The sequence below is a fragment of the Amblyraja radiata genome, chromosome 13 (assembly GCF_010909765.2).
Source record: "Amblyraja radiata isolate CabotCenter1 chromosome 13, sAmbRad1.1.pri, whole genome shotgun sequence".
Lineage (NCBI taxonomy): Eukaryota > Metazoa > Chordata > Chondrichthyes > Rajiformes > Rajidae > Amblyraja > Amblyraja radiata.
Genome location: NC_045968.1, coordinates 36,100,071 through 36,161,018, shown reverse-complemented (window position 1 = coordinate 36,161,018; position 60,948 = coordinate 36,100,071). Strand labels below are relative to the sequence as shown.

Below are 60,948 nucleotides of genomic sequence, written 5' to 3'. Positions count from 1 at the left end.
CTTTAATAAAATCTTGGATATAATATCAGAGTTTAGTTATCAAAATGTAATAATAGGGGGAGGATTTTAATTGCGTCTTAGATCCATATTTAGACAAATCTATAAAACAAAGGAAGTGTAACATAAAATCTAAGACTAGCGAACTTTTAAACACATATATAAAAAATACTAATATAACGGATGTATGGAGAATTGCTAACCCAACTGGAAGGTAATATTCATTTTATTCAGCGGTACATAAAACTTATTCACGAATTGACTATTCCTTAGTAGACACAAAATTAATTCCATATACAATTAATCCTAAATATCATAACAGCATTATTTCCGACCACTCCCCGCTAACTTTTCTATTAAAAGTTGTCATAGTCATGGAGTCATACAGCGTGGAAACAGACCATTCGGCCAAACTTGCCCACACCGACCAACATGTTGCAGCTACACTAGTCCCACCTGCCTGCGCCTGGCCCATATACCTCTAAATCTTTCCCGTCTATGATCCTGTCCAAATGTTTCTTATCAGGTGAAAGGGAAATTTTGCCTGTCCATAGACACATAACGCTGGAGTAACTCAGCGGGTTAAATGCCCCTGTCCCACTTAGGAAACCTGAACTGAAACCTATGGAGACTTTGCGCCCCACCCAAGGTTTCCGTGCGGTTCCCGGAGGTTCCTGGAGGTTTTTGTCAGTCTCCCTATCTGCTTCCACTACCTGCAACCTCCGGCAACCACCTGCAACCTCCGGGAACCGCACGGAAACTTTAGATGGGGCACAAAGTCTCCAGAGGTTTCCGTTCAGGTTTCCTAAGTGGGACAGAGGCAGGGACAGGGCATTATTTTAGGCAGCATCTCTGAAAAACAGGATAAGCGACATTTCGCTTCGTTACCCTTCTTCAGACTGAAAGTAGTGTGTGAGGGGGGGGGGGGGGGGGGGGGGGGGGGGGGGGGGGGAGTTAATAAATTGGAGGCGAGAAAAGCCCAGACCAAATCAGGCCGGTCCATTACTTCCACGGATGCTGCCTGACCCGCTGACTTCCTCCAGCACTTTGCATTTTGCTCAAGATTTCTGCATCTGCAGTTCCTTGTTCCCCATCAAATATGTCTCAATTAAATAGCGTCAAAATGATCTCGTCATTTGTGTGATGTGTTTTTCTCTCATACTCCACCGACTGCACCAACTGTTGTTCTCCGCTGTTCTGGTCCAACGACGTCAAGAACCAATGCATAGCGAAGAGTGTCGAGTATTTGTCTTTCACCGATACCCTGGGCATGACCCTGGTCGCCCTTGCTCTGACCGGTGTCTGTATGTCGGCACTGACAGCCGGCCTGTTCTGCAGACACCGAGAGACCCCTCTGGTTAAAGCCAACAACTCCGAGCTGAGCTTCCTGCTTCTGTGGGCGCTGACCTGCTGTTTCTTGTGCTCCGTGACCTTCATTGGCGAACCTACCCACTGGTCTTGTATGTTGCGCCGCACGGCGTTCGGCGTCTCCTTCGTCCTGTGTCTGTCTTGTGTTCTGGTCAAAACCATACTGGTCCTGACGGCCGTTAGGGCGACGCACCCCAGCGATAACTGGAAGAAATGGTTTGGACAAGAGGATAAGTGTCTTCCTGCTAGCATCCGTCCAGGGTATAATCTGTGTCCTTTGGGTGGTCATCGCGCCGCCCTTCCCTGGGACCAACACGCATTTTTTGACGGGAGACGATCATTCTGGAGTGTGAGCCCGGCTCCTCGACAGCCTTCTACTCCGCATCGGGTTACATCGCTCGCTTATCCTGCATCAGTTTTGTGCTGGCCTTCCTGGCGCGGAAGCTGCCGGACAATTCCAACGAGGCAAAGTGTATAACTTTCAGTATGTTGATCTTCTGCGCCGTTTAGATCACTTTTATTCCCGCCTCTGTCAGTTCTCCCGGTAAATACACGGTGGCCGTGGAAGTGTTCGCCATCCTGGCCTCCAGTTGCTGCTTTGCATTTTTGCACCGAAGTGTTAACATTGTCGTGGTGACTCCAGAGAAAAATACAAAGAAGCACATCATGGGTAAGGTTGGATGAGAAGGAACTTCAAAGGATAAACGAAGATAGACACAAAATAGGGGGGTTGCACGTAAGGCCACTGGGTCAGAGGGCTTGACGCACGGAGCCGCTCAATCCAGCTGGAGGACATCCGTAACTTCCGGTATATGTTATTAATGCAAGAAACGTGCACTTTCCTACCTGTTAAAAACCGCCAAAATGTTGCATTTTTGCGCTGAAAAAAATTGTGGAAGTCGGGGTAAGTGTGAGAGACATGTACCCACCTTTAGAATACCAAAAGTGAAGCGAAATGAAGGTAAAGAGAAGCGAGAGCTGAAGGGACAACAGCAGCTAAAGTGCTTGGTAAACATTGGCCGTGCAGATATCGGAATTGAAAATATTGGGAATTATCGCGTTTGCTCACTGCATTTCATCAAGTAAGGCATTATTTGTGTTTTTTCTTGATTCCTTTGGTATCTAAAAAGCCTCAGAAGTGATCAATCTGGCTGTAAAATTTTCTTCAGATGCGTTTTCATTTTGTATGTAAAAACCCACTTGGGAACCATGGGCGATTAAAACAATTTACAGCTAGATTTATCACTTCTGAAACTTTTTAGATGCCAAAGGAATCAAGAAAAACACAAATAATGCCTTAGTTGATGAAATGCAGTGAGCAAACGGCCAATGTTCGCTAAGCACTCTGGCTGTTGTTGTCCCTTCAGCTCTCGCTTCTATCTACCGTCATTTCTCCTCACTTTTGGAATTCTGAAGTAGGCTAAATGTCTCACAGGCTTATCCCGATTTCCATAATTATTTATAGGCAAATATTGACAATTTCAGCGGGTTTTAACGGGCCCGCTACGCTGGAAACAATGGTAAGTGCTTACCTGCAGTTCATCGCGTGTACTCCATTTGGAGTAGCGTAGCAACAGTACGGGTCATGGGTCGTGACCCGACTGCCGTGAAACCTCCCTATACTGGAGTAATTCAGCGGGCCAGGCAGCATCTCTGGAGAACATGGATTGGCCAACGGATTCAGTCTGAAGAAGGGTCCCGACCCGATAGGACACCAATGCATGTTCTCCAGAGATGCTCCCTGAACCACCGCGTTACCCCAGCGCTTTGTGTTTTTCGTTTGTAAACTTACATCTGCAGTTAATTGTTATTACAAAAGGATGAGCTTATGTCCTGATGTTTGACTTCATACTTGCTTATAGTTCACTGCAGCAACTAAATCGCAGCGTTCAAATCCATTCACCTACCCAGCTGAATTAAATGGCTGAACATGAATTTAGATTATTTAGCATTGGAAATGTTGATATTATTCCATGGAGTTAATGATCAATATATAATCAACAAACGTACCGGGTTCAGATTGAATATGCATTTTTCCATCTGCACATTCGTTGGTATACAGTGGAAAAACCTTATTATTTTGCCATAAGATTATGTTATAGGAGTAGAATTAGGCCATTTGGCCCATCAAGTCTACTCCGTCATTCAATCACGGGTGATCGATCTCCCCTTCCTAACCCCATTCTCCTACCTTTGCCCCATAACCTCTGACACCTGTACTAATCAAGAATCCATCTATCCCTGCCTTAAAAATATCCACTGACTTGGCCTCTACAGCGTCGTGGCAAAGGATTCCACAGATTCACCACCCTCTGACTAAATACATATCTTCTCATCTCCTTCCTAAAAGAACATCCTTTAATTCGGAGGCTATAATTCCTAGTTCTAGACTCTCCCACTAATGGAAACATCCTCTCCGTATCCATTCTATCCAAGCCTTTCACCATTCTGTATGTTTCAATGAGGTCCCCCCTCATTCTTCTAAACTGCTGCGAGTACAGGCCCAGTGCTGATACACGCTCATCATGGGTTAACCTACTCCTTCCTGGGATAATTCTTGTAAACCTCTTCTGGACCCTCTCCCACCTGCCTGCATTTGGTCCATATCCTTCCAAACCTGCTTTATCCATGTACCTGTCTAACCATTTCTTAACCGTTGGGATAGTCGCAGCCTCAACTACCTCCTCTGACAGCTTGTTCCGTACACCCGCCACCCTTTGTGTGAACAAGTTACCCCTCAGATTCCTATTACATCTTTCCCCCTTCACCTTGACCCTTTGTCCTCTGGTCCTCGATTCCCCTACTCTGGGCAAGAGATTCTGTGCATCTACCCGATTTATTTCTCTCATGGTTTTATACACGATTCTTGACAGTTTAATTGAAAGAGGAACATTCATTGATCACGGTAATTACTGTAAGATATATCTCACTGTCACAAAAAAAACAATTGGCTTCACTTGGGAATTAACTAATTCCTACAGTCTCCTATTGAGGGTATCTTCTTCAGTATTTAAACTCAATCCATTTCTAGACATCTGTACAGAGAATATAAAGAGCATGATCCAATTGACGCTAGCCAGTTTCATTACTGCAATGTTTCAGATTGTGTTCAGAGCCTTGGTCATCTGGACATTGACTCTGCGTTCGGATGAGATGAGGTGCCGGCTTCGGGAGATAATCCATCTGCCCAACATCTCTACGGCGACATTGTACTCGGAGGGATCTTCCTCTTGCACTTAAACAGTTTGCAACCGGCAAACGTATTCACCCAGCGAATAGCAAAATCAGGTGCAAAAGGTCAGTTGGCATCTCGTACCCACCAATTGTCCTTTCAAGTAATTCTCCAAGTGTTTTCTCAAGTGCTAGACTAATAATAATATTTTGCTAAGTACATTTTTGTTATGTTGTTTTCCGAATGGGAACGCTTTAAATTCATATTCGTGCGTCTACACCAAGCCTTTGCGCTGAACGAAACGAAATGTGTGGGCAAACGAGTTACAGGTAAGTTAAGGAGGTGCGATGAACTGTGGATGCTGGTGTACAAAAATAACATACAAAGTGCTGGAGTAACTCAGCGGGTCAGGCAGCATCTCCGGAGATCATGGATAGGCGACGTTTCGGATCGGGACCCGTCTTCAAATAATTTAAGATGATATGGAATTAGAAACATCAAAACATAGAAAAATAGAGACAGGAGTAGGCCATTCGGCCCTTCGAGCTAGCACCGCCATTCAATATGATCATGGCTGATCATCTAAAACCAGTACCCCTTTCTTACTCTAACCTGGCCAATCATTATTTCGCTGGCCCAGCTCCGGTAAAGTTAGATAATATATTAATCTAAAATATGGGGGCTTTGGACAGCGCAAGGAAGCGGTTGTAGATTAATTGGCTTCTGAAAGAAATGTCCCTGGTGTGTAGGATAGTGCCAGCAGACGGGTGATTGCTAGTCGGCACGGACCCAGTGGGCAGATGGGCCAATTTCCTCACTGTATCTCCAAAATAAAAAGTATCTCAAGGGTTTAAATGAACACAGAAGATTCCTCTCTGACCTTCGCCTGTGGTTTATTTCCAGTTTTGATTTAATGGCCTTCCGCCTGTTGCTGACCATGGTTTTTGCAATCGAGGAAGTCAACAGAAGCGAGCGAGTCTTCCCGAACATGACCATGTGTTAACGGATTCACGACGACTGTGACTCGCCCAAGATCGCCACACAAGTGGCCTTGGCTCTGTTCAATGGGCAGCAGGAAACGTACATGGACCAAGTGTGTGACGGCGCTCTCAACGTCTCTGGGATCGTCGGTGGCGCCGGCTCCTCGGTGTCCATCGCCCTTGCAAGAACCATCGGACCTTTTAAAATACCACTGGTGAGATTTGGTCCAAGTTACCAGAATGCTGCTTGGATTACATGCCACGGGGAATAGCTGGATTGTTTTGTCCGGAATGTCAGAGGATAAAGGGAGACCTGCTGGAAGTAGCCAAAATATGAGAGGTCGCGATAGGGTAGACAGTCAGAACTTTTTCCCCATGGTGGAAATGTCAAAGACAAGAAGGTATAGCTTCAATATGAGAGGCGCAAAGTTTAAAGGCGATATGCGGGGTAAGTTGTTTTACACAGGGGCTGATTAGTGCCTGGAACGTGCTCCAAAGGTGGCGGGAGAGGCAGATACGATAGTGGCGTGGATATGCGGGAATGGAGGGATATGGGGGGCATGTGCAGGCCGGGGACATTCGTTTAACATCGCATCACTATGCTTAACTAAACTAGACTAAACTAAACTAACCACTTTCAGCGCGGACACTGTGGGCCAAAGAACCCATTCCTGTGCGGCACTACTGTTTTATGTTCTATTACTTTGGTTACCATCACTTGAGCGGAACTACCTGATCAATCAACGGGACACCAGTTTAGGTCTGTTATTGTCATGTGTACCTAGATACAGTGAAAAGCATTGTTTTGTATAGAGACATAGATTCATACAGCGTGGAAACTGGCCTTTCGGTCCAACTTGCCTTTGCCGATCAACATATCCCATCTACATTAGTCCCTCCTGCCTGCGTTTGGTCCATATCCCTCCAAACCTGCCTAATCCATGCATTTGTCCTAATGTTTCTTAAACCTTCTAATTGTCTCAGCCTCAACTACCTCCTCGGGCAGCTCCTTCCATACACCCACCACCCTTTGATTAAACAATCTACCCCTCAGGTTCCTATTAAATTCCCCACCCCGCCCCTCACCTTAAACCTATGTCCTCTGGTTCTCGACTCCCATATCCTGGGCAAAATACTCTGATCTTCGCAAAACACAGGAGTTCTGACTCAATTCCTCAGTATTGAGGAATGCCCGACCTATTCCTCTCGTGATCTGACACACCTCTATAAGATTAACCCTTAATCTCCTGCGCTCCAAGGAATAAATTCCTAGCCTGCTCAACCTCTCCCTGTAGATCAGGCTCTCGAGCCCTGGCAACATCCTCGTAAATGTAATATTTTTTTGTGGTTATGATCACGTAAGTGGAACCAAATGATCAATCACCGGGTTTGGGTTTATTATTGTCACTTGTACCGAGATATAGCGATGATTTTTGTTCTTTCTCTTGTACAAACAGATCAGTTAATACTATTCATGGCTGCAATAAAGTCAAAGTCAAGTACAAGAGGTAGGGCAAAGGGAAAGATACAGTTTTATCACTGATACGGAGTCGTGTTAGGACTTCTTTGATGTCAATTTGTTTACAATATCTAGTAATATGGAACATATTCACCGGTAAACCAATTGTGATGCAGGTTAGTTATTTTTCCACCTGTGGGTGTCTGAGCGATAAGAATCAATATCCAACGTTTCATAGAACGATACCGAGTGACTACCATCAATCCAAGGTTTTGGTACATCTCGTGAAGAGGTTTGGATGGACTTGGATTGGAACGATTCACAGCAACGATGACTATGGCAACTCGGGGATGAGAACGTTTCTAGAGGCTGCTGAGAAGTTGGGTATTTGCATCGCCTTTTCCGAATCTTTGCACAGGACTGATCCCGCGGACAAGATCACCAGGATTGTCCAAGCGATGAAAGCGGCCACCACCAGAGTGGCGGTGGCTTTTGCTGGGCCTGGGGAAATGCGCGTTTTATTCAAGGAGGTTTCACGGCAGAACCTCAGCGGGGTGCAATGGGTGGGCAGCGAAGCCTGGATGACAGCGGACATTGTTGGCGTGGACAACCGCTCGACTTTCCTCGCTGGGGCAATGGGAATTGCGGTGCGTGCGGTGCAGGTTCCGTGGCTGAAGGACTTCCTCCTCGCAGTTCATCCTTCTCATTTTTTCCCGGTAATCCTTTAGTGAGGGAGTTCTGTGAAACAACATTTAGGTACACGCTTCGTGTGGACACCGTGGCAAACCAAATAGGTCAATTTGCCCACCTCCCGCACTGCAGTGGAAATGAAAGCCTGGAAAAAATACACAACGTCTACGCCGACCTATCCATGGACGGGAACTCCTACATTGTAGGCAAGGCAGTCTATGTTTTTGCTCACGCATTGAACGACATGTTTTCGTGTGTGGAACGGCAAGGACCATTCATGGGCAACGCGTGTGCACATATTTCCTTCCACCTTTCAACCGTGGCAGGTGAGCAATGAGTTCCATTGAATTCCATCCGATATAATGCATTTGTCAATGTAGAAACAAAGCTATAGACACAAGGAGCTGCAGATGATGGTTTACATGAAGAAAGGCACCAATTGCTAGAGTAACTCCATGTTTTCCAGAGATGCTGTCTGACCCGCTGGGTTGCTCCATCATTTTATGTCATTTTCGGAAGTAAACCTGTCAAGTTACTGCGCTGTGAAATCTGAACATCCATCTCCCCAGAAAAATTCTGTAAACCTTTTTGGAGAGTTTGGGCAGGCTCGTACTTGCTTCCTTGGAGCACAGGAGGCGAAGGGGTGTTCGTGTAGGGATGTAGGAGAAATTGAAGGCATTGACAGGACGAATAGACAGCAAGAAATAGAGGGCATAGGTTTAAGCTGAGAGAGATAAGATTTACCAGGAATCTGAGGGAAATCTTTTTTCGCACAAAGAGAGGTTGCTCTGTGGAACTAGTTGCCAGAGGAAGTAGCTGCAGCAGGTAGAATAACTGCATTTAAATGACACTTGGCCAAGTACATGGATAGGAAAGGCTTAGAAGGATATGGGTCAAACGCGGGTCGATCGCATTTGGTTAGGTAGGGGATCTTGGACGGCAGGGACGAGGGGTCAGAACGACTCCATGGCTATAAGAAGACATGAAGTGCTGGAGTAAGTCAATGAGTCAGGCAGCATCTCTGGAGAACATGGGTAGGGGAGAGGGGTATAGTTGGCAGGGCAAAGCCTGGCGAGTGACAGGTTACAGATGAGGCCGATGTTTGTCAGGCAGATGGCTGGATAAATGGCAGTGAGATAAGGATAGACGAGTTAACACCTGTGAAGCTAGAGAACGGTACATTGGTGGAGGGAAGCGGGAGGTGAGGAAAGGGTGTGAGTCAGGGTGCGGCACAGGGAAATGAGGGAGGAGTGGGGTTTGTAGATTAGTTACCTCTGACACTACAACTCTCTAACCTTAAGGTAAACTCCTTGATTTAATTTTAGCTGCTCCATTACATGAAGTCAGTCTACTTCACAACAAAGGCTGGCGAGAAGGTGCATCTTGATGAGCAAGGGAACCCAGGAGCCGCTTATGAATTTGTAAACTAGCAAGTGAATGCAAATGGTAACCCAGAAGTTAGGACGGTTGGATATTACAATGGGTCTGCACCTCCTGGTAAAGCACTTGTGCTGAACCTATATCAGATTGTCTGGAGCGATGGTACACGACGGGTAAGAGTGCCAGTTGAAGCTGACCGATTTTGCTACATGTTTTCTGCATTGTCAGATCATAGTTATCCATGTTTCGTTAACATTTACGATATATTTAGAAACTGTAGGTAGACAATAGACAATAGTTGCAGGAGTAGGCCATTGGCCCTTCGAGCCAGCACCACCATTCAATGTGATCGTGGCTGATCATCCACAATCAGTACCCCGTTCCTGCCTTCTCCCCATATCCCCTGACTCCCCATATCCCTAAGAGCTCTAACTCTCTCTTGAAAGTATCCAGAGAACCGGCCTCACCACCCTCTGAGCCAGAGAATTCCACAGACTCACAACTCTCTGTCTGAAAAAGTGTTTCCTCATCACCACTCTAAATGGCCAACCCCTCATTCTTAAACTGTGACCCCTGGTTCTGGACTCCCCCAACATCGGGAACATGTTTCCTGCCTCTAGCGTGTCTAAACCCTTAATAATCTTATATGTTTCAATAAGATTCCCTCTCATCCTTCTAAATTCCAGAGTATACAAGTTCAGCCACTCCATTCTCTCAGCATTTGACCGTCCCGCCATCCCAGGAATTAACCTTGTGAACCTATGCTGCACCCCCTTAATAGCAAGAATGTCCCTCAAATTAGGGAACCAAAACTGCACACAATACTCCAGGTACATGGATAGGAAAGGTCTAGTGAGATATGGACCAAACGCGGGCAGGTGAGACTAATATAGATGGGACATGTTGGTAGGTGTGGCCAAGATGGGTAGAAGGGTTTGTATGATTCTATTATAATCGAGCCGTCCACAATACAGATACAGGATAACGGCAATATTGGTTGGTGCAAGATAAAGTCCAGTGAACTCCGGTAGTATGTTAATTCCCCAGGTACCTTGTATTTATCAAAGTACACCATAGCTGGTAGTTGTTTGGAACGAGATGCCAGAAGAGGTAGTTGAGGCAGGTACTTTCACAGCTTTTAAGGAAACATTTGGACAGGTACATGAAAAGGATATGTTTAGAGGGATATGGGCCAAACACAGGCAGTTGTAGTTGGTCGGTCTGGGCAAGTTGGGCCGAAGGGCCTATTCCCACGTCATGTGACTCTGACTCTATAAGCCTCACATCATATTTCCGCACAGTTAGAATAAATTCCACCACTACCCGTTAAGAAATGGAGATGATCAAATATTCCTCGTTGTCCTTCCTTTAAGATTCCCCGTGCAGTCTGCTCTGAAAGTTGTCCGCCCGGAACCAGGAAAAGGGCCCGGAAAGCCCGTTTGTTGCTTTGACTGCACCCCCTGTGCGGCTGGGGTCAGTAACACTACAGGTGAAGACAAAGTACATTTGGAGGTGTTGGCAAGTAACCTTGGTGCAGCTGTTGACTTGCAGCGCCAGAGACCCGGGTTCCAATGTGACTACGAGTGCTGTTTGTGTGGAGTTTGTACGTTCTCCCTGTGGCCGCGTGAGTTTTCTCCAGGTTCTCCCGCTTCCTTCCACACTCCAATGACGTGCAGGTTTGTAGGTTAACTGTCCTCTGTAAATTAGCCCTAATGTGTAGGGGAGAACTAGTGCACATGGAGATCGCTAGTCGGCACGGACTCGGCGGGTCGAAGGGCCTGTCTCCACACTGTATCTCTAAAGTCTAAAGTCATGATCGTTTTGTTCTCAGACTCCACCGACTGCACCAGCTGTTCTCCGCTGTTCTGGTCCAACCACGTCAAGAACCAATGCATTGCGAAGAGTGTGGAGTATTTGTCTTTCACCGATACCCTGGGCATGGCCCTGGTCGCCCTTGCTCTGACCGGTGTCTGTATGTCCGCACTGACAGCCGGCCTGTTCTGCAGACACCGAGAGACCCCTCTGGTTAAAGCCAACAACTCCGAGCTGAGCTTCCTGCTTCTGTGGGCGCTGACCCGCTGTTTCTTGTGCTCCGTGACCTTCATTGGCGAACCTACCCACTGGTCTTGTATGTTGCGCCGCACGGCGTTCGGCGTCTCCTTCGTCCTGTGTCTGTCTTGTGTTCTGGTCAAAACCATACTGGTCCTGACGGCCTTTAGGGCGACGCACCCCAGCGATAACTGGAAGAAATGGTTTGGACAGAAGCAGCAGAGGATAAGTGTCTTCCTGCTAGCATCCATCCAGGTACAAACCACAGCTGTCCCAGCTCCGAGGCCAGGCCGCCGCTGCCGCTGCCGCTGCCGAGCTCCGAGTTCTGGTCGCCGCTGCCGCTGCCCCAGCTCCGAGGCCGCCAGCTCCGCCATTAGGCCGCCAGCTCCGCCATTACTACAAAAGAAGTCGCATCCTCCGAAGGAAGAGACCAAACACGCGTTCCTTCCCCTTCCCCTTCTCCCCCCCCCGCTAATGAGGAGGCGCAATACTTTAAACTGCCCCGGGCGCTCAAAACCCACCCTACGCCACTGCTTGGGATTAACTCATGGCCTTTGGACTGACTCTCACAGCTTGTGGACTGACTGATGCCCGACTTCTGGAGTCACATCCGACTTTTGTAAACTGAAAACTGCAACATCTACATTGAGGAACAGCTTCTTCCTGACAACCATCACTCTATTAAACATAACAAATAAGCTCTGAACTACGAAATACTATATTATTTCACACACACAAATATATATTCACATGTACTCACACACATATGCACACACTCATATTCACACACACACACACACACACATAATCATGCACACACTTACATATTCACTCACACACATATTCAGACACACATGTACACATACACACGCACATATTCACAGACACACACACACACACACACATATTTACTCACACACATACACACACGCACATATACACACGCACATATTTACTCACACACATATTCAGACACACATGTACACACACACATATTCACACACACATACGCACAAATATTCACACACACATATATATTCACACACACACACATATATTCACACGCACACACATATGGAGGTTTCACGGCAGTCAGGTCACGACCCATGACCCGTACTGTTGCTACGCTACACCAAATAGATTACACGCGATGTACTGCAGGTAGGCACTTACCATTGTTTCCAACTCCATCTTCCAGGGAGATGCTTAGCGAACATTGGCCGTTTGCTCACACACATATATATATTCACACACACATACATATTCACACACATACATATTCACACACACACACACACACACATATTCACACAGACGCACACATATATATATTCACACACACACACACATATTCACTCACACACGCACATATTCACACACACACACACACACACACACACACACACACACACACACACACACATATATATTCACACACACACACGTATATCCACACACACACACACACACACACACACACACACACACACACACACACACATATATTCACACACACACACACATATATATTCACACACAGCCACACACATATATATTCACACAGACATATATTCACACACACACACACATATTCAGACACACACATATATATTCACACACACACATATATATTCACACACACACATATATATTCTCATACACACATATTCACACGCACACACACACACATATATTCACACACACATATATATATTCACACATATATATATATTCACACACACATATATATTCCCACACATATATATTCACCCACACATACATATTCACACACATACATATTCACACACACATACATATTCACACACACACACACACATACTCACACACACACACACACACACACATATTCACACACACACACACACACACATAGTCACACACACACACACACATATATATATTCACACACACATATATATTCTCATACACACATATTCACATGCACACACACACACATATATTCACACACACATATATATATTCACACATATATATATATATTCACACACACATACATATTCACACACACATACATATTCACACACACATACATATTCACACACACACACATTCTCACACACACACACACATATTCACACACACACACATATTCACACACACACATATATATTCACACACAGACACACACATATATATTCACACACACACACATATATATTCACACACACATATATATTCTCATACACATATTCACACGCACACACACCCACATATATTCACACACACATATATATATTCACACATATATATATATATTCACACACATACATATTCACACACACATACATATTCACACACACACACATTCACACACACACACACACATCCACACACACACACACACACACACACATATTCACACACACACATTCACACACACACACACACACACATATTCACACACACACACACACACACACACACATATATATTCACACACACATATATTCACACACATATATATTCACACACACACATATATATATATATTCACACACACATATAACACACACAAGGATTTAAACTAATGTGGCAGGGGGATGGGTACAAGAGCAGAGAGGCAGGGGGTGTAAAATGAGGGTAGAAGCAATAGGTAGCAAGGTGAAAAGTAAAAGTGGCAGGCAGACAAAACCAGGGCAGAAATCAAAAAGGGCCACTTTTCAACATAATTGTATCAGGGGTAATAGCGTTGTAAAAACAAGCCTGAAGGCTTTGTGTCTCAATGCAAGGAGTATTCGTAATAAGGTGGATGAGTTGAATGTGCAGATAGCTATTAATGATTATGATATTGTTGGGATAGAAAGAAAGGAAAAAGTGGTGGGGTAGCGTTGCTGGTTAGAGAGGAGATTAACGCAATGGAAAGGAAGGACATTAGCTTGGAGGATGTGGAATCGGTATGGGTAGAGCTGCGAAACACTAACGGGCAGAAAACGCTGGTGGGTGTTGTGTACAGGCCACCTAACAGTAGTAGTGAAGTTGGGGATAATAATAATAATAATAATAAATTTTATATTTAATGGGCGCCTTTCATACAAAATCTCAAGGACACCTTACATAGTAATCGGAATAAAAACATATAATCGGAGTAAAACAAGTAATTAAAGACATCACAATGACACAAATTAAAAACAGAATTCAATCCAAAAACAGAAAATCAAAAACACAGTGTGAAGAGGGGATGGTATCAAACAGGAAATTAGAAATGCGTGCGACAAAGGCAAAACAGTTATAATGTGTGACTTCAATCTACATATAGATTGGGTGAATCAAATTGGCACGGGTGCTGAGGAAGAGGATTTCTTGGAATGTATGCGGGATAGTTATCTAAATCAACATGTAGGGGAACCAACGAGAGAGCAGGCTATTTTAGACTGGGTAAGAGTGACTATAATATGGTTGAGTTCTTCATTAGGATGGAGAGTGACATTGTTAATTCAGAAACAATGGTTCTGAACTTAAAGAATGGTAATTTTGAGGGTATGAGACGTGAATCGGCCAAGATTGACTGGCAATTAATTTTAAAAGGGTTGATGGTGGATATGCAATGGAAGACATTTAAAGACTGCATGGATGAACTACAAAAATTGTTCATCCCAGTTTGGCAAAAGAATATATCAGGGAAGGTAGTGCATCCGTGGATAACAAGGGAAATCAGGGATAGTATCAAAGCAAAGGATGATGCGTACAAATTAGCCATAAAAAGCAGCATACCAGAGGACTGGGAGAAATTCAGAGACCAGCAGAGGAGGACAAAGGGCTTAATTAGGAAAGGAAAAATAGATTATGAAAGAAAACTGGCAGGGAACATAAAAACTGACTGCAAATGTTTTTATAGACATGTGAAGAGAAAGAGATTAGTTAAAACAAATGTAGGTCCCTTGCAGTCAGAAACAGGTGAGTTGATCATGGGGAACAAGGATATGGCGGACCAATTGAATAACTATTGGTTATAACTACTTTGGTTCCGTCTTCACTAAGGAAGACATAAATAATCTGCCGGAAATAGCAGGGGACCGCGGGTCAAAGGAGTTGGAGGAATTGAGTGAAATCCAGGTTAGTCGGGAAGTGGTGTTAGGTAAATTGAATGGATTAAAGGCCGATAAATCCCCAGGGCCAGATAGGCTGCATCCCAGAGTATTTAAGGAAGTAGCTCCAGAAATAGTGGATGCATTAGTGATAATCTTTCAAAACTCTTTACATTCTGGAGCAGTTCCTGAGGATTGGCGGGTAGCAAACATAACCCCACTTTTTAAGAAGGGAGGGAGAGAGAAAACGGGGAATTACAGACCAGTTAGTCTAACATCGGTAGTGGGGAAACTGCTAGAGTCAGTTATTAAAGATGGGATAGCAGCACATTTGGAAAGTGGTGAAATCTTTGGACAAAGTCAGCATGGATTTACGAAAGGTAAATCATGTCTGACGAATCTTATAGAATTTTTCGAGGATGTAACTAGTAGCATGGATAGGGGTGAACCAGTGGATGTGGTGTATCTGGACTTCCAGAAGGCTTTCGACAAGGTCCCACATAAGAGATTAGTATACAAACTTAAAGCACACGGCATTGGGGGTTCAGTATTGATGTGGATAGAGAACTGGCTGGCAAACAGGAAGCAAAGAGTAGGAGTAAACAGGTCCTTTTCACAATGGCAGGCAGTGACTAGTGGGGTACCGCAAGGCTCAGTGCTGGGACCCCAGCTATTTACAATATATATTAATGATCTGGATGAGGGAATTGAAGGCAATACCTCCAAGTTTGCGGATGACACTAAGCTGGGGGGCAGTGTTAGCTGTGAGGAGGATGCTAGGAGACTGCAAGGTGACTTGGATAGGCTGGGTGAGTGGGCAAATGTTTGGCAGATGCAGTATAATGTGGATAAATGTGAGGTTATCCACTTCAGTGGCAAAAACAGGAAAGCAGACTATTATCTAAATGGTGGCAGATTAAGAAAAGGGGAGATGCAGCGAGACCTGGGTGTCATGGTACACCAGTCATTGAAAGTAGGCATGCAGGTGCAGCAGGCAGTGAAGAAAGCGAATGGTATGTTAGCTTTCATAGCAAAAGGATTTGAGTATAGGAGCAGGGAGGTTCTACTGCAGTTGTACAGGGTCATGGTGAGACCACACCTGGAGTATTGTGTACAGTTTTGGTCTCCTAATCTGAGGAAATACATTATTGCCATAGAGGGAGTACATAGAAGGTTCACCAGACTGATTCCTGGGATGGCAGGACTTTCATATGAAGAAAGACTGGTTAGACTCGGCTTGTACTTGCTAGAATTTAAAAGATTGAGGGGATCTTATAGAAACGTACAAAATTCTTAAGGGGTTGGACAGGCTAGATGCAGGAAGATTGTTCCCGATGTTGGAGAAGTCCAGAACAAGGGTTCGCAGTTTAAGGATAAGGGGGGAAACCCTTTAGGACCGAGATAAGGAAAACATTTTTCACACAGAGAGTGGTGAATCTGTGGAATTCTCTGCCACAGAAGGTAGTTGAGGCCACAGTTCATTGGCTATATTTAAGAGGGAGTTAGATGGAAGGGGTATGGAGCTAAAGGGCTCAAGGGGTATGGAGAGAAGGCAGGTACATGATACTGAGTTGGATGGTCAGCCATGATCACAATGAATGGCGGTGCAGGCTCGAAGGGCCGAATGACCTCTACTCCTGCACCTAATGTCTATGTTTCTATGTTGAAAAATACACCGTGACCTTGCTGAAGCCTCGAGTACGCGGGGACTACTCTCGAGCATGAAGGAGACTTACAAAGACCTCCTAGGACCTCGTGTCGACCATGCTGCGAGTATGAGTTGAGGGCAAATTCTTCTAAACTAGCCAATTAGGTCCTCGCAGTGGGACAGCCCCTTAAGTCGGATTTGATTCCAGCCAAGATTCCGCTGGGTGGGAGAGGCGATGAGAGTAGAGGAGAAGTGATTAACGGAGAGTAGAGGAGAGGAGAGGACAATATCTCACCTCCACTATATTACAATTATCTTTGGTGCTGGATTTGAGGGGTGGAGAGAGAGAGGGAGCGGGAGGGGGAGAGGGGAGAGTGGAGGGGATTGGACAGCGCAGGAGAGGAGAGGCGAGGATTAAAGTGGGGGTAGTCCTAGCCAAAGATCATAGTGCGGAGATCTTTGCTCCCGGCTTTCTCCTCCCCTTCCCAGCTCTCCCACTGCCCACTGTCTCCACCTCTTCCTTTCTTCTACCCCCCCCCCCCCCCCCCCCCCCCGCATCAGTCTGAAGAAAGGTCTCGACCGGAAACGTCACCCATTCCTTCGCTCCATAGATGCTGCATCACGCACTGAGTTTCTCCTGCATTTTTGTTTCCCTTCGATTTGTCCAGCATCTGCAGTTCTTTCTTAAACAATCAGCCATGATTGAATGGCGTAGTGGAAGTGATGGGCCGAATGGCCTAATGCTGCTCCTGTGACTTATGAACAGCTTTTTGCAGCGGAGAGACTATACATGATTACAATCGAGCCATTCACAGTGTACAGATACATACATGTACATATATGGAATTGATTGTAGACTTTAGGAGAGCTCCCCCTCCCCTCACACCACTCACCATCAACAACACCACAGTCACATCTGTGGAGTCTTTTAAGTTCCTGGGAACCATCATCTCCAAGGACCTGAAGTGGGGGGCTACCATCGACTCCACAGTCAAACAGGCACAATAGAGGATGTGCTTCCTGCGGCAGCTGAGGAAGCACAATCTGCCACAGGTAATGATGGTCCAATTCTACACGACCATCGTAGAGTCTGTTCTCATCTTCTCCATCATGGTCTGGTTTGACTCAGCCACCAAGCATGACACCTGGAGGCTGCAGCGAATCGTCTGATCAGCAGAGAAGGTTATTGGCTGCAACCTTCCCTCCATTGATGAACTGTACACTGCAAGGGTCAGGAAGCGAGCGGGTAAGACCATCTCTGACCCCTCTCACCCTGGCCGCAAACTCTTTGAATCACTTCCCTCTGGAAGGCGACTCTAGACTGTCAAAGCAGTTTTTATCCACGAGTAGTTGCTCCACTCAACAGCCAAAAATCTGTAGTCTCCCATTGATCTGGTATTTTGTTGGTTCACATGCTTGATCAATGGTGTTTAACATTAACGTTTTATTATTATTAATGTTTAGTGTTTTCTGAGTCATTCGTAACTGTCACAGTATGTCATGTTGTTACTTGTGGGTGGAGCACCAAGGCATATTCCCTGTATGTGAATATTTGGCCAATAAACTTACTTACTTACTTCGTAAGAAATGTGTCCCAGGCCTCCTCCTTTGCCAGATTGAGGCTGTACACAACATGGAGGAACAACTCATTACCCAATGATGAAAACATTGCATTCCCTGAGTTAAGGAAACTTCTACATATGCTCTCCCCCCCCCCCCCCCCCCCCCCCCCCCCCCCCACAGTTCACAATATGTGCCCCAGATTCTCACCATCCCTAGCAATTAATCAGCCTTTCAGTTAGATATAGCTCCAAGCTAACAGAATCAAGGGATATGGGGAGAAGGCAGGAACGGGGTATTGATTGGGGATGATCAGCCACGATCATATTGAATGGCGGTGCTGGCTTGAAGAGCCAAATAGCCTTCTCCTGCACCTATTTTCGATGTTTCTGTATGAGGGGTCCTCCTTGCCTGAGGTAATCTGATTTGTTCTGGTCCTTTCTTGTTTCCAATCCACCCCCTCCCACCCACAATCAGTCCGAAGAAGGGTCCTGATCTGAAACGTTCCCTATCCACGTTCTCCAGAGATGCTGCCTGACCCGCTGAGTTACTCCAGCACTCTGTGAAACATCACCTATCCATGTTCTCCACAGATACTGCCTGACCCGCTGAGTTACTCCAGCACTCTGTGAAACATCACCTATCCATGTTCTCCACATATGCTGCCTGACCCGCTGAGTTACTCCAGCACTCTGTGAAACGTCACCTATCCATGTTCTCCAGAGATGCTGGCTCACCTGCTGAGTTACTCCAGCACTTTGTGTCTATCATTAAGTACCTTAGGTACGGCAGACCCTGGTTCGATCCTGACTACGGGTGCTGTCTGTACGGAGTTCCTATGTTCTCCCCATGACCACGTGGGTTTTCTCCGGGTGCTCCGGTTTCCTCCCACATCCCAAAGACATGCAGGTTTGTAGGTTAATTGGCTTCTGTACATTGTCCCTAGTGTGTAGGATGATCATTGGCCGGCGTGGACTCGGTGAAACGAAGGACCTGTTTCCACACTGTATCACCCAACTAAACTAATTATTTGGCTTTGCAAAGCTTGAAGATGTAAGAGGAAATAAGGTGGTGAAATCTTCAAAGTCTAAACGTTTTAATGCATCTGAGAACCAAGTGAGAATAGAATGTGAACACAGGGAATGTTGATGTTGGAAACTTGAGCAAAACACAAAGTGCTGGAGTAACTCAGCAGGTCAGGCAGCATCTGTGGAAGGAATGGGCAGGCAAAGTTATTAGAATGGGTATCCAAAGATGTACAGATTATTAGCTTCTGTAAATTGGCCCTAGTGTGTAGGATAGTACTAGTGTACAGGTGATCGCTGGTCGGCATGGACTCGGTGGGCCGAAGGGCCCGTTTCCATGCTGTATCTCTAGAAGCAAAACTCAAAGGTATGTAGCATGACTTTTGCAACGTTTTGCATCAGCCATTTTTGATCATTACAGTTCATCGGGATTAAACATTGTTTGGCTAGCGGTTTAGAAGCATAATTAGATGACAATATAGGAAAAGTTTAAAGACCATACATGAGAAGTTGCACATTCCACCAATAATCATGTTTAAAATAACATATTCGTCAAAATGCTCAACTGATTTCTGGACTGCATTGTGAGTTGTGAATCTCACTTCTCCAATTCATATGGGTCATTAGACTATTTTATGGGAAACATCTGTCTAACCAGAACCAGCAAGGAAAACAGCTGGATTCATAGCAATGGGCAGCCAGAAATCCTTGCACTCTAATGTAAATCCTACTGAGAATCCTGTAACAGAGAACGCCACTATGTGTAATTGGAAAGCTCATTCAGGTACAACACCAAGGATTTACAGTTGGATACATTCAGGGATGGCGCAGCGGTAGAGTTGTTGCCTCACAGCGCTAGAGACCCAGGTTCGATTCTGACTACGGGTCCTGTTGGTACAGAGTTTGTACGTTCGGCCCGTGACTGAGTGGGCTTTCTCCGGGGCCTCTGGTTTCCTCCCACTGTCCAAAGATGTACAAGTTTGTAGCTTAATTGGCTTCGGTAAAATGGTAAATTGTCCCTAGTCTGTGGGCTAGTATTAGTGTGTGAGTAATCGCTGGTCGGCACGGACTCAGTGGGCTGAAGGGCCTGTTTCTTCACTGTACCTCTAAACTAAACTTTCTGGAATTGTGCCCAAATGTCCAATATATTTTGGAAGTCGACCTTTGAAACATGACAGATGTTTTACAGATGGCAACAGACTTGAGTCCGAAGAAGGGTCTGGACCCAAATGTCGCCTATAACCATATAACCATATAACAATTACAGCACGGAAACAGGCCATCTCGGCCCTACAAGTCCGTGCCAAACAATTATTTTCCCCTAGTCCTATCTGCCTGCACTCAGACCATAACCCTTCTCATCCATATACCTATCCAATTTATTTTAAATGATAACATCGAACCTGCCTCCACCATTTCCACTGGAAGCTCATTCCACACAGCTACCACTCTTCTGAGTAAAGAAGTTCCCCCTCATGTTACCCCTAAACTTCTGTCCCTTAATTCTGAAGTCATGTCCTCTTGTTTGAATCTTCCCTACTCTCAATGGGAAAAGCTTGTCCACGTCAACTGTGTCTATCCCTCTCATCATTTTAAAGACCTCTATCAAGTCCCCCCTTAACCTTTGGCGCTCCAGAGAATAAAGACCTAACTTGTTCAACCTTTCTCTGTAACTTAGTTGTTGAAACCCAGGCAACATTCTAGTAAATCTCCTCTGTACTCTCTCTATTTTGTTGACATCCTTCCTATAATTGGGCGACGAAGTTTGTACACCAGAATTGGTCTCACCAATGCCTTGTACAATTTAAACATTACATCCCAACTTCTATACGCAATGCTCTGATTTATAAAGGCTAACATACCAAAAGCTTTCTTTACCACCCTATCTATATGAGATTCCACCTTCAGGGAACTATGCACAGTTATTCCTAGATCCCTCTGTTCAACTGCATTCCTCAATTCGCTACCATTTACCATGTACGTCCTATTTTGATTTGTCCTGCCAAGATGTAGCACCTCACACTTATCAGCATTAAACTCCATCTGCCATCTTTCAGCCCACTCTTCCAAATGGCCTAAATCTCTCTAGACTTTGAAAATCTACTTCATTATCCACAACACCACCTATCTTAGTATCATCTGTATACTTACTAATCCAATTTACCACACCTTCATCCAGATCATTGAAGTATATGACAAACAACAGTGGACCCAGCACAGATCCCTGAGGCACCCCACTAGTCACCTGCCTCCAACCTGACAAACAGCCATTCACCATTACTCTCTGGCATCTCCCATTCAGCCACTGTTGAATCCATGTCACCTGTTCTTTTTCTCCAGAGAAGTTGTCCGACCCGCTGTTTTTTGTGACTATCTTCAATGCAAACCAGCATCTGTAGTTCCTTCCTACGTCATTTAAATGTTACTGAATCAAATGTCGGTACAAAATGGGGAAAGGAGGTGAATGGGGGGGGGGGGGGGGGGCATATAGGGGCTGGTAGGGTGGAAGGTGAGGACAAGGGGGATTCTGTCCTTGTTACGAGTAGGGGATGGGGAGTGAGAGCAGTGCTGCCGGATGTGGAGGAGACCCTGGTGAGAGCCTCATCTATAATCGAAGAGGGGAACCCCCGTTCCCTAAAGAATGAGGACATCTCCGATGCCCTGGTCTGGATCACCTCAACCTGGGTGCAGATGCAGTGCAGACGGAGGAATTGGAAGTGGGGGCAGAATGGGTAGAAGGGAGAAAGTGAAAACAAAGAACTGCTGATGTTGGACAAAAAATGCGGGAGTAACTCAGCAGGTCAGACAGCATCTCTGGATAGAAGGAATGGGTGACGTTTTGGGTCTGGACCCTTCTTCAGACTACTCCACTGCAGATGCTGGTCTACACAAAATACTTGGGTGGACAGTATCTCTGTAGAACATGGATAGGCAATGTTTTGGGTCAGAAATAATGTTAATTGCATCCATATAACCATATAACAATTACACCACGGAAACAGGCCATCTCAGCCGTTCTAGTCTGTGCCGAACACTTATTCTCCCATAATCCAATCTACCTGCACTCAGACCATAACCCTCCATTCCTTTCCAGTCCATATACCTATCCAATTTATTTTTAAATGATAAAATCGAACCTGCCTCCACCACTTCCACTGGAAGCTCATTCCACACAGCTACCACTCTCTGAGTAAAGAGATTCCCTCTCATGTTACCCCTAAACTTTTGTCCCTTAATTCTCAAATCATGTCCTCTTGTTTGAATCTTCCCTACTCTCAATGGGAAAAGCGTATCCACGTCAACCCTGTCTATCCCTCTCATCATTTTAAATTCCCCCCTTAACCTTCTGTGCTCCAGAGAATAAAGACCTATCTTGTTCAACCCTTCTCTGTAACTTAGGTGCTGAAAGCCAGGCAACATTCTAGTAAATCTCCTCTGTACTCTCTCTATTTTGTTGACATCCTTCCTATAATTAGGCGACCAAAATTGTACACCATATTCCAGAATTGGCCTCACCAATGCCTTGTACAATTTTAACATTACATCCCAACTTCTATACTCAATGCTCTGATTTATAAAGGCCAGCACACCAACACTTTTCTTTACTTCCCTATCTACATGAGACTCCACCTTAAGGGAACTATGCACAGTTATTCCTAGATCCCTCTGTTCAACTGCATTCCTCAATTTGCTACCATTTACCATGTACGTCCTATTTTGATTTGCCCTGCCAAAATGTAGCACCTCACACAATTTGAGCCGCCTTTCCTCGACACCCTTCGTCTCCCTCTGAGACGCAGGGAGGCGTGTCCTGTATGGGCTCCTCCTCCAAACCCTGCACTTCCTTGCCCTGGTCCACCATCCAGACACCAAGTGGCGGTCGGTGTTGCCTTCCGGTCGCGAGGGTGGGGCCCCGGTGGGGGTCCCTCTACGCAGGGATTCTCCTCCTCTACATTGGGGACCTGGGGTGGAGGGTATTGCACCGAGTTCCCTGCAACCTGTTTCTCTCGCGGTTCCCAGACTCACCAGCCGCCTGCCACTTTTGCGGGCTGGAAGAGTCTGTGTACCACGTGTACATGGAGTGTGTGAGGCTGCAGCCACTGTTTCAATACCTAAAGGGACTGCTCCTTGCCTTCTGGCTGCATTTTTCACCCACCATCCACACCTTTGGACACCCTGTGCGTAGGGGAGAGGGTAGGGCTGAAGATGTCCTGGTTGGGAAGCTCCTAGGCCTGGCCAAGCTGGCCATCCGCGAGTCACGGCGCCAGACAGCGGAGGGCTCTACCCGAGCCGGCTGCCTGCCCCTTTTCCGGGGATACGTCCGTGCCCGGGTGCGGATGGAAAGGGAATATGCCCTATCTACGGGCACCCTGAGGGAGTACCGGGACCGTTGGGCTCCGCAGGTCGTTGAATGTATCTTCAATAAGGATTGTAACATAGTTGTATAGTAGTTTATTATGGATACATGTTTGTATTGTATTATGGTGGTGGGTTCTGGCTTGTTTTATTGTAGTGTAAATATTATTTTTAATAATTGAATACATTTTTTGAAGAAAAAAAAAAGATGTAGCCTCACACTTATCAGCATTAAACTCCATCTGCCATCTTTCAGCCCACTCTTCCAAATGGCCTAAATCTCTCTGTAGACTTTGAAAATCTACTTAATTATCCACAACACCACCTATCTTAGTATCATCTGTATACTTAATAATCCAATTTACCACTCCATCATCCAGATCATTGATGTACATGACAAACAACAGTGGACCCAACACAGATCCCTGAGACACCCCACTAGTCACCGGCCTCCAACCTGACAAACAGCCATCCACCATTACTCTCTGGCATCTCCCATTCTGTCACTGTTGAATCCATCTTGCTACTCCATCATTAATACCCAACAATAGAACCTTCTTAACCAACCTTCCATGAGGAACCTTGTCAAAGGCCTTACTGAAATCCATATAGCCAACATCTACGGCTTTACCCTCATCAATTTCCCGAGTAACCTCTTCAAAAAATTCAAGAAGATTAGTCAAACAAAACCTTCCAGGCACAAATCCATGTTGGCTGTTCCTAATCAGACCCTGTTTATCGAGATAATTATATATATTATCTCTAAATATCCTTTCCATTAATTTGCCCACCACTGACGTCAAACTAACATGTCTATAATTGTTAGGTTTACTCTTAGAACCCTTTTTAAACAATGGAACAACATGCGCAGTACGCCAATCCTCCAGCACCATTCAAGATGATTAGTCCAACATGACCTTCCAGGCACAAATCCATGTTGACTTTGTTATCACTTGTTCCCCAGCCAACAATGGGCCATTATGGGCTCCACCCTTCCTTGGTCATCTATTGCTGGCCCTGATTTGTTCTATACTGGTCCGTGTGTTTAAGAGAGTTAGATTTAGCACTTAGGGCTAATGGAATCAAGGGATATGGGGAGAAAGCAGGAACAGGGTACTGATTCTGGATGATCAGCCATGATCATATTAAATGGCGGTGCTGGTTCAAAGGGTCGAATGGCCTACTCCTGCACCTTTTTTTCTATGTTTCTAGTCTATTCTTACCTCTAGTTCCCTCCCCTCTATTTTCAGTCTGAAGGAGAGTCCCGACCCGAAACGTCACCCATGTTAGAGCAGCTGCCTTACAGCGCCAGAGACCCAGGTTCGATCCACACTGTGGGTGCAGTCTGTACGGAGTTTTACGTTCTCCCCATAACCTTCATGGGATTTCTCCAGGTGTTCCGGTTTCCTCCCACACGCCAAAGATGCTCGGGTTTAATTGGCTTCGGTAAAAATGATAAATTACCCCGAATTGGTAAAGCTGCATCAGTCTTCAGACGAATGAAGCCAATATGGTCTAGTGGTGGGATATCCAAGATGCTAAAAGTCAAACTCTTTCAGTCCGCAGTCCTCCCTACAGCCCTCTGTGTGAGCCAGTGAGACATGGAAAATCAATGTGAAAATGAAAAACAAATTAGATGCAACCCAACAACGCAGATGGGATGATCCTGAAGACTAGCTACAGAGATCACATCACAAACGAGGAAATCTACCGGGAAACTGCAACAAAGCCCCTCAGCCAGGACATGGAGGGACACAGGATGAAATTTGCAGGATGTACTCAGAATGTCACCAGAACGTGCATCTGAGATAGCAATGACATGGCAAGCTGACGGAAGAAGGAAAAGAGGCGACCAAAACTAACACGAGGTGAACATTCTGGTGGGATTTGGAAGCCCGGGACGCTAACCTATCGAGGGTGGAAGACGTCGCACATAACCGAACAGAATTGCCAAAGCTTGCTGCCTAATTCACTCAACAGTGTGGGAGGAACTAAGTCTAAGTAAGTAAGTGTGTGTAGGATAGCGTTAGTATGTGGGGGTCGCTGATCGGCATGGACTCAGTGGGCTGAAGGGGCCGGTTTCCGTGCTGTATCTCTAAACTAAACAAAATTACCCAGCTTTTTTCTCCAGATATGTTGCCTGGCCCATTGAGTTACTCCAGCACTTTGTGTCTATCTCCATAATGTTATTGAAGGGAGTTACCATAAATAGTGCATGAACAGCTTATTGGGAAATCGGGCTTGTGCTTGGATCAGTGATGTGTAAGAGATGGCAGTACTGCCAATACCTAATCCATACCATGGAAATAAACTCAGAACAACAAATAAACAACACGCAGAGAGCAGTGGTTAAGGTCAGAGCAGAAAAATAACAGCCACCAAAGCCTAGAGCGTTAAATCTCTCAAAACCTTATTTCAAAAAACAAATTGTTGCACTGAAATTCATTAATAATTGCTATTTTCTTAAAAACTAATTAAAAACAAGGAATATTGAAAACTATTTACAAAAATATACATACAGAAGTTTTCACTGACACCGCAGGCAATTTGTGTTTAACATCTGTGTCCAATATGGTGGTTCGGGGCAGTCCGTGTCTGATGAACATATTAATTACTGGTGTTTCAGCTAAAGTTTAACGGATGACGGAAGAGAGAGAAAAAAAGAGTAGGAACTCCAGATCTTTGTATGTGAGCTTCTTCAAACACTTGCTCACTGGAGATCATAGGCACATGGTTACCGAGAGAGAAAGAGAGAGAGAGAGAGAGAGAGATAGACGGAGACGGAGAAAGACAGAGACGGAGAGAGAGAGTGTGACAGTGAGAGAGTGAGTGTGAGTGAGTGTGTGAGTGAATGAGAGTGTGAGTGAGTGTGAGGGAGTGAGAGTGTGAGTGAGTGTGAGTGTAAGCGCGTGTGAGTGCGCGAGTAGGTGACTGAGTGAGAGTGTGAGTGAGAGAGAAGAGTGTGTGAGAGTGTGAGTGAGTGAGAGTGTGTGAGAGTGTGAGTAGATGAGTGAGTGAGGGAGTGAATGTAGTGGCAGTTTGGCTTAATTTTGTGTGTGATAAATTATGGAATTTGCCTTTAAATGTTGTCTGCCTGTAATTATGTGGGTGGGATATATTATGTAGTAGGAGGCGTGTTTGCTGCTGGGATTTTTGGAAGAAGCTTGTAGTTTATTTAGTTCGGAGGAAGCATGGTGGGACGGTACAGCTTTCGACCAATGGTCAGAGCTTTCCAACACCAAACACATTATCTAATGTTTCGGAGCCACATGCTGGAGTTTGACCAAGGGTAAAATGTACTTATCAAGAAGAAGTTTGGATGAATATCTGACTGTTTTACTTTGACAATATAGAAACTATTAATCAAGAGAGTGTGTGTTGATGATTTATCTTTCTACGACTTTGAATGTCTCGTGGAGAGCTCCCATTGATAAAACAACGCTATCTCCTCACCCCGTATCTTCTCCTGGTGACTAGAGGGAGCAGTTGCTTGAACAATATAATAATCTGCCATTATTATCTAGTTGAAAGCTACCTTACAGTCAGGCGGTGAGAGAAGAGGGACAAAAGATTGGCCTGGATCTCTGGAGGGAGATTACGCACAAAAATTTGTACCAGATGAGGAACTGAAGACTGGTTCCTTGGAAGAGGAACTGAAGAAAATAGATCTCGCCAGCCAGGTTTACTCCTGCAGCCTTTTCCATTACAGGTTATCGCCACATGGCAGTGGAGCAACGGCGGGCTGTGGGAGAGGAGAGGAGAGAGTCTCCCCTATCTGGCCGGGGAGACTCAGGGCACGGGGAGCGGCGACAGCAGATTGCCATCGAGCTACAGAGTTTGTGAACGCCTGTGGACATCATGGCTGAAGGTGGTGACTGGGGAGGTGATTCGGTGGCCTCTACATCAAAGGAACAAAAAGAAACCACTGTTGCATCTACAAGTTCAGAGGCAACTACAACACTTCAAGCACCACATCAGTTCCCACATCAACGACAATAGAAGCAACTACAGGCAGCACAAGTAACTATATAATAATCTGCCATTATTATCGAGTTGAAAGCTACCTTACAGCCAGGAGGTGGGAGAAGAGGGACAAAAGATTGGCCTGGATCTGTGGAGGGAGATTATGCATGAAAATTTGTACCAGATGAGGAACTGAAGACTGGTTCCTTGGAAGAGGAACTGAAGAAAATAGATCTCGCCAGCCAGGCTTACTCCTGCAGCCTTTTCCATTACAGGTTATCGCCACATGGCAGTGGAGCGGCGGCGGGCTGTGGGAGAGGAGAGGAGGGAGCCTCCTCTATCCGGCCGGGGAGACTCAGGGCTCGGGGAGCGGCTACAGCAGATTGCCATCGAGCTACAGAGTTTGTGAACGCCTGTCAGGAGGTGGGAGAAACATAGAAACATAGAAATTAGGTGCAGGAGTAGGTCATTCGGCCCTTCGAGCCTGCACCGCCATTCAATATGATCATGGCTGATCATCCAACTCAGTATCCCGTACCTGCCTTCTCTCCATACCCTCTGATCCCCTTAGCCACAAGGGCCACATCTAACTCCCTCTTAAATATAGCCAATGAACTGGCCTCAACTACCTTCTGTGACAGAGAATTCCATAGATTCACCACTCTCTGTGTGAAAAAAGTTCTTCTCATCTCGGTTTTAAAGGATTTCCCCCTAATCCTTAATCTGTGACCCCTTGTCCTGGACTTCCCCAACATCGGGAGCAATCTTCCTGCATCTAGCCTGTCCAACCCCTTAAGAATGTTATAAGTTTCTATAAGATCCCCTCTCAATCTCCTAAATTCTAGAGAGTATAAACCAAGTCTATCCAGTCTTTCTTCATAAGACAGTCCTGACATCCCAGGAATCAGTCTGGTGAACCTTCTCTGCACTCCCTCTATGGCAATAATGTCCTTCCTCAGATTTGGAGACCAAAACTGTACGCAATACTCCAGGTGTGGTCTCACCAAGACCCTGTACAACTGCAGTAGAACCTTCCTGCTCCTATACTCAAATCCTTTTGCTATGAAAGCTAACATACCATTCGCCTTCTTCACTGCCTGCTGCACCTGCATGCCTACTTTCAATGACTGGTGTACCATGACACCCAGGTCTCGCTGCATCTCCCCTTTTCCTAGTCGGCCACCATTTAGATAATAGTCTGCTTTCCTGTTTTTGCCACCAAAATGGATAACCTCACATTTATCCACATTATACTGCATCTGCCAAACATTTGCCCACTCACCCAGCCTATCCAAGTCACCTTGCAGTCTCCTAGCATCCTCCTCACAGCTAACACTGGCCCCCAGCTTAGTGTCATCCGCAAACTTGGAGATATTGCCTTCAATTCCCTCATCCAGATCATTAATATATATTGTAAATAGCTGAGGTCCCAGCACTGAGCCTTGCGGTACCCCACTAGTCACTGCCTGCCATTGTGAAAAGGACCCGTTTACTCCTACTCTTTGCTTCCTGTTTGCCAGCCAGTTCTCTATCCACATCAATACTGAACCCACAATGCCGTGTGCTTTAAGTTTGTATACTAATCTCTTATGTGGGACCTTGTCGAAAGCCTTCTGGAAGTCCAGATACACCACATCCACTGGTTCTCCCCTATCCACGCTACTAGTTACATCCTCGAAAAATTCTATTAGATTCGTCATCAGATTGTCATCGATCTACAGAGTTTGTGAACGCCGGTGGACATCATGGCTGAAGGTGGTGACTGGGGAGGTGATTCGGTGGCCTCTACATCAAAGGAACAAAAATAAACCACTGTTCCATCTACAAGTTCAGAGGCAACTACAACACTTCAAGCACCACATCAGTCCCCACATCAACGACAATAGAAGCAACTACAGGCAGCACAAGTAACTATATAATAATCTGCCATTATTATCAAGTTGAAAGCTACCTTACAGTCAGGAGGTGGGAGAAGAGGGACAAACAATTGGCCTGGATCTCTGGAGGGAGATTACGCACGAAAATTTGTACCAGATGAGGAACTGAAGACTGGTTCCTTGGAAGAAGAACTGAAGAAAATAGATCTCGCCAGCCAGGTTTACTCCTGCAGCCTTTTTCATTACAGGTTATCGCCACATGGCAGTGGAGCAGCGGCGGGCTGTGGGAGAGGAGAGGAGAGAGTCTCCTCTATCCGGCCGGGGAGACTCAGGGTCCGGGGAGAAGCAACAGCAGATTGCCATCGATCTACAGAGTTTGTGAACGCCTGTGGACATCATGGCTGAAGGTGGTGACTGGGGAGGTGATTCGGTGGCCTCTACATCAAAGGAACAAAAAGAAACCACTGTTCCGTCTACAAGTTCAGAGGCAACTAGAACACTTCAAGCACCACATCAGTTCCCACATCAACGACAATAGAAACAACCTCAGGCAGCACAAGTAACTATATAATAATCTGCCATTATTATCGAGTTGAAAGCTACCTTACAGTCAGGAGGTGGGAGAAGAGGGACAAACAATTGGCCTGGATCTGTGGAGGGAGATTGCGCACAAAAATTTGTACCAGATGAGGAACTGAAGACTGGTTCCTTGGAAGAGGAACTGAAGAAAATAGATCTCGCCAGCCAGGTTTACTCCTGCAGCCTTTTCCATTACAGGTTATCGCCACATGGCAGTGGAGCAGCGGCGGGCTGTGGGAGAGGAGAGGAAAGAGTCTCCTCTACCCGGCCGGGGAGACTCAGGGCCCGGGGAGCGGCGACAGCAGATTGCCATCGAGCTACAGAGTTTGTGAACGCCTGTGGACATCATGGCTGAAGGTGGTGACTGGGGAGGTGATTCGGTGACCTCTACATCAAAGGAACAAAAAGAAACCACTGTTCCATCTACAAGTTCAGAGGCAACTACAACACTTCAAGCACCACATCAGTTCCCACATCAACGATAAGACCAATAACCAAGGGATGCTTGTTTCTAGAAGGCAAAGGTGAAGATGGAAGAATCGCTGAAGAAGTCTGAATGCGGATATATAATGGACCTTCCAATGGAGTGGAGACAATGGAGGGATGAGTTTGAGCTCGAGGTTGATTTGAGCATGGCAGGGAAGGATGATAAGATAAAGAGGAAATGCTCATGTAAATAGTTGGACCACAAGGGAGAGAGCTCTACCAAACGATAAAACCGCGAGGGACACGGACATCGGATGGCAACGTATAAGAAGTGACGCTAGTGCAGGCTCTTGATGCTTTTGAACAGCATTGTTAACCCGTGAGGAACGAGACCTTCGACAGGTATTGATTCTTTACAGGGAGCCAAGAAAGAGGGGAGACATTTGTTCTAAACAGAACTGAAGCTCTTGGCAGCTCATTGCAATTTCAGAGAGTTGAAGGATTCACTGATAAGTGATAGAATAATATGAGGCATAAGAGATGACATGCTGCATGAGAGATTTCTCTGAGAAACCTCACTAGTGACGGGCGAGTGAGTGACGGGCGAGTGAGTGACGGGCGAGTGAGTGACGGGCGAGTGAGTGACGGGCGCGAGTGCAGTTAGGGCGAGTGAGTGACGGGCGAGTGAGTGACGGGCGAGTGAGGGGTGAGTGAGGGGTGAGTGAGGGGTGAGTGAGGGGTGAGTGAGGGGTGAGTGAGGGGTGAGTGAGGGGTGAGTGAGGGGTGAGTGAGGGGGTGAGTGAGGGGGTGAGTGAGTGGGTGAGTGAGTGGGTGAGTGAGTGGGTGAGTGAGGGGTGTGTGAGAGTGAGTGAGTGGGTGAGTGAGAGTGAGTGAGTGGGTGTGGGTGAGTGGGTGAGTGAGAGAGTTGGTAAGATAGTGGGAGAGTGAGTGGCTGAGTGCTTTAGTGTGAGTGTGAGTGTGAGTGTGAGTGCGAGTGTGAGAATTATGCAGAACATACCAACATTATCCCAGAATAAAAGGACAGAAAAGTTATAAATGCCACCTTCCAGATAGTTGAGACTGCCCCTCCATGACACAGATCACAATGTAAACACAAAATAAACTTCTATACGAAGCTGACCAGAATATCAAGACCACAATTTAGATATCCCAGTTGGCCGATCCGTTTCCGACTTGACTGCGGTTCTCCTTTCTCTTCAGGATAAAGTGAACGTTGGCAGCGGGGCCCACCACGTAGTATATATTGGCGTCGTCAGGAATGACCACCGCTGGGGACAGAAGAGAGAAAAAACAATCAGTACATTTCCAAACGTAGACTGGGCGACCGTTTTACTGAACACGAGGCCTACGAGGCCCACGTGATCGCCCGCCTGACAAACATTTCAATGGTCCTTTGTTGTCACGTGTACCGAGGTACAGTGACATTTGGTTTATTATATAGTCACACCAAAAAAGCAATAAGATACAAAACTACTTAAAAATTAAACATAAACAGCCACACAGCGGCTTGTGAGAATCCCCAGGCCACACAGCATAAGTGGAGATCCACAGCCATCAGTTTAATGTTCGAGCCACACACACACACGCTCCTTCACCATGATGTGACCAGAGTTGTACGGACCGCTACCACACTCTCTCTGCCGTCCCTGTCCACACGAACAGTCAGAAAGCTGCCCAGACTCCAGGATGTTCACATGGCACCATGACCCCGTAAACACCGAGATCACTGCACACACGGCATTCCCTCCGAGTCCTCACCCGTGCAGGCAGCACCACCATCTTGCTCTTTTCAGCCACCTCACATTCCCGACTGTGATAGAAGGCATATAACTTATACCTTCATCCCTGCTTTGAACACCCCTTCAGAATTAAAGGATGTTATGTTAGGAAGGAGATGAGGAGACATTTCTTTAGTCAGAGGGTGGTGAATATGTGGAATTCTTTGCCACTGAAGGCTGTTGAGGTCAAGTCAATGAACAAGGCAGAGATAGACTCTTGATTAGTTCAGGCGTCAGGGGTTATGGGGAAAAGGCAGAGGAATGGGGTTAGGAGGGAAGTCCAGGACAAGGGGTCACAGCTTAAGGATAAGGGGGAAATCCTTTAAAACCGCGATGAGAAGAACTTTTTTCACACAGAGAGTGGTGAATCTCTGGAACTCTCTGCCACAGAGGGTAGTCGAGGCCAGTTCATTGGCTATATTTAAGAGGGAGTTAGATGTGGCCCTTGTGGCTAAGGGGATCAGAGGGTATGGAGAGAAGGCAGGTACGGGATACTGAGTTGGATGATCAGCCATGATCATATTGAATGGCGGTGCAGGCTCGAAGGGCCGAATGGCCTACTCCTGCACCTAATTTCTATGTTTCTATGTTTCTATGAGAGGTAGATCAACCATGATTGAATGGCGGAGTACGATTTGATGGGCCGAATGGTCATCCTATTCCTGATCCACACTGAGCTTTCTGTCCTGGGTCTCCTACACTGCCAGAGTGAGGCCAAACACAAGATGGAGGAACAGCACCTCATATTTCACTTGGGCAACTTGTACATAGCTTCATGTTAGTTACAGTTTAGTTCATTTGCCACATGTACCGAGGCACAGCATCAAGCTTTTTGTTGCATGCTAATAAGACAGCAGAAATACAATACATGATGATCCATTTACCGTGTATAGATACACGATAAGGGAATAATGGCCGTGCAAGGTAAAGCAAGCAAAGTCCGATCAAGGATAGTCCGAGGGTCACCAATGAGGTAGATAGTTCAGGACTGCTCTATGAACATTGAATTGTCTAATTTTAACTAACTTCATCTTACACCCACTCCCCCTCCACCCTTGCCCCCCCCCCCCCCTCCCTTGCTCCTCCCTAGTCATTTTACCACAGTTCTCCACATTGTTTCTCTTGAGATCACACCTTCAACTAGCCAACAATGGACCTACCAGGCACCACCCCATCCGAGCTCATTTGTGGCCGACCCTGATGGCTCCTGATTTTCTCACCTCCAGCTCTTCACCTCTTCCTTCCCCCCACCCCACCTACATTCAGTCTGAAGAAGGGTCCCGGCCCGAAATGTTACCCATCCATTTTCTCCAGAGATGTTGCCCGACCCACTGGATTACACCAGAACTTTGTGTCTATCTTTGATATTAAACCAGCATCTGCAGTTCTTTGTTTTTACGTTTATTTACATTGCAGTCTTGCTTTGTGAATAGAAAGCGACATTTCCAGCGAATAAGTTTGTAAATTATAGGAGCAGAATTAGGCCATTCGGCCCATCAGGTTTACTCTGCCCTTCAATAATCACTAATCTATCTTACCATCTCAACCCCTCTCCTACCTTCTCCTCATAACCTCTGACACCTGCACTAATCAAGAATCTGGCAATCTCAGTTTTAAAAATATCCATTGACTTGGCCTTTTCAGTCATCTGTGGCAATGAATTCCACAGATTCACCACCCTCTGGCAAAAGAAAATCCTCCTCATTTCCTTTATAAAGGTATGTACTGTAGAAGTTATAGAATTCTAAATGATTCAGAGTGGGGCTTAGTTGCAATACCGTCTCAAATCTTGCAGCATACTACAAAAGGGTTTACATCACTTGGATTTACACTCAATAATATTATAATAGAAACATAGAAACATAGAAAATAGGTTCAGGAGTAGGCCATTCGGCCCTTCGAGCCTGCACCGCCATTCAATATGATCATGGCTGATCATCCAACTCAGTATCCTGTACCTGCCTTCTCTCCATACGCCCCGATCCCTTTAGCCACAAGTGCCACATCTAACTCCCTCTTAAATATAGCCAATGAACTGACCTCAACTACCTTCTGTGGCAGAGAGTTCCAGAGACTCACCACTCTCTGCATGAAAACTGTTTTTCTCATCTCTGTCCTAAAAGATTTCCCCTTTATCCTCAAACTGTGACCCCTTGTTCTGGACTTCCCCAACATTGGGAACAATCTTCCTACATCTAGCCTGTCCAACCCCCTAAGAATTTTGTAAGTTTCTATTAGACGAGGGTAAAGCAGTGGATGTTGTCTATATGGACTTTAGTAAGGCCTTTGACAAGGTTCCTCATGGAAGGTTGGTTAAGACGGTTAAACTGTTGGGTATAAATGCAGGAATAGCAAGATGGATTCAGCAGTGGCTGAATGGGAGAAGCCAGAGGGTAATGGTGGATGGCTGTTTGTCGGGTTGGAGGCAGGTGACTAGTGGGGTGCCTCAGGGATCTGTGTTGGGTCCTTTGTTGTTTGTCATGTACATCAATGATCTGGATGAAGGGGTGGTAAATTGGATTAGTAAGTATGCAGATGATACCAAGATAGGGGGTGTTGTGGATAATGAAGAGGATTTCCAAAGTCTACAGAGTGATTTAGGCTATTTGGAAAAATGGGCTGAAAGATGGCAGATAGAGTTTAATGCTGATAAATGTGAGGTGTTACACCTTGGCAGGACAAATCAAAATAGGACGTACATGATAAATGGTAGGGAATTGAAGAATACAGTTGAACAGAGGGATCTGGGAATAACCGTGCATAGTTCCTTGAAGGTGGAATCTCATATAGATAGGGTGGTAAAGAAAGCTTTTGGTATGCTAGCCTTTATAAATCAGAGCATTGAATATAGAAACTGGGATGTAATGTTAAAATTGTACAAGGCATTGGTGAGACCAAATCTGGAGTATGGTGTACAATTTTGGTCGCCCAATTATACGAAGGATGTCAACAAAATAGAGAGAGTACAGAGGAGATTTACTAGAATGTTGCCTGGGTTTCAACAACTAAGTTACAGAGATAGGTTGAATAAGTTAGGTCTTTATTCTCTGGAGCGCAGAAGGTTAAGGGGGGACTTGATAGAGGTCTTTAAAATGATGAGAGGGATAGACAGAGTTGATGTGATCAAGCTTTTCCCTTTGAGAATAGGGAAGATTCAAACAAGAGGACATGACTTCAGAATTAAGGGACAGAAGTTTAGGGGTAACATGAGGGGGAACTTCTTTACTCAGAGAGTGGTAGCGGTGTGGAATGAGCTTCCAGTGGAAGTGGTGGCGGCAGGTTCGTTGGTATCATTTAAGAATAAATTGGATAGGCATATGGATGAGAAGGGAATGGAGGGTTATGGTATGAGTGCAGGCAGGTGGAACTAAGGGACAAAAATTGTTCGGCACGGACTTGTAGGGCCGAGATGGCCTGTTTCCGTGCTGTAATTGTTATATGGTTATATGGTTATATTATAGATCCCCCCTCAATCTTCTAAATTCTAGCGAGTACAAGCCGAGTCTATCCAGTCTTTCTTCATATGAAAGTCCTGACATCCCAGGAATCAGTCTGGTGAACCTTCTATGTACTCCCTCTAAGGCAAGAATGTCCTTCCTCAGATTTGGAGACCAAAACTGTACACAATACTCCAGGTGTGGTCTCACCAATACCCTGTACACCTGCAGTAGAACCTTCCTGCTCCTATACTCAAATCCTTTTACCATGAATGTTAACATACCATTGGCTTTTTTCACTGCCTGCTGCACCTGCATGCCTACTTTCAATTGTTTAATTGGTCTCTGTAAATTTTCACTAATTGTTTAATTGGTCTCTGTAAATTGCCCCTAGGGAGTGGATGACAGCACAGCCATTCAGACAATAGACCAGACATTTTGATTGAAATACAACAAACACTATTCAGAATTCAAATGATGGGGCTTACAGTCATATTTTTATGGGTACCAGCACACATTGGCATTAGAGGAAACGAAATGGCAGATAAGGTAGCAAAAGAGGTAACAAAAAGAAGTAAGATTGATTTAAGTATTAACATAGGTAAAACTGAAATCAAAGACATTATTAAGCAAAGACTGAAGGAAAGATGGCAAAAGCAATGGGAGGAAGAGCGGAAAGGACGGTGGTTCTACAGAGTCCAGAGGAAAGTGGGAGAAATGAGATGTGCAGGAAAAAACAGAAAAGAGGAGACAGTAATTTCAAGAATCAGATTTGGACACACTGGTCTGAACAGTACACTTTTTTTATAATAGGCAAGCATAATACAGGCAGATGTGATTACTGTGGGTAAGAAGAGACAATAGAGTATGTCATTATACATTGTGAGAGGTATGAGGAAGAAAGAAGACAAATGAGTGAACAATTCAGAAAAGAAAAAGTACAATTTGATTTAATAGATATTTTACAAAAAAATTCATACAAGTGCTATCAAATCCTATTGCTTTTTCTCAGGGTAACCAATTTGTTCAGAAAGATATAGGTTATTAGTATATGTAATAATGTTATTTGATCCACACTCCATACCAGTTGGTGGCGGCAATGCACTAAAAAGTTGTTTGCCAACCGCCAAAAAACACTATAGAAGAAGAAGAAGAAGAAGAAGAAGAAGAAGAAAAAGAAGAAGAAGTAGAAGAAGAAGAAGGGAGTGGATGACAAAGTGGGATAACATGGAACTAGTGTGGACAGGTAGATCGATGGTCAGCGTGGACTTGGTGTGCTGAAAGGCCTGTTTCTGTGCACAGCACAGAGGCTCAGCAGGCAGAGCCACTGCCTCAGAGTGCCAGAGACCCGGGTTCCATCCTGACCACCTTTTCACCCCATGACCGCATGCGTTTCCTCCGGGTGCTCAGATTCCTTCATATCCCATCTACAATTGTAGGTTAATGGGCCTCTGTAAAAATGGTCACTATTGTGTATGGTGTGGGAGAGAAAGTGGGATCACATAGGATGGTCGGCGTGGACTCAATGGGCCAGTGGTTTCTATGCTGTATCTCTAAAGAAAACTATCACAATGTTTAAAAACAGCTAGGTGAATAACATTGGTTTAGAGGGCCATGGGCCAAACGCAGGCAGGTGGGACTAGTGTAGATGTGGCATGTTGGTCGGTATGGGCGTGTAGGGCCAAAGTGCCTGCTTCCACGCATTGGAAGGCATGGACAGGCGACGTTTTGTGTTGGGGCCCTTCTTCAGACTCAACCCGAACTGGAAGTGGGTTCCATATCCAATATGAAAGGTTTCAACCTGAAATGTCACCTGCCCATTCCCTCCACAGATAATTTAGTTTCATTTTGTTCAGTATTTTAGTAGTCACACGCATGGAAAAACAGTCTCTTCGGCCCATCGAGTCCATGTGGACCTGCGATCACCTGTACACTAGCACTATCCTACACACCAGGGACAAATATTTTATGGATGCCAATTAACCTACAAACCTTCATGTCTTTGGAGGGTGGGAGGAAACCGGAGCACCCGGAGAAAACTCCTGCGGTTATAGGAGAACGTACAAATTCCGTACAGACAGCACCTGGAGTCAGGATGGAAATGGGGTCTCTAATGCTGTAAGGAAGCAACTCTACCGCTGTGCCACCTTATAACCATATAACCATATAATCAGATAACAATTACAGCACGGAAACAGGCCATCTCGGCCCTTCTAGTCCGTGCCAAACACTTATTCTCCCCTAGTCCCATCTACCTGCACTCACACCATAACCCTCCATTCCTTTCCCGTCCATATAACTATCCAATTTATTTTTAAATGATAACATCGAACCTGCCTCCACCAATTCCACTGGAAGCTCATTCCACACAGCTACCACTCTCTGAGTAAAGAAGTTCCCCCTCATGTTACCCCTAAACTTCTGTCCCTTAATTCTCAAGTCATGTCCTCTTGTTTGAAGCTTCCCTACTATCAATGTGAAAAGCTTATCCACGTCAACTCTGTCTATCCCTCTCATCATTTTAAAGACCTCTATCAAGTCCCCCCTTAACCTTCTGTGCTCCAAAGAATAAAGACCTAACTTGTTCAACCTTTCTCTGTAACTTAATATGCTGAACATAGTGCTTAATATAATAACCTTCATATATGCTGAGCTCCTCCAACACATTGAGTTTAGGAGGAATATTGTACATCTTCCAGCATCAAGGAACCTATGTTTTATTCCACACCTCTGTCTTTGGAGACGATCAGGACAAGATGATAATCCTGCCAGTCGCCATCCAGATTGTGTTTAGCCATGGCTCGCTGTATGACGGCTGGGGATCTCTCTTCGTCGGTCACCTGGAGAGGAAGGGAAAAAGTATTTACTTCAGATGCTAGGTGTATTGAGTGGGGTGGCACTGAGGTTCTACTGAAAGGAATTTAACAACCTCTTACCAGAAAACAAACAAGTGTTAGAAAAATGCTCCGCTTCAATCGCATCGTCTTCTTTGATCTGTCATTTTCACACCTCACCCTTCCATATCTGCAGACTCCATCTCCCTTGCCTCTCAGTTTGAAGAAGGGTCTCGACACGAAACGTCACCCATTCCTTCTCTCCTCAGATGCTGTCTGACCCGCTGAGTTACTCCAGTATTTTGTGTGTATCTTAGATAAATGCTACCCCATTATTTGACCAGTCGTTTGCAATCCTCAGGCCTGCGGTCAGTTAAGTTTAGAGATACAGAACAGAAACAGGCCCTTCAGACCATCGAGTTCACACCATACATTGAATACCCTTTCACACCAGTCCTCAACGACCTCCTCACCTCTGCTGACACTGGTTCCCTCAACATCCTCATCCTCCTCGACCTGAGTGCAGCCTTCGATACAGTGAACCATAAAATCCTGCTTACGAGACTTGGGGACCTTGGTATTGAAGGTTCTGCACTCAGCTGGCTCTGTTCCTACCTTTCCAACAGATCCCACTTCATCTCTCTCCATAAACCCACCTCTGCTACAGCCACAGTCACTCAAGGCGTTCCCCAAGACTCCGTACTCGGCCCCCTCCTCTTCATCATCTACATCCTCCCCCTTGGTCACATACTCCGCCACTTCAACCTGGACTTCCACTGTTACGCCGATGACACCCAGATCTACCTCGGCACCAAATCCCCCCACAACGCCCCCCCCCCCCCCCCCCCCTCTCCCATATCAACTCCTGTTTGTCAGCTATAAAAACCTGGATGCAACATAACTTCCTCAAACTCAACAGCAATAAAACAGAATTCCTCCTCATAGCCTCCAAATCCACACTCAGCAAAATCAATAACCCCACTCTCACCATCGACGTCACCACTGTCTCCCCATCTCCCCAGGCCCGCAACCTTGGCGTGATCTTTGATTCCACCCTCTCCCTTGAGCCTCACACCCGCCATGTCACTAAAACCTCTTTCCATCATCTCCGCAACATCGCCAAAATCAGACCCTCTCTCACACCTCCCGCTGCTGAAAGACTGATCCATGCCTTCATCTCCTCCCGTCTGGACTACTGCAACTCACTGCAGTAGGGAAAGGTCTCGTTAATTTTAAATTATTGACATTTAGATTGATTTTTCTGATGCCTTCACACCATGTTTGGCAAAGGGTCATCTTTTGAACAAATAATTAACCCTACTTGATATTAGGATCTATATTCTCTCCTCCCATTTCAAACTACAGGGAGTCCAAGGCAATGAAAGATAAGAGTGTCCCCAATCACATTCCAGGAGTCATATACAGAGCATCTTTCAAACCATTATACCCTTAGCACCATGCACCACAGAAACAGGCCTTTCAACCCAACTTACCCAAACCAGCCAAGATGCCCATTTTCTACGCCAGTCCTACCTGCCCACGTTTGCCCCATACCCCTTGAAACATTTTCTACCCATCTACCTGTTCAGTTGACTTTTAAATATTGTGTAGTTCCTGCCACAACTACCTCCTCTGGCAGCTCGCACCCAAAACCTAACACCCCTCAGATTCCTATTAAATCTTCCCCCTCTCACCTTAAACCCATGTCCTCTGGTCTTGATTCCCCTCCCGAGATAAAACACCCTCTGCATTCACTCTTTCTATTCCCCTCATGATTTTATACACCTCGATATGATAACCTCAGCCTTTTGTACCACTACACCCACCTGTGTGAAAAAGCTGCCCCTCAGGTCCCTATTACAGGTCCCACACAGAGAGTGGTGAATCTGTGGAATTCTCTGCCACAGAAGGTAGTTGAGGCCAGTTCATTGGCTATATTTAAGAGGGAGTTAGATGTGGCCCTTGTGGCTACAGGGATCAGGGGGTATGGAGAGAAGGCAGGTTTAGGTTACTGAGTTGGATGATCAGCCATGATCATATTGAATGGCGGTGCAGGCTCAAAGGGCCGAATGGCCTACTCCTGCACCTATTTTCTATGTCTCTATGTTTCTAAATCTTTCCCCTCTCACATTGAGGTGGGTGTATGGAACGAGCTGCCAGAGGAGGAAGTTGAAGCATTGACTATCGCAATGTTTAAGAAGCAATTGGACAGGTACATGGATATGACAAGTTTGGAGGGATATGGGCCAAATGCAGGCAGGTGGGACACGTGGCCGGTGTGGGCAAGATGGGCCAAAGGGCCACACTGCATCACTCTATATCCTCTGACTCTTGCCCCTTATGAGAGAAACCAGAATCTCATTAAATTTTGCGTCTGTTGTAGACATTGAACTAAAGAGCACAGAAACAAGCTCCTGTGTTTTCAACTTTTCACATTTCCAAATGTTTTATTCAGAAGTCACAAATATATTGTAGCAATGGTAGATGTGCTGCCATACAGCGCCGGAGACCCGGGTTCCATCCTGACTGTGGCTGCTGTCTGTGGGGAGTTTGTATGTTCTCCCCGTGACCGCATGGGATTTTCTTCAGGTGCTCATACGGTCATAGAAGCAGAGTTAGGCCATTTGGCCCATCAATCTTAATCTGCCACTCAATCATGGCAGATCTTTATCTCCCTCCTAACCCCATATTCCTGCCTTCTCCCCATAACCCCTGACTAACACCAGTGCCCTGGTTTCCTCCCACACTTCAAAGATATATGGGATTGTAGATTAATTGGCTTCAGTTAATTGTCCCCAGCATGCAGGAACTAGTGCATCCTATCCAATCGTTGGTCGGCATGGAATCAGTGGGCCGAAGGGCCTGTTTCCATGCTGTGTTTCTGCTATAAAGTAGTATCTGAGCCATGGAAGAATGCCATGCACCTACCAATATTTTTTTGGACACCTTTCCACGGCCGTTTTCGAGGCGGTCCCGAATGATGATATTTTCCATGGACCGAGGAAGTGATGGTGTGGAGCTGTGGGAACTCCCCGAGATGGTGCCTTTGTTGTCATTCAGGCAGCAAGGCCAGCAAAAAATGTTGCGAAGAAATGATCTTAGTCGGGAGGCCTTGCCCATCGATTGGAATGATTCGTTTCCCTGGAAAACAAAACAGTAAGGATGGGAATTTAGATATTCATATGAAAGTCCTGACATCCCAGGAATCAGTCTGGTGAACCTTCTATGTACTCCCTCTAAGGCAAGAATGTCCTTCCTCAGATTTGGAGACCAAAACTGTACACAATACTCCAGGTGTGGTCTCACCAATACCCTGTACAACTGCAGTAGAACCTTCCTGCTCCTATACTCAAATCCTTTTGCCATGAATGTTAACATACCATTGGCTTTTTTCACTGCCTGCTGCACCTGCATGCCTACTTTCAATTGTTTAATTGGTCTCTGTAAATTTTCACTAATTGTTTAATTGGTCTCTGTAAATTGCCCCTAGGGAGTGGATGACAGCACAGCCATTCAGACAGTAGACCAGACATTTAGATTGAAATACAACAAACACTATTCAGAATTCAAATGATGGGGCTTACAGTCATATTTTTATGGGTACCAGCACACATTGGCATTAGAGGAAATGAAATGGCAGATAAGGTAGCAAAAGAGGTAACAAAAAGAAGTAAGATTGATTTAAGTATTAACATAGGTAAAACTGAAATCAAAGACATTATTAAGCAAAGACTGAAGGAAAGATGGCAAAAGCAATGGGAGGAAGAGCGGAAAGGACGGTGGTTGTACAGAGTCCAGAGGAAAGTGGGAGAAATGAGATGTGCAGGAAAAAACAGAAAAGAGGAGACAGTAATTTCAAGAATCAGATTTGGACACACTGGTCTGAACAGTACACTTTTTATAATAGGCAAGCATAATACAGGCAGATGTGAATACTGTGGGCAAGAAGAGACAATAGAGTATGTCATTATACATTGTGAGAGGTATGAGGAAGAAAGAAGACAAATGAGTGAACAATTCAGAAAAGAAAAAGTACAATTTGATTTAATAGATATTTTACAAAAAAATTCATACAAGTGCTATCAAATCCTATTGCTTTTTCTCAGGGTAACCAATTTGTTCAGAAAGATATAGGTTATTAGTATATGTAATAATGTTATTTGATCCACACTCCATACCAGTTGGTGGCGGCAATGCACTAAAAAGTTGTTTGCCAACCGCCAAAAAACACGAAGAAGAAGAAGAAGAAGAAGAAGAAGAAGAAGAAGAAGAAGAAGAAGAAGGAGGGAGTGGATGACAAAGTGGGATAACATGGAACTAGTGTGGACAGATAGATCGATGGTCAGCGTGGACTTGGTGTGCTGAAAGGCCTGTTTCTGTGCACAGCACATGAGGCTCAGCAGGCAGAGCCACTGCCTCAGAGTGCCAGAGACCCGGGTTCCATCCTGACCACCTTTTCACCCCATGACCGCATGCGTTTCCTCCGGGTGCTCCGATTCCTTCATATCCCATCTACAATTGTAGGTTAATGGGCCTCTGTAAAAATGGTCACTATTGTGTATGGTGTGGGAGAGAAAGTGGGATCACATAGGATGGTCGGCGTGGACTCAATGGGCCAGTGGTTTCTATGCTGTATCTCTAAAGAAAACTATCACAATGTTTAAAAACAGCTAGGTGAATAGCATTGGTTTAGAGGGCCATGGGCCAAACGCAGGCAGGTGGGACTAGTGTAGATGTGGCATGTTGGTCGGCATGGGCGTGTAGGGCCAAAGTGCCTGCTTCCACGCATTGGAAGGCATGGACAGGCGACGTTTTGTGTTGGGGCCCTTCTTCAGACTCAACCCGAACTGGAAGTGGGTTCCATATCCAATATGAAAGGTTTCAACCTGAAATGTCACCTGCCCATTCCCTCCACAGATAATTTAGTTTCATTTTGTTCAGTATATTAGTAGTCACACGCATGGAAAAACAGTCTCTTCGGCCCATCGAGTCCATGTGGACCTGCGATCACCTGTACACTAGCACTATCCTACACACCGAGACAAATATTTTATGGAAGCCAATTAACCTACAAACCTTCATGTCTTTGGAGGGTGGGAGGAAACCGGAGCACCCGGAGAAAACTCCTGCGGTCATAGGAGAACGTACAAATTCCGTACAGACAGCACCTGGAGTCAGGATGGAAATGGGGTCTCTAATGCTGTAAGGCAGCAACTCTACCGCTGTGCCACCATATAACCATTTAATCAGATAACAATTACAGCTCGGAAACAGGCCATCTCGGCCCTTCTAGTCCATGCCGAACACTTATTCTCCCCTAGTCCCATCTACCTGCACTCACACCATAACCCTCCATTCCTTTCCCGTCAATATAACTATCCAATTTATTTTTAAATGATAACATCGAACCTGCCTCCACCAATTCCACTGGAAGCTCATTCCACACAGCTACCACTCTCTGAGTAAAGAAGTTCCCCCTCATGTTACCCCTAAACTTCTGTCCCTTAATTCTCAAGTCATGTCCTCTTGTTTGAATCTTCCCTACTATCAATGGGAAAAGCTTATCCACGTCAACACTGTCTATCCCTCTCATCATTTTAAAGACCTCTATCAAGTCCCCCCTTAACCTTCTGTGCTCCAAAGAATAAAGACCTAACTTGTTCAACCTTTCTCTGTAACTTAATATGCTGAACATAGTGCTTAATATAATAACCTTGATATGCTGAGCTCCTCCAACACATTGAGTTTAGGAGGAATATTGTACATCTTCCAGCATCAAGGAACCTATGTTTTATTCCTCACCTCTGTCTTTGGAGACGATCAGGACAAGATGATAATCCTGCCAGTTGCCATCCAGATTGTGTTTAGCCATGGCTCGCTGTATGACGGCTGGGGATCTCTCTTCGTCGGTCACCTGGAGAGGAAGGGAAAAAGTATTTACTTCAGATGCTAGGTGTATTGAGTGGGGTGGCACTGAGGTTCTACTGAAAGGAATTTAACAACCTCTTACCAGAAAACAAACAAGTGTTAGAAAAATGCTCCGCTTCAATCCGCATCGTCTTCTTTGATCTGTCATTTTCACACCTCACCCTTCCATATCTGCAGACTCAATCTCCCCTGCCTCTCAGTTTGAAGAAGGGTCTCGACACGAAATGTCACCCATTCCTTCTCTCCTCAGATGCTGTCTGACCCGCTGAGTTACTCCAGTATTTTGTGTGTATCTTAGAAAAAAGCTACCCCATTATTTGACCAGTCGTTTGCAATCCTCAGGCCTACGGTCAGTTAAGTTTAGAGATACAGAATAGAAACAGGCCCTTCAGACCATCGAGTTCACACCATACATTGAATACCCTTTCACACCAGTCCTCACCGACCTCCTCACCTCTGCTGACACTGGTTCCCTCAACATCCTCATCCTCCTCGACCTGAGTGCAGCCTTCGATACAGTGAACCATAAAATCCTGCTTACCAGACTTGGGGACCTTGGTATTGAAGGTTCTGCACTCAGCTGGCTCTGTTCCTAACTTTCCAACAGATCCCACCATCTCTCTCCATAAACCCACCTCTGCTACAGCCACAGTCACTCAAGGCGTTCCCCAAGGCTCCGTACTCGGCCCCCTCCTCTTCATCATCTACATCCTCCCCCTTGGTCACATACTCCGCCACTTCAACCTGGACTTCCACTGTTACGCCGATGACACCCAGATCTACCTCGGCACCAAATCCCCCCACACCGGCCCCCCCCCCCCCCTCTCCCATATCAACTCCTGTTTGTCAGCTATAAAAACCTGGATGCAACATAACTTCCTCAAACTCAACAGCAATAAAACAGAATTCCTCCTCATAGCCTTCAAATCCACACTCAGCAAAATCAATAACCCCACTCTCACCATCGACGTCACCACTGTCTCCCCATCTCCCCAGGCCCGCAACCTTGGCGTGATCTTTGATTCCACCCTCTCCCTTGAGCCTCACACCCGCCATGTCACTAAACCCTCCTTCCTTCATCTCCGCAACATCGCCAAAATCAGACCCTCTCTCACACCTCCCGCTGCTGAAAGACTGATCCATGCCTTCATCTCCTCCCGTCTGGACTACTGCAACTCACTGCAGTAGGCAAAGGTCTCGTTAATTTTAAATTATTGACATTTAGATTGATTTTTCTGATGCCTTCACACCATGTTTGGCAAAGGATCATCTTTTGAACAAATAATTAACCCTACTTGATATTAGGATCTATATTCTCTCCTCCCATTTCAAACTACAGGGAGTCCAAGGCAATGAAAGATAAGAGTGTCCCCAATCACATTCCAGGAGTCATATACAGAGCATCTTTCAAACCATTATACCCTTAGCACCATGCACCACAGAAACAGGCCTTTCAACCCAACTTACCCAAACCAGCCAAGATGCCCATTTTCTACGCCAGTCCTACCTGCCCACGTTTGGCCCATACCCCTTGAAACATTTTCTACCCATCTACCTGTTCAGTTGACTTTTAAATATTGTGTAGTTCCTGCCACAACTACCTCCTCTGGCAGCTCGCACCCAAAACCTAACACCCCTCAGATTCCTATTAAATCTTCCCCCTCTCACCTTAAACCCATGTCCTCTGGTCTTGATTCCCCTCCCGAGATAAAACACCCTCTGCATTCACTCTTTCTATTCCCCTCATGATTTTATACACCTCGATATGATCACCTCAGCCTTTTGTACCACTACACCCACCTGTGTGAAAAAGCTGCCCCTCAGGTCCCTATTACGGTCCCACACAGAGAGTGGTGAATCTGTGGAATTCTCTGCCACAGAAGGTAGTTGAGGCCAGTTCATTGGCTATATTTAAGAGGGAGTTAGATGTGGCCCTTGTGGCTACAGGGATCAGGGGGTATGGAGAGAAGGCAGGTTTAGGATACTGAGTTGGATGATCAGCCATGATCATATTGAATGGCGGTGCAGGCTCAAAGGGCCGAATGGCCTAATCCTGTACCTATTTTCTATGTCTCTATGTTTCTAAATCTTTCCCCTCTCACATTGAGGTGGGTGTATGGAACGAGCTGCCAGAGGAGGAAGTTGAAGCATTGACTATCGCAATGTTTAAGAAGCAATTGGACAGGTACATGGATATGACAAGTTTGGAGGGATATGGGCCAAATGCAGGCAGGTGGGACACGTGGCCGGTGTGGGCAAGATGGGCCAAAGGGCCACACTGCATCACTCTATATCCTCTGACTCTTGCCCCTTATGAGAGAAACCAGAATCTCATTAAATTTTGCGTCTGTTGTAGACTTTGAACTAAAGAGCACAGAAACAAGCTCCTGTGTTTTCAACTTTTCACATTTCCGAATGTTTTATTCAGAAGTCACAAATATATTGCAGCAATGGTAGATGTGCTGCCATACAGCGCCGGAGACCCGGGTTCCATCCTGACTGTGGCTGCTGTCTGTGGGGAGTTTGTATGTTCTCCCCGTGACCGCATGGGATTTTCTTCAGGTGCTCATACGGTCATAGAAGCAGAGTTAGGCCATTCGGCCCATCGATCTAAATCTGCCACTCAATCATGGCAGATCTTTATCTCCCTCCTAACCCCATATTCCTGCCTTCTCCCCATAACCCCTGACTAACACCAGTGCCCTGGATTCCTCCCACACTTCAAAGATATATGGGATTGTAGATTAATTGGCTTCAGTTAATTGTCCCCAGCATGCAGGAACTAGTGCATCCTATCCAATCGTTGGTCGGCATGGAATCAGTGGGCCGAAGGGCCTGTTTCCATGCTGTGTTTCTGCTATAAAGTAGTATCTGAGCCATGGAAGAATGCCATGCACCTACCAATATTTTTATGGACACCTTTCCACGGCCGTTTTCGAGGCGGACCCGAATGATGACATTTTCCATGGACCGAGGAAGTGATGGTGTGGAGCTGTGGGAACTCCCCGAGATGGTGCCTTTGTTGTCATTCAGGCAGCAAGGCCAGCAAAAAATGTTGCGGAGAAATGATCTTAGTCGGGAGGCCTTGCCCATCGATTGGAATGATTCGTTCCGCTGGAAAACAAAACAGTAAGGATGGGAATTTAGATATTTCTAATCCAACTTTTCAGTTCTATCCTCAAGCCAGGCTGCTCCCATCCTCTATATAGGATGTGGTGATCTTATAGACGTGTATAAAATCATGAGATTAGTTGTTGCCTCACAGACCCAGAGACCAGGGTTCGATCCTGACCTCAGGAGCTGTCCATGCGGAGTTTGCACATTCGCCCTGTGAACACGTGGGTTTCCTCCGGTTTCAAGAGTCATAATTGTTTTATGGTCATATCCCATTTCCTCTCACATCCCAAAGATGTGCACGGTTATTGGTTATTTAGCTTCTGTAAATTGTCGTTAGTGTGTAGCAAAGAACTAATGAATGGGGTGATTGCTGGTCGGCACAGACTCAGTGGGTCGAAGGGACTGTTTGTCTAATGTAAACTAAACTAAATATTGGTGTGATGCACTAGCAACATGCATAGCTTCACTTGTAATGTATTGCTTCTGCATAACACAACAACTGCTTAAAAAGCAGCCAAGTCTTATTTGAGTGACTTTACAGATACAGTGCGGAAACAGGCTCGTCAGCCCACACCGACCAGCGATCCCCACACACTATCCTACACACCAGGGACAATTTACAACTTGCAGAAGCCAAGTAATCTACAAGCGTACACGTCTTTAGAGTGTGAGGGGAAGCTGGAGCACCCGGGGGAAAACTCACGTGTCACAGGGTGAACGTAAACTCCGTACAGGCAGCACCCGTGGTCAGGTTCGAACATGGTCTCTGACGCTGTAAGGCGGCAACTCTACCACTGCGCCACAAAGTGCTGAAATAAGTCAGCTCACTCCATAGATCTCAGCTTCACTTTATCCTTCCTCAGGATCCACACGCACAATCAAAGCTCCTCCACTTACCTGACTTCCACTAAGGATCACAAACCTACCTTTCTCCAGACCAGGCCCCCAGTGACTGCGAAGTTACTCCAGCACTTTGTCTTTTTATATAAACGAGCATCTGCAATTCCTTGCGTCCACCCCTCATTAGAACGCATAAGACGGACGTGCGCAGCACAAAACGTTTTACGAGGAAAAGGTTCTAACTTTTGAAAAATGTCAGAGATATTAATGTTTTTACAAAATTCCCCATTCTCTCATCTGCCCCTGCTGGCGGCAGGGGGAGGGACAATAAAACCATGAAGTGGTGTGCCTCACACTCTTCAAGATGGAGGAAGGCAGAGGGTCACGTTTCTCTGAGCTGTGAATAACACTGAACACATGTCTACTCAAATGTAAGTGCCCTTAGTGGTGCTAAAATGCTTGCAGAATGTGTCTATTGGTTCTAAAGCTTGCAAAAAAGTGTCTATTGGATCTAAAGCTTGCAGAAAAATGTCTATTGGTTCTAAAGCTTGCAAAAAGTATCTCTATTGGTTCTAAAGCTTGCAAAAAATGTCTATTCGTTCTAAAGCTTGCAAAAAGTGTCTCTATAGGTTCTAAAGCGTCCAAAAAATGTCTATTGGTTCTGAAGCTTGCAAAAAAAAAAACTATTGGTTCTAAAGCTTGCAAAAAATGTCTATTGGTTCTAAAATGGTTCATACCAGCACTCCAGATACCCCCCCCCCACTGGTCAGCAATATTGGAAGTGGTGCAGAGGTGGAATATTGCGTTGGGGGACCAGCCCTCCCGTGTGAAGCTGGGACCCAACGGGTCTCACTTAGTCTAGTAAGTATATAAAATTATGAGAGGCACAGTTAGGGTAGACACTCAGAATCTTTTTATGCCAGGCTGGAAATGTCCAAGACTAGAGGGTATCGCTATAAGGAGAGTGGGGGAAAGTTTAATGGGGATGCGCGGGGCAGTGGTGGGGGCCTGGTATGCCTGACCTGGGGAGGTGGTGGAGGCAGATATGACAGGGGTGTTTAAGGAGCTTTTAGATGGGCATGTGGAATTAGAGGGGAGAGAGGGATATGGATCATGTTCAGGCAGATGAGAGTTTAACCTGGCGTCATGTTTGGCACAAACATTGTGGGCCGAAGGGCCCGTTCTTGTGCTGTACTGTCCTACGTACTAACCACCCAATTACCAACCAGAGAGCAGTCCCCACCTACCATCTACCGCAGATGCAGATGTTTTCTGCCGATCTCACCTCCTGCCTCAAACTCTTTGAATCACTTCCCTCTGGGAGGCGACTCCGGACTGTCAAAGTTGCCACAGTCAGACATAAAAACAGCTTCTTCCCACGAGCAGTAACTCTATTCAACAGCCAAAAGACCGTAGCCTCTTTTTACTCTGGTACTTTATTTTCACATGTTTAAATTATAATGTTTTGTTTTTAATTGTCTACTGAATATCTTGTTGTTACATGCGAGCAAAGCTCCAATGTAAATTCCTTGTATGTGGACATACTTGGCTAATAACATTTTTATTCATTCATTATTATTCATTGAAGACAATAGACAATAGGTGCAGGAGTAGGCCACTATTCACCGTGATCATGGCGATCATGCACAATTAATACCCTGTTCCTCCCCATATCCCATGACTGCGCTATCTTTAAGAGCTCTGTCCAGCTCTCTCTTGAAAGCATCCAGAGAACCGGCCTCCACCACCATCTGCGGCAGAGAATTTCACAGACTCTCAACTCTCTGTGTGAAAAAGTTTTTCCTCATCTCCGTTCTAAATGAATTACCCCTTATTCTTAAACTATCCATCAGGCTATCTTTAATCAGACTTTACCTTGCACTAATCGATATTCCCTTAATCCTATATCTGTACACTATGGATGGGTTGATTGTAATCCTGTATTGTCCTTCCACTAACTGGATAGCACACAACAAAAAAGCTTTACACTGTACCTCGGTACACGTGACAATAATAAACAGAACTATATTCTCAGCAGGTCAGGCAGCATCTCTGGAGGATGTGGATAGGTGTTGTCTTGGACCAGGGGCGGAAAACCCAGGGGGGGGGGGGGGGGCAGAGGGGACACGTCCCCTCCATGTTTTGAGAGGTGGGGGACATCCCCCCCAAGTTTTTGTAATCCTGATTTTAAAACCCGGTGAAATCTCCGCTTTCTGCGAGACAGTGGGGATGGGACTGATGATCGAGGGCGCCGATTGGATAAGAGAGACGTAAGTCAGCAGGCAATGGGGGCGGGACATGATTCAGCGTGATGATTGGAGGAGGGAGGAGTGGCACAGACCTGCGCCTCATCCGAAGCCAGGATGATCCCGGCCGGGTCTCCAGCGCAGTCCTGTCCCCTCCCAAGTACCCCCCCCCCCCCTCCCCGTGGGTGGCCAGAGAGGTTGGCAGCAAAGATCCTCCGTTATAGGATCTTTGGTCGGGAATCAGACGGGCCAACGCAGAGGAACAGCGCTAAACCCAGCTAACTCTGCCTGTCCCACCAGGTGAGCTTGCAACCCTTCCTTGACTTGCGGGAAATATGGCCAGCACGGAGAAGCAGCGCTGGTATCCCGTCAGTCCAGACATGGCTGTTGGTTAACCCGGTGAGACAGGCAGAGTTGTGCTGCATTTAACGCTGGATTGAGCCTCCGAAGCCTCACGCGTGTGTGTGTGTGTGTGAGTGTGCGCATGCGTGAGTAGCAGACAAAAAAAATGTGTCCCCCGTCCCCTCCATGTTTTGATAGTGAGTTCCGCTCTTGTCTTGGACATTTGCAGCCTGGGGGAGAAAGATTCTGACAGTCTGCACTATCTGGCCCACTCATCATTTTATATACATCTGCCAAGTCTCCTCTCATCTTCTGACGTGGCACAGAAAACAATCCAAGTCTATCCGACCCTCTTCCTGTAGCTGAAGCCCTCTAATCCAGGCAGTATTCTGGGAAAACATTTTGTTTTCACAAAGTTAGAACAGTCACGTCGTAAAACATTTTGTGCTTGAAACGTCAGGCTGGGACACTTGCACCCCGCTGAGTTACTCCAACACTTTGCATCTTTTTTTAAAGGTACGCATGCATCTACAGTTCCTCATGGCTATAGTTTCATTTTTTTAATTTTAGAGACACAGCGGGGAAGTAAGCCCTTCGGCCCACAGAGTCCGCACCGACCAGCAAACCCCGCACATTACACCACCCCACATACACCAGAGACAATTTACATTTATACCAAGCCAATTAACCTACAAACCTGTATGTCTTTGGGGTGTGGGAGGAAACCAGAGAGCCCGTAGAAAACCCACGCAAGTCACGGGGAGAACGTACAAACTCTGTACAGACAGTACCCATTGTCGGGATCGAACCCAGGTCTGCGGCGCTGAAAGTGCAGTAAGTCACATGGAAACATAGAAAATAGGTGCAGGAGTAGGCCATTCGGCCCTTCAAGCCTGCACCGCCATTCAATATGATCATGGCTGATCATCCAACTCAGAATCCTGTACCTGCCTTACCCCCTGATCCCTTTAGCCACAAGGGCCACATCTAACTCCCTCTTAAACATAGCCAATGAACTGGCCTCAACTACATTCTGTGGCAGAGATTCACCACTCCCCGTGTGAAAAATGTTTTTATTATCTCGGTCCTAAAAGATTTCCCCTTTATCCTTAAACTGTGACTCCTTGTTCTGGACTTCCCCAACATCGGGAACAATCTTCCTGCATCTAGCCTGTCCAACCCGTAATTTTGTACGTTTCTATAAGATCCCCCCCCCCTCAATCTTCTAAATTCTCTGTACTCCCTCTATGGCAAGAATGTCCTTGCTCAGATTAGGAGACCAAAACTGTACACAATACTCCAGGTGTAGTCTCACCAAGTCCCTGCACAACTGCAGTAGATCCTCCCTGCTCCTATACTCAAATCCTTTTGCTATAAATGCTAACATACCATTCGCTTTCTTCACGGCCTGCTGCACCTGCATGCCTACTTTCAATGACTGGTGTACCATGACACCCAGGTCTCATTGCATCTCCCCTTTTCCTAATCGGCCACCATTCAGATAATAGTCTACTTTCCTGTTTTTGCCACCAAAGTGGATAACTTCACATTTATCCACATTATACTGCATCTGCCATGCATTTGCCCACTCACCCAGCCTATCCAAGTCACCTTGCAGCCTCCTAGCATCCTCCTCACAGCTAACACTGCCCCCAGCTTCGTGTCATCTGCAAACTTGGAGATGTTGCATTCAATTCCCTCGTCCTAATCATTAATATATTTTGTAAATAGCTGGGGTCCCAGCACTGAGCCTTGCGGTACCCCACTAGTCACTGCCTGCCATTCAGAAAAGGACCCGTTTACTCCTACTCTTTGCTTCCTGTCTGCCAGCCAGTTCTCTATCCACATCAATACTGAACCCCCAATACCGTGTGCTTTAATTTTGTATACTAATCTCTTATGTGGGACCTTGTCGAAAGCCTTCTGAAAGTCCGGATATAACACATCCACTGGTTCTCCCTTATCCACTCTACTAGTTACATCCTCAAAAAATTGTATAAGATTCGTCAGACATGATTTACCTTTCCTGACTTTGTCCAATGATTTCACCACTTTTCAAATGTGCTGCTATCCCATCTTTAATAACTGACTCTAGCAGTTTCCCTACTACCGATGTTAGACTAACTGGTCTGTAATTCCCCGTTTTCTCTCTCCCTCCCCTTTTAAAAGTGGGGTTACATTATCTACCCTCCAATCCTCAGGAACTGCTCCAGAATCTAAAGAGCTTTGAAAAATTATCACTAATGCATCCACTATTTCTGGGGCTACCTCCTTAAGTAATCTGGGATGCAGCCTGTCTGGTCCTGGGGATTTCTCGGCCTTTAATCCATTCAATTTATCTAACACCACTTCCCAGAAAAACCTGGATTTCACTCAGTTCCTCAATCTCATTTGACCCCCGGTCCCCTGCTATTTCCGGCAGATTATTTAAGTCTTCCCTGGTGAAGACAGAACCAAAGTAGTTATTCAATTGGTCTGCCATGTCCTTGTTCCACATGATCAATTCACCTGTTTCTGAGTGCAAGGGACCTACATTTGATTTACCTAATCTTTTTCTCTTCACATATCTATAAAAACTTTTGCAGTTTTTATGTTCCCTGCTAGTTTTGGTAAATAAACTATTTCCCCTTTCCTAATTAAGCCCTTTGTCCTCCTCTGCTGGACTCTGAATTTCTCCCAATCCTCTGGTAGGCTGCTTTTTATGGCTAATTTGTATGCTTCATCTTTTGTTTTGATACTATCCTTGATTTCCCTTGTTATCCATGGATGCACTACCTTCCCTGATTTATTCTTTTGCCAAACTGGGATGAACAATTGTAGTTTATCCATGCAGTCTTTAAATGTCTTCCTTTGCATATCCACCGTCAACCTTTTAATAATTAATTGCCAGTCAATCTTGGCAAATTCACGTCTCATACCCTCAAAATTACCATTCTTTAAGTTCAGAACCCTTGTTTCTGTATTAACAATGTCACTCTCCATCCTAATGAAGAACTCAACACATATTATGATCACTCTTGCCTAAGGGGCCACGCACAACAAGACTGCTAACTAACGCTTCATCATTACTCAATACCCAGTCTAAAATAGTCTGCTCTCTTGTTGGTTCCTCTACATGTTGGTTTAGAAAGCTATCCCACATACATTCCAAGAAATCCTCTTCCTCAGCACCCCTGCCAATTTGATTCACCCAATCTATATGTAGATTGAAGTCACCCATTATAACTGTTTTACCTATGTCGCACGCATTTCTAATTTCCTGTTTGATACCATCCCCAACTCCACTACTACTGTTAGGTGGCCTGTACACAACTCCCCACTAACGTATACTGCCCCTTAGTGTTTCGCAGCTCCACCCATATTGATTCCACATCCTCCAAGCTAATGTCCTTCCTTTCTATTGCGTTAATCTGCTCTCCAACCAGCAACGCTACCCCACCACCTTTTCCTTTCTGTCTATCCCTCCTGAATATTGAATATCCCTGGATGTTCAGCTCCCAGCCTTGGTCACCCTGGAGCCATGTCTCCGTGATCCTAACTATATCATAGTCATTAATAGCCATCTGCACATTCAACTCATCCACCTTATTAAAAATGCTCCTTGCATTGAAACACAAAGCCTTCAGGCTTGTTTTTTACAACACTCTTACAACACTTTTGCCCTGGGTTTGTCTGCCTGACACTTTCATTTGCACCTTGCTACCTATTGCTTCTGCCATCATTTAGCACCCCTCTGTCTCTCTGCTCACACATTTAAGAAACCCACCACCTCTTATTTTCTGATTATTAACTTTTTCTTCTTTCCCCTTGCAGCTTTCTCTATTTGAGTCCCTCCCCCCAACCGTTCTAGTTTAATGTCTCCCCAGTAACCTTTGCAAATCTCCCCGCCAGGATATTGGTAGCACCGATGCTACCACTGCGCCACCATGCTGTGCATGAGGCAGAGGGTCTCCATTACCTTTCTTTGCAGCTCCACAGGCATATCGTCGGTCATGTCATCAGGCATGTCTGCAGCGGTGTCATTGGCGGTGTCATCGGCGGCGGTGTCTGCAGTGTCATCGGCGGTGGTGTCTGTGCCCCTAATGGTGGTCATATCGGCGGCGTGTCATCGGCCGTGTCTGCAGCGGTGTTGACGGCCATGTCGGCGGCCATGTCGACGGTGGTGTCGGCTCCGGTGGTGTCTGCGACAGTGTCGGCGCCGGATGTGTCGGCGACAGTGTCGGCGCCGGTGTTTGCGGAGGTGGTGTCCGACGCCGGTGTTTGCGGGAGGTGGTGTCGACGCCGGTGTTTGCGGAGGTGGTGTCGGCGCCGGTGATTGCGGAGGAGGTGGTGTCGACGCCGGTGTTTTGCGGAGGTGGTGCGGCGCCGGTGATTGCGGAGGTGGTGTCGACGCCGGTGTTTGCGGAGGTGGTGTCGGCGCCGGTGTTTGCGGAGGTGGTGTCGACGCCGGGTTTTGCGGAGGTGGTGTCGGCGCCGGTGTTTTGCGGAGGTGGTTTCGGAGCCGGTGTTTGCAGAGGTGGTGTCGACGCCGGTGTTTGTGGAGGTGGTGTCGACGCCGGTGTTTGCGGAGGTGGTGTCGACTCCGGTGTTTGCTGAGGTGGTGTCCGACGCCGGTGTTTGCGGAGGGTGGTGTCGACGCCGGGGTTTGCGGAGGTGGTGTCGACGCCGGTGTTTGCGGAGGTGGTGTCGACGCCGGTGTTTTGCGGAGGTGGTGTCGACGCCGGTGTTTGCGGAGTGGTGTCGACGCCGGTGTTTGCGGAGGTGGTGTCGACGCCGGTGTTTGCGGAGGTGGTGTCGGCGCCGGTGTTTGCGGACGTGGTGTCGACGCCGGTGTTTGCGGAGGTGGTGTCGACGCCGGTGTTTCGGAGGTGGTGTCGACGCCGGTGTTTGCGGAGGTGGTGTGGACGCCGGTGTTTGCGGAGGTGGTGTGGGCGCCGGTGTTTGCGGAGGTGGTGTGGACGCCGGTGTTTGCGGTGGTGGTGTCGACGCCGGTGTTTGCGGAGGTGGTGTCGGCGCCGGTGTTTGCGGAGGTGGTGTCGACGCCGGTGTTTGCGGAGGTGGTGTCGACGCCGGTGTTTGCGGAGGTGGTGTCGACGCCGGTGTTTGCGGAAACAACGGTTCTGAACTTAAAGAATGGTAAATTGAGGGTATGAGACGTGAATTTGCCAAGATTGACTGGCAATTAATTATTAAAAGGTTTCTGGAGGTGGTGTCGACACCGGTGTTTGCGGAGGTGTTATCAGTGCCGGTGGCGGTGGCAGTATCAGTACCTGGAGCGGCGGTGTAGGTGTTGGCGGCGGAGCCGGCGGCAGTGTCGGCAGCGGTGTCTGCGGCTGTGGCTGCGGAGGTGTCGTTGGCCATGTCAGTGGCCATGTCTGAAAAGAGCCTGCGAGTAGGAAGCACAATCCATCAGTATACCCATCCGGAGAAGCCATGCCTTTCCGGATGGGTCACAGAGAGAACATGCAAACTCCACACACACACATAGCCGAAGAAGAAGGCACACAGTCACAGGGAGAACGTGTGAACTCCACACACACACAGCACTCGAGTTCAGCATCAAACTCATTCCCAGCCTCGGCAAGGCCATCAGCATAATCAAGGACGTCACATACTGGCCACTCCCTCTTTCCCCTCTCCCATCAGGTATAGAAGTGTGAAAACACACAGATTCAGGGACAGTTTCTTCCCAGCAGTAATCAGGCAACTGAACTATCCTACCCCAACCAGAGAGCAGTGCAGAACTACTATCTACCTCATTGATGGCCCTTGGTCTATATTTGATCGGACTTTACTGGGTTTATCTTGCACTAAACATTATTCCCTTATCATGCATCTGTACACTGTAAATAGCTCGACTGTAATCATGTATTGTCTTTCCACTGACTGGATGCACGCAACAAAAAACTTTTCTCTGTACCTCGGTAAACGTGACAATAAACTAAACTGACCCGGGTCTCTGGCGCTGTGAGGCAGCAGCTCTAATGTAAATTGAATTCCTTGAATTGTCCAAGAGCGTGTAGAATAACATAGAACTAGCGTGTGGGTGATCGTTGGTCAGCGTGGACTCGGTGGGCCAAAGGGCCAGTTTCCATGCTGTAGCTCTAAAACTAAACTAAGGAGGATTCAGCATATGTGGGGGATGGGAGCTAATTGAGATGGATAAGTATGCCAGAAACAAATTATGGCAGAATGAATAATGAACAGATGTTTAAAAACTGGAGTTCAATGGATGGTATCAAACATAGTTTGAGAGAAAGATGAATGGGGAAAAAAGGCGTAGACTAATTTCTAAATGGGGTGAGAATCCAGAAATCGGAGGTGCAAAAGGACTTGGGATTCTGGTGCAGGATTCCCAAAAAGATAATCAGCAAGACAAATCAGTGATAAAGAAGGCAAACGCAATAGTAGCATTTATTTAAAGAGGGCTAGAATACAAAAACAGGGATGTAATGCTGAGGCTCTATAAGGCGCTGGTCAGGCCACATTTGGAGTATTGTGAGCAATTTCGTGCACCATATCTGAGGAAGGATGTGCTGGCTATGGAGAGGGTCCAGAGGAGGTTTACGAGAATGATCCTAGGAATGGGCGGGTTAATCTATGATGATCATTTATGAAGGCAGTGGGCCTGTACTCGCTGGAGTTCATTGAAATGCACCAAATAGTGAAAGGTTTGGACAGTATGGATGTGGATAGGATGTTTCCACTCATGGGAGAGTCTCAGACAAGGGTTCCCAGCCTGGGGTAAACTTACCCCCCAGAGGGTACATTTCACCTACCCAGGGGGCACATTTATTGATTCTGGATTTGTACATATTTTTTCTCATTGACTGATTGTGTTTGGTTCTGGTATACTGGTATCTGTTCATCATTAGTTGTTCATAAATAAGTGAAATAATATTGTAATGTGCCATTAAAGTTGCCATGGTAAATGGGATGAAAAAGGTTGGCAACCCCTGGTCTAAGACCAGAGCCTCAGTACTAAAGGACATTCCTTTAAGAAGGAGATGAGGAATGTCCTTAGTCAGAGGGTGGTGAATCTATGGAATTCATTGCCACAGGCGGCTGTGGAGGCCAAGTCATTGGATATTTTTAAGGATAAATTCTTGATTAGAACGAGTGTCAGGGGTTATGGGGCGAAGGCTGGAGATTGGTGTTGAAAGGGAAAGATAGATCAGCCATAATTGAATGGTGGAGTAGACTTGAAGGGCCGAATGGCCTAATTCTGCTCCTGCAACATGATCGAGGGGTCAATGTTACCTGAGGTGTTAACATATGATGGACAAGTAAATGGGATTGTGGTGATGTCCATGATACAGAGAGTATTGCTCAACGTGGTGAAATGATGCACTGTCATCCCTTCTAAGCTTACTTTAGAGATATAGCATGGAAACGGGCCATTAGGCTCACCGAGTACGCGCCAACCAGCGATCACCCGTACACTATGTCTACCCTACTCACTGGGAGTAATTTTCAGAATTAATCTACACACCTGCACGTCTTTGGAATGAGGGGGGAATTCGGAGCACCCGGAGAAAACACAGTCACAGAGAGAACGTACAAACTCTAGTTCCACCTGCTTGCATTTGGCCCATATCCCTCTCAACCTTTCCTATTTCCAGACCTGTCAAAATGTATTTTAAATTGAAGATAAGACACAAAATGCTGGAGTAACACAGCGGGACTGGCAGCATTTCTGGAGAGAAGGAATGGGTGACGTTTCATGTTAAGACCCTTCTTCAGAGTGATGATGAGAGTGGGCACAGAGATAAAATGTAGTCAACGACAGTAAGACTAATGAGAGAACTGGGAAGGGGGAGGGATGGAGAGAGAGGGAAATGAAAGGGCTACTTAAAGTTAAAGAAGTCAATGTTCATACCACTGGGGTGTAAGTTGCCAAGGCAAAATTAGAGGTGCTGTTCATAAGTGATAGGAGCCAAATTAGGCCATTCGGCCTATCAAGTCTACACCGCCGGTACACAAAATTGCTGGAGAAACTCAGCGGGTGCAGCAGCATCTATGGAGCGAAGGAAATAGGCGAAGTTTCGGGCCGAAACCCTTCTTCAGACTGATGGGGGGTGGGGGGGAGAAGGAAGGAAAAAGGGAGGAGGAGGAGCCCGAGGGCGGGGGGATGGGAGGAGACAGTTCGAGGGTTAAGGAAGGGGAGGAGACAGCAAGGGCTAGCAAAATTGGGAGAATTCAACGTTCATGTCTACAACGCCATTCAGTTATGGCTGATCTATCTCTCCCTCGTATCCCTGTTCTCCTGCATTCTCCACATAACCCTTGACACCCGCACTAATCAAAAATCTATCTATGTCAGTCTGAAGAAGGGTCTCGACACGAAACATCACCTATTCCTTCTCTCCATAAATGCTACCTCACACGCTCAGTTCCTCCAGCATTTTTGTCTACCTTCGATTTATCCAGCATCTGCAGTTTCTTTATTAAACAAACAACTATCTATCTCTGTCTTTGAAATGTCCATTGATGGCATCCACAGCCTTCTGTGGCAAAGAATTCCACACAATCACCACCCTCTGACTAGCAGTAATTGCGAAACAGACAACTGGACACCTCCAACCACCCTAATGTCAGGCCTCAGGAATCATACATGTTTACGTGTATCCAACATTGCTAATTATGACCAATGCAGTGAGCTGCAGCCAAAGCTCACGCTAAACCCACTAAATTATTTAATCTTCTTCAAACAGATCTCCTGGCAACAACATCAAGGAAGCTAATTTCAATTTGATCGTCCAAACCCTACCTCCAGTTTGCGCTGGACCCCACTCTGACAATGGAGGAGGCCAAGGACAGAAAGGTCAGTGTGGCAATGGGAGGAGAATTAAATGTTGAGCAACCGGGAGATCAGGTAGGTTCTCCAGTAAAGTCTTGGAGGATAATCCAGAAAGGCTCTGGAACCAAAAGGCTCTGCTCACCATGGAGGGCAATGTCAAAGATCAATGAAAAACCAAAGATAGACACAAAAGGCTGGAGGAACTCAGCGGGACAGACAGCATCTCTGCAGAAAAGGGGCAGGTGATGTTTCGGGACTGAAATTAAATATTTCCCATCTCACCTTCAACCTATGTCCTCTGGTTCTTGATTCCCAAACCCAGCATAACTGCGTTCACTTTATCTATTCCCCTCATGGTCTTGTACACCTCTCTAAGGTCAGCCCTCACCCTCCTGCACACCAAACCTGCTCAACCTCTCCCTACGGCTCAGGCCCTCAAGTCCTGGCAACATCCATCGTAAATAGATACAAAATGCTGGAGTAACTCAGCGGGACAGGCAGCATCTCTGGAGAGAAGGAATGGGTGATGTTTCGGATGACCCTTCTTCAGACTACCAAAGTAAATCTCGAAAGATTGCAGCCAAAAATGCCTTGCGCATTCTAAATTATTACACTGGGCATGCTGCGGAGTAGGAATAATTGATTACTTCATCACTTGCCTGAGCTCTGCATTATTTCCCCTCTGTGTGATGTACGGAAATAGCATAAAATAGTAAGGCAGTGGTTTCACATGGATAGTTCGATAGTAACGGTGAATTTATAACTCAAAGTACCTGCTCAAAGAGAGATACAGTGTGGAAACAGGCTTCTCAACTCAACTTGTCCACACCGACCAACATGTCCCTGCTACACTAGTCCCACCTGCCTGTATTTGGTACATATCCCTCTAAACCTGCCCTATCCATCCAAATGTGTTTTAAATATTGTTATAGTCCACTACCCCCTCTGACAGCTCGCTCCATACACCTTCTATCCTCTGTGTAAAAAAGTGGCCCCTCAGGTTCCTATT

At 46.0% G+C, this 60,948-nt stretch overlaps 1 protein-coding gene and 2 pseudogenes across 1 annotated transcript; 2 read left to right on the top strand and 1 right to left on the bottom strand.

Moving 5' to 3' along the window:
- The first annotated feature begins 1,159 nt into the window (after window positions 1–1,159).
- On the top strand, window positions 1,160–2,049 carry LOC116979489 (annotated as a pseudogene).
- A 3,392-nt stretch (window positions 2,050–5,441) lies between these two features.
- Window positions 5,442–30,045, top strand: LOC116979488 (annotated as a pseudogene).
- Window positions 30,046–41,718: 11,673 nt separating this feature from the next.
- Window positions 41,719–55,232, bottom strand: LOC116979487 (ral guanine nucleotide dissociation stimulator-like 1). The gene is made up of 4 exons (XM_033031000.1): window positions 55,098–55,232; window positions 47,496–47,708; window positions 44,469–44,580; window positions 41,719–41,807 (listed from the first exon to the last, which is right to left on the bottom strand). Exons 1-4 carry the CDS (start codon window positions 55,230–55,232, stop codon window positions 41,719–41,721), a joined length of 549 nt encoding a protein of 182 aa, XP_032886891.1.
- Between the last annotated feature and the right edge of the window lie 5,716 nt (window positions 55,233–60,948).

Excerpts from the sequence above, each read along its gene's own strand:
- LOC116979487 (XM_033031000.1), bottom strand. The coding sequence starts at position 55,232 with ATGACCACCATTAGGGGCACAGACACCACCGCCGATGACACTGCAGAC. Across the intron at positions 44,581-47,495 it reads AGGTGTCCATAAAAATATTG|GTGACCGACGAAGAGAGATC; the intron begins GTAGGTGCATGG and ends CTTCCTCTCCAG. Across the intron at positions 41,808-44,468 it reads GATCGTCTCCAAAGACAGAG|GGAAACGAATCATTCCAATC; the intron begins GTGAGGAATAAA and ends TTTGTTTTCCAG.